This window comes from Nicotiana sylvestris, chromosome 4, assembly GCF_000393655.2.
Source record: "Nicotiana sylvestris chromosome 4, ASM39365v2, whole genome shotgun sequence".
Lineage (NCBI taxonomy): Eukaryota > Viridiplantae > Streptophyta > Magnoliopsida > Solanales > Solanaceae > Nicotiana > Nicotiana sylvestris.
In genome coordinates this window covers 70429298-70501386 of record NC_091060.1, presented here as the reverse complement: position 1 = coordinate 70501386, position 72089 = coordinate 70429298, and the positions used below count along the sequence as shown (strand labels likewise).

Sequence of the window (72089 nt, the reverse complement as noted above, 5' to 3'; positions counted from 1 at the left end):
AAAATGTTATTCAAACAATGTTAGTTAGTGTATTGTCAGAGGGTGCAAGTTAGAGTAACTTGTAAATTCATACAATAAGTAGAAGTAGGAGAAGTGTGAGGGTATTGGATTATAAGTGTTGTAATCAGTACATTTGGCTCAATTGTTCTAGTGAAGCTGAAGTTAAAATTCTGCGTGGCAGGTCGTAGTTTTGCACCTTTTAGCCGGGTAATTTTTCACGTAAAAAATACTGTTCTTACTTTACTGCTTATTTTATTTACGCGTAAAGAGAATGACAAAGAACCAAGTTTTTTAGTAATTTAGGAAGATACTCAAATTAACAATTGATATCAGAGCAGGTTCTCTTAAACGTGATTAACACATAGCGAGATCTTAGAAAAAAATGAGTGCTCTACCTAGAATCAACGAAGGATAGTCAACTACTAGACTACCTTTGTTTAATAGAAAGGCAAGAATGAGGGATTTCCTAACAGCCGAGAACTATGAACTATGAACTATAGTTAATCGAGGAACATGGACTCACACCAAACAAAATGCAAAATAAAATTGTTCCCAAAGGCCCTTCTCAATTTGTCGCAGTAGACTTCAAGATGATGGAAAAGAATGTCAAGGCCAAGAAGAGTCTCATTTGTAGGCTTGGTCCTTAAGATTATAATAGGATATCTGCCTGCTCTAATGCAACGGAGATCTGGGACACACTTCAAACTACTCATGAAGGAACCAATTAGGTCAAGAGATTAAGAATTGAGTAGCGTATGAGAAACTATGAGCTTTTATCTATGAGGGATTTGAACCTATCCAGGAGATGATGACCAGGTTCACTATCATAAGAAATGAACTAAAGTCGTTGGGAAAGGTATTTACCTCTGAAGAATCGATTAGCAAGGTTCTAAGGATTCTCCTTGCTTTATGGGAATTAGAAGTTATAGCCATTCAGGAAGCAAATGAGTTGGACAAGATATCACTAGATGAGTTGATTGGAAGCTTAAAACTCATGAGATGAGAAAGCTGCAACTACGCAAGGAGGAACCAAAGAGAGATAAGACACTGGTTCTTAAGACATCTAAAGAAAATGAGTATGACAATGATGATCTAGACCTAACCACATTTGCTAAGTTCAAAAGGTTCATGAAAAACTCCAAAAATGCACCAAAAAGAGAAAGCAATGGCAAACCTAAGCAGATTGACAAATCCTCTTATAATGGGTGTTACAAGTATAACAAACTGGATCACATGGTCTGATACTATCCAATGTGGAAAATTGAATAGAAGAAAGAAAAAGCTGAGAAAGAAAGAGGGGATAAGATGAAGGAGCGAGACTTAAACAAAAGTAAAATTCTAGGCAAGAGATTCATTGAGGCCATGAAACAAGCTATCCTAGAAGCATATGAAGATAGTATAAGTGACAAAGATGAGAAGAAAGAAGACGAGGCCATCAGTCTTTATGTTGTAATTGACTCACACGAGGTCATTGAGGCTGAGCCTCCTGTACAGCTAGGAATGCATTTTGGAAGACCCTCTCCTTTTGAGGGACACCACTATGATGAATGAAAGATGCGTATGAAAGTGTTTCTTCAGGCAACTAATTTTGATTTATGGATAATTGTTAATCATAGACCAATCATACCTACTAAAGTGGGACAAGATATCACTAGATGAGTTGATTGGAAACATAAAACTCATGAGATGAGAAAGCTGCAACTACGCAAGGAGGAACCAAAGAGAGATAAGACACTGGTTCTTAAGGCGTCTAAAGAACACAAGCCTGACAATGATGATCTGGACCTAACCATATTTTCTAAGTTCAAAATGTTCATGAAGAACTCCAAAAATGCACCAAAAAGAGAAAGCAATGTCAAACCTAAGCAGATTGACAAGTCGTCCTATAATGGGTGTTACAAGTATAACAAACTGGATCACATGGTCAGAGACTATCCAATGTGGAAAATTGAATAGAAGAAAGAAAACGGTGAGAAAGAAAAAGGGGATAAAAAGCAAGACTTAAATAAAAGTAAAATTCTAGGCAAGGGATTCATTGAGGACATAAAACAAGCTTTCCTAGCAGCATATGAAGATAGTATAAGTGACAAAGATGAGAAGAAAGAAGACGAGGCCATTAGTCTTTATGTTGTAATTGACTCACACGAGGTCATTGATGCTGAGCCTCCTGTACAGCTAGGAATGCATTTTGGAAGACCCTCTCCTTTTGAGGGACACCACTATGATGAATGAAAGATGCGTATGGAAGTGTTTCTTCAGGCAACTGATTTTGATTTATGGATAATTGTTAATCACAGACCAATCATACCTACTAAAGTGGGACAAGATATCACTAGATGAGTTGATTGGAAACTTAAAACTCATGAGATAAGAAAGCTGCAACTACGCAAGGAGGAACCAAAGAGAGATAAGAACCTGGTTCTTAAGGCATCTTAAGAAAACGAGTCTGACAATGATGATATGGACCTAACCATATTTGCTAAGTTCAAAAGGTTCATGAAGAACTCCAAAAATGCACCAAAAAGAGAAAGTAATGGCAAACCTAAGCAGATTGACAAGTCCTCCTATAATGGGTGTTACATGTATAACCAACTGGATCACATGGTCAGAAACTATCCAATGTCGAAAATTGAATAGAACAAGAAAAAGCTGAGAAAGAAAAAGGGGATAAAATGAAGGAGCGAGGCTTAAACAAAAGTAAAATTCTAGGCAACGGATCCATTGAGGCCAGGAAACAAGCTTTCCTAGCAGCATATGAAGATAGTATAAGTGACAAAGATGAGAAGAAAGAAGATGAGTCCATCAGTCTTAATGTTGTAGTTGACTCACACGAGGTCATTGAGGCTGAGCCTCCTGTACAGCTAGGAATGCATTTTGGAAGACCCCCTCCTTTTGAGGGACACCACTATGATGAATGAAAGATGCGTATGGAAGTGTTTCTTCAGGCAACTGATTTTGATTTATGGATAATTGTTAATCACGGACCAATCATACCTACTAAAATGGATAACAACGGAAACAAGAGCATCACTGGAGAGGAGGAATACGATGTTAAGGAACGTAAGATAATTCAGAAAAATGCAAAAACAAAGGATCTTCGTTATAGGTGTCTGCCAAGAAAGGTCCTTTACAAGTTGTCCTCCCGCATCCCTGCTCATGACATATAGAGGACTTTGGAAGAAAACTATGAAAATACAGACATTGAGTTAGCACTGATTGCAATTTGAAGAAAGCAATATATAATAGGAAGTGATAGGAATAATGGCCATGAGTGACTAAGAGGCTGAAAACGAAGCAAATCAGGTACTCCCTCCGTTCCAGTTTATGTGAACCTATTTCTTTTTTGGTCTGTTCCAAAAAGAATGACCCCTTTATAAATTTGGAAATAATTTAGCTTAAACTTCGAATTTTACCCTTAATTATAATTTTTTATAACCACACAAATACTCCGGACCTCTTTTTGACTTGTTTAAGACCACAAAATCCAAAAGACTTCATTTTTTCTTAAGATTTATGCCCAGTCAAATAGGTTCACATAAATTAGAATAGAGAGAGTAAGTATTTCTAATCTGAATGAAAACATCCATGTTATATTTAAAAAATAGCTAATGACCATCATGGTGACTATGATGAGTGAGATGGATAGGTTAAATGCTGGAAATGATCAGTTAGTAAGCAATCTTTCATGTGTCAAACTTGATTTCAGAAATCTTAAATCAAACAAAACTAATCTTGAAGGAAAAATTAAGGAACTTAAGAACTAAGTCCTTGAACTCACTTCACTTAATGAGCAACACGCTCCTGCCAATGGAAAGGGAATAATAAGTGATTTGCAAAACAATCTTGAAAAAGAACTAAAAGAGCTTAAGGATAGTCTGTATACTGCTGACAGTAGGAATAAAGTACTACAACACAACCTTGAAAAGGCAAAGTATGAACTGTCTAGGCTAAGCAAGCGACATAGATCCTCTAATGCTTTAAATTGGCTGAATGAAAATTGCAATACGAATAAATCAGGAATTGTCTATAGGAAACTTGTACCTAGATTTGATCCTAAGTATGTAGGAATTTCTGATAATAAGATGTGCACTCACTATGGAAAAATGGGACACTTTAGAGACAGTTTCCCAGCTTTAATTCATGCTCAGTTCAAAAACACTTTTGGCCTGCTTAAATATGTGGCAGTAGAAGAAAAATCCATAGTGACTCTCCCTGTTCAAACAAAGTGTATTAAGGTCAATAAGAAAAAAATATTCAATGCTCTTCCTTTCTGGGCAAAAAGAGAATTGATTCATCCTTTTTCCAACAAAAAGTTTCCCAAAACTAACCTATGATTTTTGTTGCATGCTAAAGTGAGAGGAAGAAATCAAGACTGGTATCTAGATGGCAGTTTCTTAAGACACATGACTCGTAAAAAGAAGAATTTTCTCCCACTGACAGCTTTTCAAGGAGGAATTGTGTCATTTGAAAATGGGAAAAAGGGACAAAAAACATGTATTGGTAAAGTTGGTAAATCACTTTCTCATGCTATAGAGCATATATACTATATAGTTGGACTCAAGAATAATCTCCTCAGTACCTCTCAAATGTGTGATAAAGGTAATGAAGTAAAGTTCAACTCAACAATATGTACTGTCACTAAGCTGGATACTAATGAAATTTTTCTGAAATGTAAGAGACATAATCATTACTACAAGATATTTAGTATGTCTTTTTCTCAGAGTGAGCATGCATGTTTGAGTGTAGTGGAATATGATACACTACTATGGCATAGAAGACTTGATCATGCCAGTCTATCTTAACTTAATAGGCTGGCAGCAAAGGACCTGGTCCTTGTGTTACCAAAAGTTGAGTTTGTATTTGATAAGGCTTGTGACGCATGTGTTAGAGGTAAACATATAAGGACATCTTTTAAATCTAAGAAAGTTATCAGTACTTCCATACCCCTTGAACTTCTCCACGTGGGCCTATGTGGACCCATGAGGGTAAAGAGCTGGGAAAGAAAGAAGTATGTATTTGTGATAGTTGATGACTTCTCCAGGTACATATGGACCTTATTTCTAGCATCTAAGGATGAAACCTTTGATGTATTTTGTGTGTTTATTAGAATTATTCAGCAGAAACTAGGAAGATTTGTGCCAAGTATAAGAACAGATCATGGAACTGAGTTTGAAAATTCTAAATTCCTTGAATTATGTAGTATTCATGGCATTGAACATAACTTCTCTATACCCATAGCTCCACAGCAAAATGATATTATGAAAAGAAAGAACAGATCTCTAGAAGATATGGGTAGGACCAGGCTAATTGCTAGTGGATTTCCTAAAAGCTTTTGGGATGAGGTAGTCAATACTATATGTTACTTGTTAAAGAGGTGCATGGTCAGGCCTATTCTTGAGAAAACTTCCTATGAGTTACGTGAAGGAATAAATCCTAACATCTCTCACCTAAGAGCTTTTGGTTGTAAATATTTTGTGCACAACAATGGCAAAGAAGCTCTAGGTAAATTTAATGATAGAAGTGATGAAGGAGCATTCTTGGGATATTCACCACATAGTAAAGCATGTAAAGTGATTAATAAAATAACTATATAAGTGGAAGAAAATGTTCATGTAATCTTTGATGAATTTAACAACATGGCTAAGAAAGATTTACAGGAAGAATTTTATGATATTGGGCTCACAGAGGAAATGACTTCTGCTTTCCTTGGAGAATCTGAGCAATAGCCTGAAGGACCATCAAGTAATTAGGAGGGTTATTAAAGTGATAAGGAAGAATAGGAAGAAGGGGGGAAATATACTAACAGATACTCATACAGGAGAAGCTGCAAGTTAGGCCATGAAAACACCAAAGCTCTCATCCCTTTGAAAATATCATTTTTGATCCAAATGCAGGAGTGAAAAAAAAGAACATCCCTAAGAAATTAGTGTGCACTCACTACATTTCTCTCTCATATAGAGCCTAAGAACATAAAGGAACCCCTAAAGAATCTAGACTGGATAATGGCCATGTAGGAGGAGCTAAATTAATTTGACAGGTGCAAGGTTTGCCATCTAGTGTAAAAGGTCCAAACACAGAACTGTTATAGGTATCAAATGAGTGTTCATTAACAAGCTGGATGAGCAAGAAAATATCACAAGGAACAAGGCCAAACTGGTGGTTCATAGATACAATCAGGAAGAAGGAATTGACTATGATGAAATATTTTCTCTAGTAACTAGAACGGAAGCCATCAGAATGATGATAGCCTTTGCTGAACATATGAAATTTACTCTATATCAGATGGATGTAAAGAGTGCATTTCTGAATAGCTATTTAAAGGAGGAAATATTTGTTAAACAACCTTCTGGCTTTGAAAGTGAAGAATTCCCTGATCATGTTTTCAAATTGGACAAGCCTTTATATGGACTGAAACCGGATCCAAGATCTTGGTATGAGAGGCTCTCAAAATTCCTCTTAACCAATAACTTTCTAAGGGGAAAAGTGGACAACACACTGTTTTTGAAGAACAAAGGAAAGAATCTTTTAATTGTGCAATTGTATGTAGATGATATTATTTTTGGGGCCACAAATGAAGCTTTGTGCAAAGAATTAGCTGATATGATGGGAAATAAATTTAAAATGAGCATGATGGGTGAGTTGAATTTTTTCTTGGGCTACAGATCAAGCAGACATCTACTGGAACTATGATTCACCAACAAAAATACATGAAAAAACTCTTGAAAAAATTCAACATGGATTCTTCAAAGTCAATTGATACTCCTATTGCCATTGCAACAAAGCTTGATCTAGATGAAGAAGGTAAATTTCAAGGAGTCTCACTTAAAGGCGGTGAAAAGAATACTCAGATACCTTAAAGGAACCCCTAACATATGTCTGTGGTATTCAAAAGGATACAACTTTGACGTAGTTTGATATGTTGATGCTGACTATGGAGGTTTTCATGTTGATAGAAAAAGCACTTTAGGAAAAATTGACTTCATTGGTTATTGTCTTGTTTCTTGGGAACAAAGAAGCAAAATCCGTGGCCCTATCTACAGTTGAAGCAGAATATGCAGCTGCAACATCTTGTTGTGCACAATTTCTGTGGATAAGACAGTTTCTTAGGAACTATGGTATTTTTCTTGATTGTGTTCTATCTTTTGTGACAACACTAGTGCTATAAATATTGTTAAAAATCTATGTCAGCATAAGAGAACTAAACACATTGATATCAGGCATCACTTTCTCGCAGATAATGTTGAAAAGGAAAATATCTCAATAAACTTAAGATCAAATTACTAACATTTACACTAAGGAACTAAGTAGGGACCACTTTGAAAGAAACATGCTAGAACAAGGATTAATCGAGTCCTCCTACTAGGTTAAACCCCAATAATTGTCTACGAAAGGGGTCAATAGCTGTAGATGTCTAAGGTATCAAATATTTGATTTAGTCACATACTTGCTCTAAATATAAATATTTGACTAAAAAATTCAACTGATGATTGTGTCTTAACATATTTACTTATTTTGTCTGAAGCCTTACTGCAGAAACAATTGAGGACTTGCAAAAGGAATTGGTTCTTTCACTGAGGTACGTGCCATCTTGTCTAAAGTCACTAAAACTTAATAACTGAATTTACTGGTACTTTCAGACTTCCTTAATTAAGTAGGTATCAATTCTATTCGTTATCAAAGTAAAGGATCAAGGGGAATTATTTTTGGTAAGAATCCTATGAACCCTAAAAAGTCTGTTCATCAAATGTAATCGTTGTTATTAGAACTCAAATCAGTTACTCTCTCTCTTCGAGTCAAATCAGGACTACTCCTTTTAAAACCATCTCTAAGCACCTCTCCCAAATTTATTGCTTCTCTTCAACCCTAGGCAAGAACCAAAGAAAATTATCTCGTCTTCTCTCCACCATGAGTAAGCCTAACCTGACTCCCTCAAAGACAAAATCATCCTAAAAACCTACGTCAAAATCCAAAATTGATAAGTCTAAGCCAAATAAAAGTGCAAAATTGGTTGTTAGTTCTGAACCATTACCTGCTATTTCTCAACCTATACCTGAACTACCCACTATCACCGTTCAAGCTCCAGCCTCCACCATCTTTGTACCTCCATCTCTAAAACTAATCACCCAAGCAACTGTAACTATTTCACAGATCACCTACAAAACTACAAAGGTCAAGGATGCTTCAAGAAAATCAGTAAAAGGTGAAAAACCAGTTAATTGTGCTATTGCTGGGGGGCAGGAGGTTAAGGGGCCTACTGCTCAGGGGAAACCTTCAATCGACAAGGATACTCAGGTAAAACCTTCCCCATCAAAACATGATGTTCTGGCATCTACCATTGAAGTATCCCTATTAGATATTGTTGAACCGCTGAGAGACACACCACATGTAGAAAGCACTATAGTGGAACAGGAAGTAGTAGCTTAGCATGAGAACTTAGAAGCATTTGCAGACCTGTATGTGGTCGAGCGGGAAGGTAAGAAATAAATAAGGTATAATGAAGGTTCTGATAGATATTCTTAGAGTTGAACTGCTCATGAGAAGGATAAGGAAATAAATAAGGAAGGAGAAGGAGAACGAGATAAAGATCACAATTCTGAGGAAAATAAAAGTACGGATAAGGGTGAATTAGAAAAGGAGAATAAAGGTGAAATAGAAGAACAACAAGGTGAACAAGTAGGAGATTTAGAAGGAGAAAAGGGAAGTGAGAGAGAAGAAAATTCTGAGAGTGAGGGCAATAAGGGAGTAGGAGATACTGAAAAAGAAAGTGAAGGTGACGACTTTGAATCTGAAAGTGAGGAAGAAAATGCAAATGAAGAATCTGAAGGCTCTATGACTATTGAGAATACAGTCATAGCCCCTTTGGAAGAAATAAAGAGGAAATATCAGAGGAACCTATGCCTTCCTTAACTCTTTTCGTAGGAGATGAGATAACCTGCCACTGTCTGAGGTGGGAAAGAAGAAAAAGAAATCTCCTACAAAGCCTATAAAGACAACTTCACAAACAAAAAAAAGAAATGACTCCTTCTACTATAACTCCTCTTACTAGGAGCAAGAGAAAATCAGTTGATGCACAAATGATCAAGGAGGCTAGGAATTCCAAGAGGATAAGGAAGCTAGTTACTGTTGTTGAAGATGTTGTTGAGTTGGATGAGGATGATGAACATGGTTCTTTCATTAAGGGCGAGAAACCATCTGTGAAGAGGACTGATGTCAAACCCATCAAAGCAACTGCCTCCACTCAGAATAATACCAAGGGAAAAAGAAAAGGGTTGAGTCAGAGGTAGTTGACAGGGTAGCAAAGTTCAAATATTGAAAAGTCATAAATTGGAAGATACTTGCCAACATTGATAAAAAGGGTATGGTATAGTTAGTAGAGAAGATTGACTTGCAGGGATAGACACACATGTTTGTGAAATCCTTTCCCCTTGTGTGTACCTGCAGTGGTCGAGTTCTATGCCAATTTTCAGTTTGTTGGAAAAGTGGTGAAGTGCTCTATGAGAGATTTTGAATTGAAATTTGATGTTGAAGAACTTGGGCTGTTGCTGAACAATACCTCCCTAAGATTTGAAAATTATTTGAAGAAAAAATGGTCAGCAACTGACAATGATATGGATATATACATTGTGGTTACCAAAAGCTTTCCCAGAAGTTTGAATTGGATGCTTCTCAAAAGGTGTATTAGACTGACATGACACTTTTTCACAAGTTGTTGTTCCATTTTGTGAATTCCTACATTTTGCAGAGGTGTAAGAGGAGGCATGAGCCCACTCAGCTTGACATGGCTGTGATGGAGCTGTTGGACATAGGCAGGGCCATCAAATTTCCTAGTTTGATGATCCAACACATGGGAAAGGTTTAGACACCTCCAAGCCCAAACATGTTATTCCATATGTTTCAGGTTGACAGAGCGATTTGAAAAGCTCAATGTCTCCCTGCCTGAGCTGAACTTTGGCAATCACAATAATGTTCTAGTTGCAATCGCACTTTGACAGTGTGGCTATGGTGAGATCAAGGCTATAGGTCCAACTAGTACTACTATTTTGCCTGGAAGCAACACGATTGCTGAGCTTTCTAAAAGGTTGGAGTTGGCCTTGGAAGAAAATGCTAAACTCAGGGAGGACAATGATGAACTGCAGAAAGAAACCAAGTAGCTTAGGAAGATCTAAGAAAAGAAAGAGAGGATCATGCACAATATATTGCTACTCTTGTGAAAGTCTTGACCCCCATCACCTCTCACTCATGACCTTGGCCGTTTACCCCTTGTCGCGTGTCTGCTTCTAGTTTCTCAGTGGTGCCATTTCTTTTGTTTTCTATTTCTAGTTCTTATTAGTATGCATGAAGTTCTAGTTTATTTTATTTTTATGTTTTTAGATCAAGGAACTGGGCTTAATTTGTCGCTACTAATGAATTCTCTTATGTTGTTTATTTGTTCCATAAATGGTTTATATCATAAGCATTGATCATCTGCTTTGATTTTCTTTTGCTTGTGGTGCAGCCTCAATGACCATGAATCTTGTATTAGCCGATTGCTTAGTTTGTCTTATAATTGTTTTTTTGTTGTTGTGAGCACGTGATTTTTGCCTCACAAGAACTACTCCAAACGAAATCACAAATAATTTTCCTTTGTGTGCAACTTTTGAATTCTTTCGTGGCATTTCGTCTGTGCATGTTCATTTTTATTCTAATTAAGGAAAAATACAAAAAAAATGGTAATGTAGATGTGTATGCATTCCGGAATTAATATTGCATTTTTAGAATTAATTAATCATTGGTTTATATAAAAGGATAATAATAAAAAAAATAATATTTAGGAAATTATAAACCATAGTTTGGTTTTGAAAGAAGGAAAATCACAAAAAATATATAATTGTTATAATTTTTGTCATTTAAGTATGCCTTTGAGTGATTGTGATTTTTAACTACTTGTTTTAATTTGTATGTCAAAATGTTAATTGATTTTACAATTGTGTAAAATTTGGAATAAAAGTAGAAAATGAAAAGAGTTGAAAATAGGCAAATCAGATCTGGGCCAAGAAATTTTAAACAAAAAATCAGGCCCAAAACTTTCTCTATACCCGGCCAAATCCAGTCCACCTGTAGCTAAATTAAACGACGTCGTTTCATCATGCTCAAATCTGGTTCGTTGATTTCACTTGATCAACGCTCCAGATCAATTCTTCTACACCCGACCCGTGCCCGTCCAAAATTGATCCGGTCTTGAGGATAAACAAAACAACGTCGCTCCACTTACTCGATAAATCCAGACCATTGATCTCATCAGATCGAACGGTCTGGATCCAACACTCACATGCATATATAAAGGGTCCAAGCTAACCCCCCCCCCAAACCAGGCCCCCCTCCTCTCATTTCTCATCAAACCTCGTCTCTTTCAGAGACGAGGAACCCTAATAGCCACTACCCCGTTCCCTCGCCGTAAACCCGACGGCGCCGTTTCTGATGGCCGTGAAATTCACACTACTAGAGAACCTAACCTCCCTCTCCATGAATCCTTTAACCATTTTGCTCGAATCAGGCTGAAGCTCTTCGAATATTCAATCGAAGATTCGAGTAAAACCTAACCCTACCCCATCCTACCCCAAACTCACACTAGTTATCCACCTGACCTCCCTCGTGCCTAAAACACCATTGGTTTAGTTCGAATATGTCTAGAAATGCTCGAATTTTAGATCAAAGAATCAGGAACCCTAAAAATCCAAATCGTGGAATGTGTCCAAATTAAATGAGAGATTGGGGTCTAAGAGACATTAATCGAGGTATTCTCAATTGAGAATACTTCGAGTAAAGTCTGTTCAACCCAAAATGTCTGAATCCTAGTTTGAGCCTGTGTCCGTATAAGTTCTGAAGGTTTGAGGTATTTTTCCTTTTTCTTTTCCTGTATTTATGGTTTTTGTTTATCTGTGTATTTGTGTATTTTAGTTTTGATTAATTTTCCACACTCTTTCAATTCATCTTTTCATTCCCAGTATCCCTTTTATTTGGTCGATTTCTCTTCCGTAATTAAGTTGTACATGTTATAAACTACGTAGTCGATTTGATTAATGTCGTCGAATAGTTAGCTTCATAAACCCCCTGTGTTGAACAAAACCATGAATTACCCTGTTAGTATGATTAACTCTGTTTGTGTTGTGTGTATGTAATTGATTGATTAGATGTCAATGTTCAGTTTGTTCATATAAGTTTAAATCATTTTTGGCATTCTGTTTGGTTTTAATTTCGATGGTTGATGGTCTGATTAGTTAAAGTTCTGTTTGATTGTACACAAAGTTCTGAATCCTGGGAGTCTTAGTATTTAAGGTATTCTTTGCCTTAAAACCTTTGAATTGGTTATAGCTGTTGTAGTTAATTGAATTCAGATAATGGTTAGATTTTGAGTAGACTGGAGAGGTTTAATGCAGGTTGAAAGGGAGTGGGTAGGGCAGTAATTTCAGGGGTGTTTGGGGAATAAAACAGTTAGTATGATACTTTATTGCTAGTGCTTTATAAATGGGGTATTAATTAATCCTAATGGAAAACCAAAGGAAGTGGAGGGGCTGAAATTAAGGGAAAGTTTTCCTTAGTGGCTGATTCATTAGAAAAGCAGTTTAGTGGCAGATTTGAGTGGAAAAATCTGCCTTGGATAACAGAAGGGGGTCCGGGCAGTAGGAAAGGAGGGGAAAATAAGTTGTATAAGAAGGGGTGTTGGGACTGATTTCTAAAAAAAAAAGACACACAGAGATATACAGAACACAGAAGAAAGAGGGCAGACACTCAGAGAGATATACAGACAGAAAAGAGAGATAGAAAAAGAAAAACAGGGAAAAAAGCACACACACACACACACACAGAAAAGAGAAAATAGAACAGAAAAATAGAGAAGAAAGAAAGAAAAATCAGAAATATTGTTTCCTCATATCTGTCCGGGTTTGTTTGGTGATACTGTTTGATTGAATCTGAAATTTTCTTAAAATTTCTGCTACTATTCGTCTGGTTTTCACGGTTTCTGTCGGTTTTGCTCAAATCAGCTAAATTGTTTGGCATTTTATTTCTGATGTTGAGCTTCCTGTGCTGCTACTGCTGAATACCACCCCTTTTACCCTCATTTCCAGGTATGTAAAGACATTTGAACCTTGAAGTAAATCTAGATGAGAGCCTATGAAATAAAGCTGAAATTGTTATTTCGTTCTTTCAAAACAGGAGCTATTTTTTTTATTTTTCTGCACATTTATCTCGTCAAGCATCAGATTTTTTCTAGTTGATGTAAGAGTTTCTTGTTTGTATATGGCATATTAATGATTATGTGTATAACCTTAAGTGAGAGGAAAATTGGCATAATCCGTTACGATATTGGGATATTCCAAAAGGTTTAGATGTGTATTTGCGGTATATAATGTCAATTTGTTTAATCAAATCTGTAAATTAATTTTCTTTCTTAACAACAAATGGCCATTTATTTTAGGAATGCGATTAACACATTTCCTTATAAATACTATATAGAAATAATGTCAATGATTTGTACAAAGTATAGATTTAGTATTTGTAAATAGCTTGCATAAGCCGTGATAAAAATTGGTTTGATCTTATTTATCCCAAACTCAATCATCGTAAGCAAATTAACCAAATAATTTGACCTTTGGACTAAAAACTAGTCGTGTAGAAGAAGGTCAGATTTATAAATACGAATTGCAACATTTTAAGTCAAAGATATGCAAAGTAAAGTTCGCTCCGAATAGAATAATGGAAATTCTTCGAAAACTATTAGTTTGCTTATCAATTAAATTTTTCCTAGTTGTTACACGTAATTCACTTTTGGTAAGTTTTCAAACATATACACTTAGTCTTAAGCTTAGGAAAATGATAAATAACTTGTGCATATAATTATCAAGTATTAAAAAATACATAAGCAAAAATACGAATACCGTATTCACGATAAAAATGGTAGTTTTAGTTGCGCGTTATTTATTTATTTTTCATCTCATTAATTCTTTTAATTTAAATAGTTTTGAGGTATATAATTCACACGTTTAAAATATAATCTGTGGTCAACACCTAATAAATTTTGATTTTTTAAGAAATCTCAAGACATTCCATTCGGTGATTTCCCATGGTTCTCATATTTAAAAATTAAATGGACATAATAAACAGTTGTAGAAAATTTATATTACCATCAAAAAATATTTTGTGTAATTGGGGATACGTTCGCGTGACATTATTACATTTCTAAAGACAATTCAGAGTATGCGTTCGCGCAACTTCGAGCAAACTTTCTTAATAAAAGGGTTTTTTCGGAGGATATTTAAATTAAATTAATTTCATATAACCCGAGATGTGCAGTTCACTATTTAATCATACAAGAGTGACGAATGTTCGTAATTTTATTTTAAGCACGCGCAATTTCGGCCATAATATATTTTTATAATAAAAATATAAAAAAAAATATTATCAATCTTATTGTGTACATGTATGCGTGACACGATTCTTTACATTTATAAAAAAGATATATATAATACGAATATACGTACGCGTGATTCGTTTCAAGGAAGGTCTATAATTGTAAACAATCTAACCAAAAGCGGTAACCAAATCATGCAACAAGAAAAATATTTAGTAAATCAAGATAATTAGGCCAAGTATAAAAATGGTTAAGCGACCGTGTTAGAACCACGGAATTCGGGAATATCTAACACCTTCTCCCGGATAACAGAATTTCTTACTCGGATTTCTGGTTCGCAGAATGACAAACAGAGTCATATTTTCCTCGATTCGGGATTAAAACCGGTGACTTCGGACGCCATAAAATTCCCAAGTGGAGACTCTGAAATAAATAAACAAATTTCGTTTCGACTGTCCTTTAATTGAAAAAAACTCTCTTTACACTACGCCCTCTTCGGGAATGTTGTGTAAAGAATGAGGTGTGACAGCTCTGGCGACTCTGCTGGGGAACGAACCCAGAACCACTGGTTCAGGGTTCAAAAATTCGAGCTTAAAATAACTGTTATAGTTGGCTTTGTTTGTTATCTGATTTTTTCACATATTTGTGCTTAATGTGCTAAATGTTGCTTTTTACCGCTTTAATATTATTTGAATTGTGTATATAAAACTGCTACGAAACCCTTCTTCTTTTTGAGTCTTCTGAATTTATGGTGCACACGTGCGCGTGGCCCACCTTTCTGTTAGAAGTCATACCAAATAAGACGAAGTTAGGACAAGTAACTAGGCCGGGTAGACTTTCGTGCTCCCGGTACGTTGCCCCCATTTCGGCTCAAGCTGTCCGTTTGGGTAAGCCAGGTCTAGAACAATCTGCCTCAGGTTTTTCACTTAGAATAACTCAGCCTCGTACCGGATCCCTAGTAGGAACGTCTATTTGCATCAAGTACATTTGACCTTGGAGACTCAACACAGGGGTTTGGTCTGTCTAGGACAGGTGAACCCAAAATGAAAAGACCATCCTGATCCATCCTACTTGCTACTTGTGCATTCATTTGCCTCGGATTTGCTTGTTGACCAGCTTAATTGAAAAAAATCATTGTGAGAGCCGAAAAATAAAATGGGTTGTTTTAGAAAATTCCCAAAATAGTTTTAAATTTTGAAAAAAAAGAAGAAGAAGTGTTAAATAAAAAAAAATGATTTTTCTTTTTATGAGTGTCTGTTTTCAAAATGAGTCTTGATTTTGTTAAAATTAATCGCAGATACAAAATGAGCACCACCCAAAACCCACCATTCGCAAATGTAGATGAGTTTCTATTTCGGCTTCAGATGTGGTGGCATGAGTTAGGAGAAGATGGTCAGAAATGGGTCATTAAGCATTTGGGAACTCTCACAGATATTATGAAAGTTAACCCACGTGATAATTTGATTGCGGCGTTAGTAACTTTTTGGGACCTTGTTCACAATGTCTTTCGCTTCTCTGATTTCGAGCTTACTCCTACATTAGAAGAGATAGCTGGATATGCCGGTTTTGACGGAGATTTAAGAAACCAAAGTCTTATATTCCCAAAAGCTCCCTCAGTACATCGATTCTTTGGGCTCCTGAACATCAGTAATCAAATCAGAAAAAGCAACGTTGTCAGAGGATGTTGTTCTTTCAACTTCCTATATTCAAGGTTCGGAAAGCCGGATGGATTTGAAATTCATGAAAAGGGCCTTATAAACAAATAGAACAAAGACACCTGGCAGATTCACCGTCGCTTCGCTTTCATGGTGGCTTTTCTGGGAATCATTGTCTTCCCAAACAAAGAACGAACAATTGATATTCGCACAGCGAAAGTCGTGCAGGTCCTCACTACCAAGGAAAATCACACCCTTGCCCCGATCATTCTCTCAGACATTTATCGGGGGTTGACTTTATGTAAATCAGGGGCAAAAGTCTTCGAAGGGTGCAAAATTTTGTTGCAAATGTGGATGATTGAACATCTCCAACATCACCCCAAGTTCATGTAGTATGGTCCAAGCAATGATAATTTCATCGAGAGTTATGAAGAAAGAATAAAAGATTATAAATCTCCAGAAGGGGTGGAAGCCTGGGTATCTCATCTAAGATCTTTAACGGCCAGTCAAATTGAGTGGACTTTGGGATGGCTCCCGGTAAGAGAAGTGATACACATGTCAACTTTGAATAGTTATTTGCTGCTATTGGGATTGAGAAGCGTCCAACCATGTGCGCCACAGAGAGTTCTAAGACAACTAGGGAGATACCAAGTAGTGCCTGATGATGAGGATTTGAGTATGCAAGTAATCGAGTTACACCCCGAAGCCACTCTTCCCGAGGCTTTAATTCAGCAGATGTGGAATGGATGTCGATACTTGAAAGATGATACTCAAGTTCCAGATACTACAAAGGGCGAGATAAATCCAGGATATGCAAGGTGGTTTGAGAAACGATCCCACGTGGATGATGCACCAGAAACCAATCTGAGAAGGCCTACAAAAAGACCCCATGTTCAAACCTTTAACGTAAAATCCAAGAACGATTGATTTGGGGAGAAAAGGAAAAGGGATACAAAGCAACTATTCATGCCTTAAAGGAAAATCTGAGGAACCTCAATTTGGAAAAAGACTTGCAAGCACAAGAAGCAGAAGGTGAAAAGAAGAGTCTGGCTTGTGAAAATAAAAATCTTCATGCTCAATTTCAAAAAATGAAGAAAGCTTCTGAAACACCAATGAGAAGTTGGAAAGATCAAAAAATCATCGCCAGTCTTTTGGAAAAAATGCAAGATTATGATTCCATTTTGGCAAAAACCGAAAAGGCGTTGGGCAAAGCTAAAGAAAGAATCATACAATTAAACGAGGAGGCCAGATCTAATAAGGAACGCCAAGTGATGAAATCCGAAGAAGACAGGGCACAATTCAAGAAAGAGAAAGACCGTTGGATACATTCAGAAGCTCACCTCCATGCACAATTGGAAGAAGCGAGAAGGTACAATAGAGAACATCAGCACGCAGACATCGACAGAGAAAGAGCACAGGCAAGACTCGATCAGGCCAGACTCCAAGCTCAATTAGAGTCAGCTTTAGATCGCGAAGACCGTATAAGAGATATATCCACCACTCGCCAACAACAACTGCAAAACCAAGACCAACGTCTCCAAGATTTCAGGGCACAAATCCATGATTTGGCGGTTTACACCTCTCAAAGTTATGTGAACTGCCAAGGGATGGATTATGAAAGGTTTATAGAGCATGCACCTATTTTTGCCCGGCATCTGGCAATGGAGTTAGAAAGAATGTATCGTACGCTAGGAGGTCAGCCGGGTCAAGCCCCACCGTGAGCAGATGATCCAATGATTGAAAACAAAAGTGGGGAGTGGAGCATGTTCACAGCTGTTAAGAGTTATGTCTTTCGTTTGATTTGGGTTTGTGTCGAGTTTTTAAACTATTTTCTTATAATGTTTTTCAAATGTAATGTCTGTTCCATCTTTGTATTATTTCAAGAATAAATAAAAGTGTCGACAATTGCTTTACGTCGGAACTACGCACGGTCTGATTCATGCAGGGACATGATACGTAGGCAATCTCTATAAGATTCGACCACAATCAAAAGAAGGAATAAAATAAAGAGTGAGTGACAATAAAAAGAAATATCAAGAAAAGCTGGGATGACACAAGCAGCCGAGCAAATGCATGATAGAAAAGGATTATTTGTCTAGGAACATTGCATCTCAACGTGGAATTATATATGTGTTAAACTCTCAAAACTAACAAGTTTGTTCATTTCCAGAATTCAAGCAGTTAGTTTTTCTAAGAGTATACTGGCATATTATCATTATCACACCAGATCAAAAGGGCCAATACCCGAAAGCATGTCTATCCCGGATGTCGACACAGGTATTGAGATAGAGGAGATGGACGTCGGTAAAATGAAAGAAGAGATGCTTAAACTTAAGCAACAAATGGCCGAGATGTATCGGGCCTGGTCTACAGGGCAATCACCCCCATCTTACCCAGCTAACCCTGCCTCCACCCCATCACTAGCCCAAACTCAGGATAATCCTGCCACTGAACTATCCCCTAGTTTCCCCATCTACCAGCACTACCGAGGCACCACCTCTCATACGCCGCAGTCTCCACCTCCTAAACCAGTTTCATACCCTCCTCCACCAGTAACTCCTATCTTCGTGGTACCTCCCCCAGCTACATTCCACAAATCTCCTAGTGAGCCTATATTCCAGGCCCAGGACAACCAATACTACCCCCGGAGCCCACTTTCAAAGCTTCTGAAATCCATTCATTTACTCCCCGTTTTGACCTCCCAACAGAAATTGACAAGCCAGTCAAAAATACCGAACAAGAAGAGATGTTCAGGAAGGTCAAAAGCTTAGAACAAACGTTCCGAGACATGCGAGGGTTAGGAGGGCAGGTGAGTGTGTCCTACAAGGACTTATGTTTGTTCCCAAATGTGCAATTACCAGTTGGTTTCAAGATGCCCAAATTTGACCTATACAACGGGCACGACGATCTAGTAGCCCACTTGAGGGGTTTCTGCAGCAAGATGCGAGGAGCTGGGGGAAGAGACGAATTGTTAATGGCTTACTTCAGTCAAAGTTTGAGCGGATCGGCTTTGGAGTGGTATACCCGTCAGGACCATGGGAGATGGTACACCTAGGATGACCTGGCACAGGCATTTGCTTGTCACTTCCAATACAATCTGGAAATCATCCCAGATCGACTATCCTTGACAAAATTTGAGAAAAAGCACAATGAAAGCTTTAGAGAGTATAGTTTCCGGTGGAGGGAACAGGCAGCAAGGGTGGATCCTCCAATGAAGGAAAGTGAGATGGTAGATTACTTCCTACAAGCCTTGGAGCCAACTTACTATGCCCATTTGGTTTCAGCGATAGGAAAATCATTCAACGAAGTAGTGAAGATGGGAGGTATGGTGGAAGAAGGCCTCAAGACGAATAAAATCATGAGTTATTCAGCTATTAAGGCAACTACTCAAGCTATTCAAGGAGGAGTAGGAGGGATTGGAAAGAAGAAAAGAGAGGAAGCGACAATGGTTGATTCAGGAACTTGGTCAGGGTCCAGAGGTTCACCTCATTACTACAATCAACATCGATCCCACCAACCAACTTATCACCACAATTCACCCCAACACTACTATCACCCGTCGGAACCTCATTTTTCCGTCAACCATGTGCAAGCATACAATCAGCCACCTTCCCACACTCATTGGCATGCTCCTGTCATACCAAGTACCTACCCTTATCCGCGAACCTATCCAGGACTAGGTTTCAGGCATAATCAAGCACTCAGGGGTGAAAGGTTGCAGAAAAAGAAAACCTTTACTTCATTGGGAGAATCCTACACTAGTCTGTTCCACAGGCTAAGACAGCTAGATATGCTAAGGCCGATACAATCCAAGCTGCCCAATCCTCCTCCAAAGAATCTGGACTACACCGTTAGCTGTGAGTATTATTCTGGTACACCAGGCCATGATACAGAAAAGTGCTGGCATTTAAAGAATGCAATACAAGAGTTGATTGATACTAATAAAATCGAAGTTCAAACCCCCGAAACTCCCAATATCATTAGAAATCCAATGCCAGCCCATCAGGAGGCCAATATGACAGAAATAGTACGGGCTGATGGGGAAACAAAGAAGCCATCACAAACCGTCATGATGATTCGGTCTCATGAAGCCAAGCCAGATGAACAGTTAGCAGAGGAGAAGTCGGTACCTAAGCAGAACAAAGGTGGTAGTCGAGAAGGGATCTTCGAGCAAAGTTGCCACGAAGCAGGAAGGGTCAAAGGTGATTGTACCAGGGGTGGCCGGCAAACCCATCATAGTCGTGGAAGGAGACCGTGTAGATCGGGTTATTATCAAGCCAGTAATCCAGTTGCCAGTGATCAACAACAAGGCTATTCCATGGAACTACGAACGGGTGACGGTAATGTACAAAGGAAAAGAAGTCAAGGAAGAAGTCTGTGAGGTGCATGGTTTGACTCGCTCGGGAAGATGTTTTACTCCCGAAGAGTTAAGGAAAACTAAAAATAATCCAACACCAATGAAGAAGGTCGTGACTGAAGAAGAAGCGGAAGAATTCTTGAGAAAGATGAAGCTCCATGACTATTCTATTGTGGAACAATTGAAAAGAACGCCCGCTCAAATTTCATTATTGTCATTGCTGATCCATTCGAATGAGCACCGTCAAGCTTTAATGAAGATCTTGAATGAGGCACATGTTCCTGATAAGATCTCCGTGAATCACTTGGAAAAAATAGCCAACAAAATCTTTGAGGCAAATAGAATCACATTTTCTGATGATGAATTGCCTGTGGAAGGTACTGAGCACAACAGAGCTCTTTACCTCACCTTGAAATTTGAAAACTCCATAGTGAGTCGGGTGTTGGTTGACAACGGGTCAAGCGCAAACATATGCCCTATCTCCACTCTGATCAAGTTGAAAATAAAAGAGGAGAGAATCCACAAGAATAGTATTTGCGTACAGGGATTTGACGTTGGAAGCAGAGATTCATTTGGCGACATAGTGCTGGAGCTAACAATAGGGCCAGTTGAATTCACAATGGATTTTCAGGTGTTGGATATAGCTGTTTCTTATAATTTACTGTTGGGTCGACCATGGATCCATGCTGCTAAAGCAGTCCCATCAACACTACACCAAGTGGTCAAGTTTGAATGGGATAAACAAGAAATAGTTGTGCATGGGGAAGACAGTTTAAATGCTCACAACAGTGCCATTGTACCGGTCGAGGGAATAGAAGATGACCAAGGACCATGGGTTTACCAGGTTTCCGACACAATGTTGGTAGAGAAAATTTCGGAGGGGAAATACATTCTGAATCCAAAGATAACCGCTGCATCAGTCATGGTAGCCTATGAAATGTTGAAGAATGGTTTTGTACTCGGCAAAGGTTTGGGCTCATCTTTGCAAGGCATTATACAACCAGTTTCTCTTCCCGAGAACTGGGGAACATTTGATTGGGATTCATACCCACTATCACAGATGTGAGAAAGGCCAGAAAGCCAAAACAGAAGGCATGGATCCTTCTAAAGCCAGTCCCACATCTATCAAAGTCTTTTGTCAAGTCCGGTACCAGAAATCACCCGATAACAACAATTCCTAAATCCATGATTAATCCTGAGGAGGAATTAATTGAAAGATTTGAAAAGCTGTTTGATGATGTGAACATGGTGGAAAACGGTGAAGGTTCTAGCAACGCGGAAGTTCAATTCGTTGGGCCAGATACAAAGCTTAATAACTGGAAATCCACTCCTCTCCCCATTCGAAAGGAGTCTTGGTAGTTTATTTTGACTTTCCTTCAGTTTGTTTGGGTTACTTCAGGGTTGTAATCCAAATTTTTATCTTACAGTTTGTTTGAAGTGTGCAAACCTTGTTATATTTCATCATCCAATGAAATACAGTTTCCTTTTCATTATCATTCCTGATAGTTTTTTTTTTGTACAGTCCTTTTTACACTGGCTCTAGTGATATGGCATGCATAAGGAATCCTCAGCCCAGTCTTAAAAATCAATTTGATTCCGAAATAATAATTCAAGAAGTATATTGTGATTATGAATCAGAATATGATGAGGATGAAGCTTTCGAAGAGATTAGTAAAGAGTTAATTCATTTTGAAGAAAAAACCAAACCTAACCTGAGTGATACCGAAGACATCAATTTAGGAGATACAAATAATATCCGAGAAACTAAAATAAGTGTCCACCTCGAACCAAAGATCCGGGAAGAGTTAATTAAAACACTCATCGAATTCAAAGATATTTTTGCATGGTCATATGACGACATGCCAGGATTGAGCACTGATTTAGTGGTTCACAAATTGCCGACTGATCCAATGGTGCCTCATGTCAAGCAAAAGCTGAGGAAGTTCAAGACTGATATGAGTGTGAAAATTAAAGAAGAAATCACCAAACAGTTGGATGCAAATGTCATTCGGGTCACTCGATATCCTGTTTGGTTGGCTAATGTCGTTCCTGTGCCAAAGAAAGACGGCAAGATTAGAGTATGCGTCGATTACCGCAATCTCAACAAAGCAAGTCCAAAGGATAACTTCCCATTACCCAATATCCATATTTTGATCGATAATTGTGCCAAGCATGAGATAGGATTTTTTGTGGATTGCTATGCCGGGTATCATCAAATTCTGATGGATGAAGAAGATGCAGAAAAGACGACATTCATCACCCCATGGGGAACTTATTGCTACCGGGTAATGCCATTTGGTTTGAAGAACGCCGGGGCAACTTACATGAGAGCAATGACCACGGTGTTTCATGATATGATACATAAGGAGATTGAGGTATACGTGGACGATGTGATCATAAAATCAAAGCATCAGACCAACCACGTTGGGGATTTGAGGAAATTCTTCCTGAGACTTCGCAGGTACGACATCAAGCTTAACCCTGCCAAATGCGCATTTGGCGTTCCATCTGGAAAGCTGCTGGGATTCATAGTCAGTCGGCGAGGCATCGAGCTAGACCCATCAAAGATCAAAGCCATCCAAGAATAGCCACCTCCAAGGAACAAGACTGAAGTAATGAGTTTGTTAGGGAGGTTAAATTACATCAGCAGGTTTATTACTCAGCTCACGACAACCTGTGAGCCTATTTTCAAATTGTTGAAGAAGGATGTTGCGGTCAAATGGACTGATGAGTATCAAGAAGCGTTTGATAAGATAAAAGGATACTTGTCAAACCCACCCGTGTTGGTTCCACCAGAACCAGGAAGACCTTTGATTCTTTACTTGACAATCTTGGAAAATTCATTTGGTTGTGTACTGGGGCAACATGACATCACCGACAGAAAAGAACAGGCCATCTACTACCTTAGCAAAAAGTTCACAGCTTACGAGGTTAAGTACACTCACCTGGAAAGGACATGTTGCGCCCTAACTTGGGTAGCTCAGAAATTGAAACACTATTTGTCATCCCACACTACTTACCTCATTTCACGTCTGGATCCGTTGAAATATATTTTTCAAAAGCCTATGCCAACAGGGAGACTTGCAAAGTGGCAGATATTGCTCACAGAATTTGACATCATCTATGTGACTCGGATTGCCATAAAAGCCCAAGCATTGGCCGATCATTTAGCCGGAAACCCGGTCGACGAAGAGTACGAGCCATTGAGAACTTATTTTCCCGATGAAGAAGTAATGCATATCGGTGAGATGGAGCAAATTGAGAAACCTGGCTGGAAACTTTTCTTTGATGGGGCTGCTAACATGAAAGGAGTCGGGATAGGAGCTGTGATTATTTCTGAAACCGGGCATCACTATCCTGTTACAGCTCAACTTCGGTTTTATTGCACCAATAATATAGCTGAGTATGAAGCTTGTATTTTGGGGTTAAGGCTAGCTGCAGACATGGGTATGCAGGAAATCTTGGTTTTGGGAGATTCGGATCTTCTGGTACATCAAATTCAAGGAGAATGGGAAACACGAGACCTGAAGCTCATACCCTACCGACAATGTTTACATGATCTTTGTCAACAGTTTCGATCAGTGGAGTTCAGGCACATTCCAAGAATCCATAACGAGGTTGCCGATGCATTGGCTACCCTGGCATCAATGTTGGACCATCCGGACAAAGCTTATGTGGATCCACTGCATATTCAAGTCCACGATCAGCACGCTTACTGCAACATGGTTCAAGAAGAATTTGATGGTGAACCATGTTTCCACGACATCAAGGAGTATATTAGAATGGGGATATATCCAGCACAAGCCACAGGGGATCAAAAGAGAACCATTAGGCGGTTGGCAAATGGATTCTTCTTAAGTGGAGGAGTTTTGTATAAAAGAACACCAGACCTTGGATTATTAAGATGCATAGATGCTAGACAAGCTACGACTGTCATGTCTGAAGTACATTCGGGAGTTTGCGGACCCCACATGAGCGGATATGTGTTGGCAAAGAAAATTCTCCGAGCTGGTTACTATTGGCTTACCATGGAGCGAGATTGTATCAGTTTTGTGCGCAAATGTCATCAATGCCAGATACACGGAGATTTGATTCATTCTCCACCATCCGAGTTGCACACAATGTCGGCACCATGGCCCTTCATCGCTTGTGGCATGGATATTATTGGACCAATTGAGCCAGCAGCATCCAATGGGCACAGGTTCATTCTGGTAGCCATTGATTATTTCACCAAATGGGTTGAGGCCAAAACATTCAAATCAGTGACCAAGAAAGCTGTGGTCGATTTTGTTCACTCAAATATCATATGTCGATTCGGAATCCCAAAGGTGATCATCACAGATAACGGTGCTAATCTTAACAGTAACTTAATGAGAGAGATATGTCAACAGTTTAAGATTATACATCGCAATTCTACCCCATATCGGCCCAAGGCGAATGGAGCAGTCGAAGCAGCCAACAAAAACATAAAGAAGATACTTCGGAAAATGGTAGAAGGTTCAAGACAATGGCACGAAAAATTACCATTTGCGTTGTTGGGATATCGTACTACTGTTCGCACTTCGGTAGGAGCAACTCCTTATTTGTTGGTATATGGCACTGAGGCGGTAATTCCTGTAGAAGTTGAGTTTCCTTCCCTTCGGATCGTCGCCGAAGCTAAGATTGATGATGATGAATGGGTCAAAACCCGTTTGGAACAGTTAAACTTGATTGATGAAAAACGATTGGCAGCAGTATGTAATGGTCGATTGTATCAAAGAAGAATAGCAAGAGCATACAACAAAAAGGTGCGTCCCCGAAAGTTTGAAGTGGGTCAACAGGTGCTGAAACGTATTCTTCCACATCAGGTTGAAGCAAAGGGCAAGTTTACCCCAAATTGGCAAGGACCGTTCATTGTGACCAGAGTATTGTCCAATGGTGCATTATGTTTAACAGATATTGAAGGAAAATGCATAGACATGGCTATCAACTCTGATGCAGTAAAGAAATATTATGCATGATTTTTCTTTGGTATAGTTATTGAATGTTTGTATTTGGCATTATTTCGAAGATTGGAATGACGAAGACAATTTATTCTGCTATCCAAACACTATACCTTTTGTTCCCCCTTTTGAGACATATTTTGTTTCTTTCCTACCCTCTTTTGGAATCAATAATAATAATAAAATATATATATATATATATATATATATATATAAATAAAAAGAGGAAAATTATAGGAGTGAACTACGTTTGACCTGATTCCTCAATGAGGATATGTAGGCGCCTCACGGCTCGGTCATAGGGTGCATAATATGCATAATGTGCATAAAATGAAACATCAAGAGACCCCCAATCAAGAAACTGGGGCAGGAATTGTATAGGCAATAAGAAAAATGATTCCAAGAGTTGTAATTTTAAAACCATATCAAAATTGTTTAACTTTTGATACCCTTTCATTCCAACCACATACCAAAAGACCTTTCGATCAATCTTAGAAAAATTCCGAGTCAAGCAAATAGAGGTGGTTCATAACACTCTGGTCCAAACAAGAAAAAATAATGAAAATGAGAGAGTCTTATAGGTGAAAACCCTCACGGGCACCATGAGACGACGGAAGCTGAGAGAAAGTAAAATGAGAGAGTCTTATTGGTGAAAACCTTCAGAGGCACCATAAGGCGAAAAGGAATTAAGAAATAATCAAATGAGGGAGGTTTGTCAGTGAAAACTCTTTAAGGCACTGCAAGTCGAACAAGGTCCGTAAGTTGGAAAAAAGTAAAATTGGGTTGTGGAAATTTTGGAAAACAAAGTGAAACAATTGAAAAGGAGATTGGTTAAATAGACTGGGCTGATTAATCCAAAATGCATACCCTGATCACTGGTGCCAGTGACTCCAATCAGATAAGTTCCTTATTCCTATCTCCAACAGTCATCCAAATTTGGATTTTTCTTTTCATTCTTAATTGTCGAAATCGTCATGTTTCGTCACTAATAATCTTACTCTTCTAAAAGATTTTGAGGTAAGTTTCGTTCCAAGCAAATAAAAAGGAATGTCAAGGTATACTACCAAGATTCAAGATTGCACAATGCAAAATACGGCCATGATAAGCGGGAGGTAATAGGATGAAAATAAGATATGGGTGTGAGAAAAGTTGAATCTGAAAAGTGGTTCAGTAATGTGAGGAGAGATATATGATTACGATTGAAAGGGTTTGAAGTAAAATCAACAGTTGAGGATCCTACGGTTAAGGATCAATTATGAGGACAAAGCAGTCTTTTCAACCGCTTCAAGGCAGTAAAACAGGACAAAGAAAAACCCCACCCCCAGCGAGAATGCCACAACTAACCACCATGCTTTAAACTAACAAGATTTTCCTTGATTTGAAACAGGGGCAAAAACAATATTTGTTTCAGCAAAACACCCGGTGTTGGAATAATAGCAAGCAGGCGTCCACCCGGAGAACAAGGAAGAATAATTGAAGTAGCAAGCAAGCGTCCACCTGGAGAACAAGGAAGAACAATTGAAATAGCAAGCAGGCGTCCACCTGGAGAACAGGGAAGAATAGTTGAAATAACAAGCAGGCATCCACCTGGAGAACAAGGAAGAACAATTGAAATAGCAAGCAGGCGTCCACCAGGAGAACAAGGAAGAACAGTTGAAATAGCAAGCAGGCGTCCACCTGGAGAACAAGGAAGAACAATTGAAATAGCAAGCAAGCGTCCACCTGGAGAACAAGGAAGAACAGTTGAAATAGCAAGCAGGCGTCTACCTGAAGAACAAGGAAGAACAATTGAAATAGAAAGCAGGCGTCCACCTGGAGAACAAGGAAGAACAGTTGAAATAGCAAGCAGGCGTCCACCTGGAGAACAAGGAAGAACAATTGAAATAGCAAGCAAGCGTCCACCTGGAGAACAAGGAAGAACAGTTGAAATAGCAAACAGGCGTCTACCTGGAGAATAAGGAAGAACAATTGAAATAACAAGCAGGCGTCCACCTGGAGAACAAGGAAGAACAGTTGAAATAGCAAGCAGGCGTCCACCTAGAGAACAAGGAAGAACAGTTGAAATAACAAGCAGGCGTCCACCTGGAGAACAAGGAAGAACAGTTGAAATAGCAAGCAGGCATCCACCTGGAGAACAAGGAAGAACAGTTGAAATAGGAAGCAGGCGTCCACCTGGAGAACAAGGAAGAACAGTTGAAATAGCAAGCAGGCGTCCACGTGGAGAACAAGGAAGAACAGTTGAAATAGCAAGCAGGCGTCCACCTAGAGAACAAGGAAGAACAGTTGAAGTATCAGCAATCAGGCGTAATTCCTTGCTTAGTCTAGCTTCTTATTTTCTTTTGGCACGGTGTAATAAGGAGATCGGGAGGCAGTAGCAACAACAAGCAACAACAGTAACATCAATCCCATGGTAGTCCCAGCTACCAAAACTTCCCGAACTACATTGACCTGATTCCCTTTTAGCCAGGGATATGTAGGAAACCTTTGAAGCAAGGTTCAGTCAAATCTTTCAAAAATGTTTCACTCGGAATAGTCAAATGGGCAAAAATCGCTTGTATCCGCTCACTTTATCTTTGTACGAAAACTCTTCGTATTTTCGGACAAAGAGGGGCAACTGTGAGCACGTGATTTTTGCCTCACAAGAACTACTCCAAAAGAAATCACAAATAATTTTCCTTTGTGTGCAACATTTGAATTTTTTCGTGGCATTTCGTTTGTGCATGTTCATTTTTATTCTAATTAAGGAAAAATACAAAAAAAATGGTAATGTAGATGCGTATGCATTCCGGAATTAATATTGCATTTTTAGAATTAATTAATCATTGGTTTATATAAAAGGATAATAATAAAAATAATATATTTAGGAAATTATAAACCATAGTTTGGTTTTGAAAGAAGGAAAATCACAAAAAATATATAATTGTTATAATTTTTGTCATTTAAGTATGCCTTTGAGTGATTGTGATTTTTAACTACTTGTTTTAATTTGTATGTCAAAATGTTAATTGATTTTACAATTGTGTAAAATTTGGAATAAAAGTAGAAAATGAAAAGAGTTGAAAATAGGCAAATCAGATCTGGGCCAAGAAATTTTAAACAAAAAATCAGGCCCAAAACTTTCTCTATACCCGGCCAAATCCAGTCCACCTGTAGCTAAATTAAACGACGCCGTTTCATCATGCTCAAATCTGGTTCGTTGATTTCACTTGATCAACGCTCCAGATCAATTCTTCCACACCCGACCCGTGCCCGTCCAAAATTGATCCGGTCTTGAGGATAAACAAAATGACGTCGCTCCACTTACTCAATAAATCCACACCATTGATCTCATCAGATCGAACGGTCTGGATCCAACCCTCACATGCATATATAAAGGGTCCAAACTAACCCTGCCCCCCCAAACCAGGCCCCCTCCTCTCATTTCTCACCAAACCTCGTCTCTTTCAGAGACGAGGAACCCTAATAGCTGCCACCCCGTTCCCTCGCCGTAAACCCGGCGGCGCCGTTTCCGCTGGCTGTGAAATTCACACCACTAGAGCACCTAACCTCCCTCTCCATGAATCATTTAACCATTTTGCTCGAATTAGGCTGAAGCTCCTCGAATCTTCAATCGAAGATTCGAGTAAAACCTAACCCTACCCCAACCTACCCCAAACTCACACCAGTTATCCACCTGACCTCCCATATGCCTAAAACACCGTTGGTTTGGTTCGAATATGTCTAGAAATGCTCGAATTTTAGATCAAAGAATCAGGAACCCTAAAAATCCAAATCGTGGAATTTGTCCAAATTAAATGAGAGATTGGGGTCTAAGAGACTTTAATCGAGGTATTCTCAATTGAGAATACTTCGAGTAAAGTCTATTCAACCTCAAAATGTCCGAATCCTAGTTTGAGCCTGTGTCCATATAAGTTCTGAAGATTTGAGGTATTTTTCCTTTTTCTTTTCCTGTATTTATGGTTTTTGTTTATCTGTGTATTTTAGTTTTGATTAATTTTCCACACTCTTTCAATTCATCTTTTCATTCCCAATATCCCTTTTATTTGGTCGATTTCTCTTCCGTAATTAAGTTGTACATGTTATAAACTACGTAGTCGATTTAATTAATGTCGTCGAATAGTTAGCTTCATAAACCCCCCGTGTTGAACAAAACCATGAATTACCCTGTTAGTATGATTAACTCTGTTTGTGTTGTGTGTATATAATTGATTGATTAGATGTCAATGTTCAGTTTGTTCATATAGGTTTAAATCATTTTTGGCATTCTGTTTGGTTTTAATTTCGATGGTTGATGGTCTGATTAGTTTAAAGTTCTGTTTGATTGTACACAATGTTCTGAATCCTGGGAGTCTTAGTATTTAAGGTATTCTTTGCCTTAAAACCTTTGAATTGGTTATAGTTGTTGTAGTTAATTGAATTCAGATAGTGGTTGGATTTTGAGTAGACTGGGGAGGTTTAATGCAGGTTGAAAGGGAGTAGGTAGGGCAGTAATTTCAGGGGTGTTTGGGGAATAAAATAGTTAGTATGATACTTTATTGCTAGTGCTTTATCAATGGGGTATTAATTAATCCTAATGGGAAACCAAAGGAAGTGGAGGGGCTGAAATTAAGGGAAAGTTTTCCTTAGTGGCTGATTCATTAGAAAAGCAGTTTAGTGGCAGATTTGAGTGGAAAAATCTGCCTTGGATAACAGAAGGGGGTCCGGGCAATAGGAAAGGCGGGGAAAATAAGTTGTATAAGAAGGGGTGTTGGGACTGATTTCTAAAAAAAAAGACACACAGAGATATACAGAACACAGAAGAAAGAGGACAGACAGAAAAGAGATATACAGACAGAAAAGAGAGATAGAAAAAGAAAAACAGGAAAAAAAGCACACACACACACACAGAAAAGAGAAAACAGAACAGAAAAATAGAGAAGAAAGAAAGAAAAATCAGAAATATTGTTTCCTCATATCTGTTCGGGTTTGTTTGGTGATACTGTTTGATTGAATCTGAAATTTTCTTAAAATTTCTGCTATTATTCGTCTGGTTTTCACGGTTTCTGTCGGTTTTGCTCAAATCTGCTGAATTGTTTGGCATTTTATTTCTGCTGTTGAGCTTCTTGTGCTGCTACTGCTGAATACCACCTCTTTTACCCTCATTTCCAGGTATGTAAAGACATTTGAATCTTGAAGTAAATCTAGATGAGAGCCTATGAAATCAAGCTGAAATTGTTATTTTGTTCTTTCAAAACAGGAGCTATTTTGTTTTATTTTTCTGCACATTTATCTCGTCAAGCATCAGATTTTTTCTAGTTGATGTAAGAGTTTCTTGTTTGTATATGGCATGTTAATGGTTATGTGTATAACCATAAGTGAGAGGAAAATTGGCATAATCCGTTACGATATTGGGATATTCCAAAAGGTTTAGATGTGTATTTGCGGTATATAATGTCAATTTGTTTAATCAAATTTGTAAATTAATTTTCTTTCTTAACAACAAATGGCCATTTATTTTAGGAATGCGATTAACCCATTTCCTTATAAATAGTATATAGAAATAATGTCAATGATTTGTACAAAGTATAGATTTAGTATTTGTAAATAGCTTGCATAAGCCGAGATAAAAATTGGTTTGATCTTATTTATCCCAAACTCAATCATCGTAAGCAAATTAACCAAATAATTTGACCTTTGGACTAAGAACTAGTCGTGTAGAAGAAGTCGGATTTATAAATACGAATTGCAACATTTTAAGTCAAAGATATGCAAAGTAGAGTTCGCTCCGAATAGAATAATGGAAATTCTTCGAAAACTATTAGTTTGCTTATCAATTAAATTTTTCCTAGTTGTTACACGTAATTCGCTTTTGGTAAGTTTTCAAACATATACACTTAGTCTTAAGCTTAGGAAAATGATAAATAACTTGTGCATATAATTATCAAGTATTAAAAAATACATAAGCAAAAATACGAATACCGTATTCACGATAAAAATGGTAGTTTTAGTTGCGCGTTATTTATTTATTTTTCATCTCATTAATTCTTTTAATTTGAATAGTTTTGAGGTATATAATTCACACGTTTAAAATATAATCTGTGGTCAACACCTAATAAATTTTGATTTTTAAGAAATCTCAAGACATTCCATTCGGTGATTTCCCATGGTTCTCATATTTAAAAATTAAATGGACATAATAAACAGTTGTAGAAAATTTATATTACCATCAAAAAATATTTTGTGTAATTGGGGACACGTTCGCGTGACATGATTACATTTCTAAAGACAATTCGGAGTATGTGTTCGTGCAACTTCGAGCAAACTTTCTTAATAAAAGGGTTTTTTCGGAGGATATTTAAATTAAATTAATTTCATATAACCCGAGATGTGCAGTTCACTATTTAATCATACAAGAGTGACGAATGTTCGTAATTTTATTTTAAGCACGCGCAATTTCGGCCATAATATATTTTTATAATAAAAATATAAAAAAAATATTATCAATCTTATTGTGTACACGTATGCGTGACACGATTCTTTACATTTATAAAAAAAATTTATATAATACGAATATACGTACGCGTGATTCGTTTCAAGGAAGGTCTATAATTGTAAACAATCTAACCAAAAGCGGTAACCAAATCATGCAACAAGAAAAATATTTAGTAAATCAAGATAATTAGGCCAAGTATAAAAATGGTTAAGCGACCGTGTTAGAACCACAGAATTCGGGAATGCCTAACACCTTCTCCCGGAGTAACAGAATTTCTTACTCGGATTTCTGGTTCGCAGAATGACAAACAGAGTCATATTTTCCTCGATTCGGGATTAAAACCGGTGACTTGGGACGCCATAAAATTCCCAAGTGGCGACTCTGAAATAAATAAACAAATCCCGTTTTGACTGTCCTTTAGTTGGAAAAAACTTCCTTTACACTACGCCCTCCTCGGGAATGTTGTGTAAAGAAAGAGGTGTGACATTTGTGATGCCAAAATGGAGAGCTAAAGTGTGTGTGTTGGGGAGGGGGGGGGAGATTTGATTCTTCTAAGTCTGTTCAAAACTGATACTGTTCTTCTCAAATGTGATGCTAGTTCTGCTTACAAAGTTATCACCTGGTTCATGAGCACAAAGTTTGTCATCATCAAAAAGGAAAAATTTGTTGAGAATTGAGTTTTGATGATTAATAGTTGTGTGCTAAGAATCAGGTTCTCAAAGTAGCTGGTGAAGGTCCTTATAAGGTTTTATACAAAGTTACTGCAGTTCCATATTGCTGGGAAGGACTTTTGATGTTATAATGGTTGTTTCCTAATGATATTTGACAGGATATCTGGTAGATATGACTCACAAGATTTTTGGAGTCCTCAGGACTTCAGGATTTGCAAGCAAACGAGAGTTTAACTATGTGTAGGACTCCCAAAGATTTCGAAGCATTGAGAAGTTAAATACTTTGCCTATGGACTGTCGAAGTTTATCCTTTTGCACATCAACTAAAGAACATAGAACAACATTTTCAGTTCAACACTCAATTCTCTCATCAAGTGTGTTCTGAAAGTCATTTTCTTGAGTCTGTTTAGTTTGTGTGTATTAGGAGATTGAGTTGTAATCAAAATATTAGTTGGAGTATTGTCTGAGGGTGCAAGTTAGAGTAACTTGTAAATTCATAAAACAAGTAGAAGTATGAGAAGTGCGAGGGCATTAGGTTACATGTGTTGTAATCAGTACATTTGGCTATGCTGTTCTAGTGAAATTAGAGTTAAAATCCTATGTGGTAGGTCGTGGTTTATGCACCTTTGAGCCAGGTGATTTTCTACGTAAAAATTAATGTTTTTACTTTACTGTTTATTTTATTTATGCGTAAGGAGTAAGACAAAGAACCAAATTTTTCAATAATTGAGAAAGACACTCAAATTAAGAACTTGCATATTGTAAGTAGGGATGTGCATTTGGATCGGATATTCGAAATTCGAACCGATCCGCTCAATTTCAAATTTCGAAATTTAAATTTTTGATATTTTGATCGGATTTTAGATTATGTTTATTAAAATTTGATATATCCGGATCGGATACGGATTGGTATAATTTTAACCCGACCCGGTCCGAAATGCGAAATTATTAGGGCATGTATTAACACTAAACTTTAATTTTGGATAGCTAGTACTTCCTTTACATCTTCCTCCAAGTTATTACCTTTACAATTGCTGGATTAAACTACATTGACACCATAGTACCCTCATAATTGCAGAAACGTGAATTTTTCTTGTTGTATTGCCTCTTCTAGAAAGAAAATATAAGTATGAGTTTTTCAACTTAGAGGCATAACAACTCAAACCTCCGGAGAAATATTTTCTTAGAGATGCAATGCTGATAAAAGGGATGAAAAAGCAAAGGGATATTTGTATTAGCATAGAACACAGAAGAAGCAGTAAGGCAGATGCATTAGCCGATTAGATTATCAATAGCCTTAATAATATGTATAATTCGATCCGAAAATTCAAAATATGTATCCAATCCAAACTTTAAAATTCGATCAGATCCGATATTATTTCGGATCGGATTCGAATTGCATTTTGTAGAATCCGAAATTCAAAATTTTAATCTGAAATGTGCTAAATCCGATCCGATTTGATCCAAGCACAACCCTAATTGTAAGTATCTGAAACTGATTATTTCATTGATTTGCTTCAAAAAACAAAGTATTAGCAGAAAATGATATTTTTATATAGAAGTAATGTAAAGCTTTTAAAAGCCACCGTTCCTTTTTTTTTTCTTTTTTCTTTTTAAATGCTTTTATTAATTTCGCTGCCACTCAATTTCAGTTCTAGTCCCAGATTTCTCTCACATGGCCCTATTTTCATAATGCATGAAATAAGTGTTATTATATGTAACACAATCACTATGTTATTATTAAGTTTAGGTAGGTACCATGCCTCCTCAGTAATGTTCCTTGCAATTGATTCCTCCGGCTAAATCTAGATCTCTCTTATGTTTCATGCACGTGGAAAAAAAAGAAGTTTGGTTTTTTTTGGTTCTTATTGCTATTTAAATGTGGTAGGTGAGAAGACTGGATTAAATAAATAACAAACCGTATTCAACTTTTCCGTCCTGTATTATATTTATTATTACAGTAAATAGCAACAAAATATTAAAAGAAAATGAGAATGAGGATCTTTTCAAAATTAAATTTCTTTAAAATAAACAGAATGTTGTTCCCTACAGGCTACAGCTACACGTAAGAAAAGTACAACAAGTCTTTTCTTTTGTCCTTATCGATATCTGAACGCAATAGGTGGGAATATTGGATCGAAAAATTAAACCCACTATTGCCTGAAAGATAAAAAATATAAAAATTCTCTAATAATTAGTTCTTTAATACAACACATGACAAAATGTAATTCTTTATATTATGACAAGATTCGATTCCTTATACTAGCACCACTTTGGCAGCAAGAAATCAATATTTAATATTAAAACAAAATATGACACAGCATTATTTTTCTATATTATGGCAATATATAATTCTTAAAAATTAGTTCTTTAATACAACAATATATGACAAAATGTAATTCTTTATATAATGACAAGATTCGATTTTTAGCACCACTTTGGCAGCAAGAGATACATATTTAATATTAAAAAAATATGAAAAACAATTATATTTTATATTATGGCAATATATAATTCTTTATATTAGCACCACTTTCCAGCAAGATAAAATATTTAAAATCAATTTCTACTTTGAACCACTATCCCCTGCTCTAAAATAATTTGTTTATTTCAGGGGATTGGAAAATGACTTTAAGTTATATATTGTTAGTGTAAAACGAATTTGATCACCTAAAGAATATTTACAAGTAAGCCTCTATAAAAAGTAATTAAGGTTTGTAATCTTAAAAGAGAGCATATTACATGTTGTAATTGGTAAATGTGACCTGATAGTGTACAAAATAATTTAAGCTAACCGTGTAACTAATTAAATATATATATATATATATATATATATATATATATATATACCTTTTCTTTCATTAAATAATGTAATTTCCCGAGGAAGGATTCAACCCTCCCTTATATGCGGCTCGCTATATAATATTTTTTTTAATTATTTTCTTACATGCTCATCTAGTAGGTAATGACACAGCTAGACGCATGGATCAACATACTAGGACAGATCATCACAAATTTATTAATGGTATGATATCGTAATTCCATGTGTTAGGTTAATTGTGCAAAATTCCCTAGCTTGAATTTGCCTATAAGTACCAGCGTTAATATCAGATTCTCCACAGCATTTCATACAAAAATCCGATTTAATTCCTAGTTTCTAGCCCCTCCACCTTAACCCGAAGCTACTTTTTTTCTTCCCCTAGGAGTAAAATGGTTGTATCAGAGAAAAGCAAGATCTTAATAATTGGAGGCACAGGCTACATAGGAAAATACTTGGTGGAGACAAGTGCAAAATCTGGGCATCCAACTTTCGCTCTTATCAGAGAAAGCACACTCAAAAACCCCGAGAAATCAAAACTCATCGACACATTCAAGAGTTATGGGGTTACGCTACTTTTTGTATGTACTCGCAAATTACTCTTTTTCCACACCATCTTTTTTGTATAAATTTAAATTACATACATCGACAATAGAAGAAATATATTTTAACTTGTTATACTAATAAGTAACTTGTCTTATGTTCCAGATCACTGATACTACTATTTATGATGGACGGTTACCTGTGATTATCTTTTTATGTAAGATATTACAATTTTTGATATGATGTTAATATTTTTATTCTGATATTAGGGAGATATATCCAATCAAGAGAGCTTACTCAAGGCAATCAAGCAAGTTGATGTGGTGATTTCCACTGTCGGAGGACAGCAATTTACTGATCAAGTGAACATCATCAAAGCAATTAAAGAAGCTGGAAATATCAAGGCAAGGAAATTATAACTTCTTGATATAAATATATTAATTGTAAAATTACCACACAAACGAGATAAATTTAGGACAGGTTCTATGCATCAAATGAACATGTTACTTTTGGTTCAAACTATCTTTACATATATAAAAAATAATTAAAATGTGCATATATATTCTAAACCAACTTTCTACATATGAAGTTTGTTTTAATAGCAAAAATATTTGTGAGTTGCAGAGATTTCTTCCTTCAGAATTTGGATTCGATGTGGATCATGCTCGTGCAATTGAACCAGCTGCATCACTCTTCGCTCTAAAGGTAAGAATCAGGAGGATGATAGAGGCAGAAGGAATTCCATACACATATGTAATCTGCAATTGGTTTGCAGATTTCTTCTTGCCCAACTTGGGGCAGTTAGAGGCCAAAACCCCTCCTAGAGACAAAGTTGTCATTTTTGGCGATGGAAATCCCAAAGGTAATGACTTAATCAAAAGCCCTCTATGTTTTCATCACATCAAATAGATAAAAAACTGAAGACTCTAATAGTGAGGCTGACGAGTTCATTCATTCTATTTCAGCAATATATGTGAAGGAAGAAGACATAGCGACATACACTATCGAAGCAGTAGATGATCCACGGACATTGAATAAGACTCTTCACATGAGACCACCTGCCAATATTCTATCCTTCAACGAGATAGTGTCCTTGTGGGAGGACAAAATTGGGAAGACCCTCGAGAAGTTATATCTATCAGAGGAAGATATTCTCCAGATTGTACAAGGTAACATATATAACAACCACCTCTTAATATATAATATATTTTTTAAATATGGTACAAACTAAAGGCTTCATCTGCCACTATTTCTACATTCTATATCTCTTTAATACTTGTGCTGATAATATCCATCTTTCACAGAGGGACCTCTGCCATTAAGGACTAATTTGGCCATATGCCATTCAGTTTTTGTTAATGGAGATTCTGCAAACTTTGAGGTTCAGCCTCCTACAGGTGTCGAAGCCACTGAGCTATATCCAAAAGTGAAATACACAACCGTCGACGAGTTCTACAACAAATTTGTCTAGTTTGTCGATATCAATCTGCGGTGACTCTATCAAACTTGTTGTTTCTATGAATCTATTGAGTGTAATTGCAATAATTTTCGCTTCAGTGCTTTTGCAACTGAAATGTACTAGCTAGTTGAACGCTAGCTAAATTCTTTACTGTTGTTTTCTATTTTTCGTCTTATTCCACATATTGTACGCTTATGTGTGTGTTTAAAACGGACTACTATGTATTCATTTAATGAATTTTGCACTATGTTGATCGGCACTTCATCTTTAATTAGAGTAAAGTTCAGTTTAACCCTTTAACTTTTGATGCTTATGAAACAGTATTTTCACCGGATTTTCATCGAGCTTAGCTGTGTCAATGGCTCTTTAAAAACCGATAGAATTGACCGAGCATGTCTCGATCCAAATCTAGTATCTAGACTGCAATAGGGCATCCAACAAGCCATTACCCCTGTTAGGTGAAACTAGTAAGCTGAACATACTGATAGTATGAAATGAACAAGATGAGGTAAAAATAAAGATGTCTCATGCTAATAAATGCGGAAATACAACAGTAACATCCCATAAAATGCAAAAGAGACTATGTCACGTAGCAAACTTTAAAGTACTGGTACGTCTGTCTGCGCATAGCCTGAATACGTAATTATACTGAATAGAAAGATAGAAACTGAAATAACCTCCAGGACTGGTGGTGGCTCACTTAAGCTGGATAAAACTGGAACAAGCTGGAATTGCTGCTCAATTGTTGGATCGCCCTCGATAGAAGCAAGCTGGCTAACCTCACAAACTCCGTCCATACCTCAAATGACCAATGAGCCTCAGACTCAGTTAGGGCCGCACTAAAAAGCTTTTCCTCTGTCTAGAATGAAATTCTCTCTTTGTGACGACTGAAATGATGAGGAAATTGAAAAGTGGGGGAGGAAGGCAACAGAGTCAAAAGTGCAGACAACCTCCATCTATAGTGAGAATGGAGTGCCTAATTCGGCGGATGCGAAAAAAAACTCGTAAAATCAATGTCTTACAAAGAATTGTGCTGCTAGATTTGCATAAATGTTCAACATCAGAAGTTATGCAGAAAACACCAGAGAAGAGATTGCAAGGTGATGTAAAGGACTACAATTCGTCAGGAAAGCAATCATGGGCTGATTTGGTAGAAAATGAGGAGGAATATGTTGAGGTGCAGACAAAGTCGGAAACCCTTGAATCCGATTTGAGGTTGTGGAGCAAAATTGTGTCTAACAGCCCAGTATCGGAGGGATTTGATCTGAAATCACAGGAACCAAAACAACAGAATGTCAAAATTAAAATGGAAGATATTAAGGACGAGGTGGAATATTGAAAAATGATGTCATATGTTATGTATTGGGGTCTAACCCCCAACAGCTGTGATGAATGACTACTTCCACAGAATTTGGGGAAAAATGGGGATTGACAAAGTTGCGCAAGTAAACAGAGGGGTTTTCCCGGTGAGATTCACTCAAATTGAGAGTATAGTGAGCATTAGACCAACCTTACCCAACGTGTATCATGTTATAGAATGAATATGGCAAAATCATTGAGCAAAAGGTGCATTATGAATGAAAACCTACACTATGCCATGGTTGCAATAATTGTGGACATGAACCGAAGGAATGCAGAAAACAAATGCAAGCAGAGAAACAGAAAGCAGACCAACCAAGGGAGGAAACAAAATAAAACAAGGCAGTGAATGAAACTGGAGGGAAAGTGCAGATGGAGGGACTGAATAATTGATACTAATCAGACTGCATGGTCTGTACAAAATGGAGGTAGTAACAACCCTAAAAGAACCATAGGAGGTCGAAGAACGGACCAAACACCAAGCATACGGAACTCATTTGAGGAACTAGAGGAAGCCAACAGAATTGGGATAGAGGAGCAAGGGTATGGTACAACAAGAACAATGGCACAGGGAGGGAAAGGTGACCCTAAATAGGGTAAGGGTGGGGGCTTCCCCCTTTCTAATGGATAGTATCGAATTTTGGAATACCAGGGGGACTAAATAGGCCAAAGAAATAGAAGCAAGTAAATCTGTTTATGCACCAGTGCAAAGTTGGCTTAAATGGTCTCTTGGAAACTAAGATTAAGAGAAGCAATGCTCAAAATGCTTCTCTTAATCTATGTAGATGCTGGTCTGGTATAACCAATCTGGGAGCACACCTTGGGGGAAGATGTCACGATCCAAAACCAATCCGTCGTGATGGCGCCTATCATAGAATTAGGCAAGCTGACTACCTAGATATTTCCAACACTCTAAAGCTTTGAAAGATACGGAAGCAGTTAAATCTAATGAAAACCTTTTAAAAATAGAATAAGAAATTACAACTCTATACAAAATCTGTCCGGAAGCCGGAGCATCACCGAGTACATGAGCATCTATATAAGGATATAGTCTAATACAACGTCTAGAGAACAAAACAAAAACATAAAATGAAGATAAGGGAGGAGAGTCAAGGTCTGCGAACGCTAAGCAGCTACCTCGATGATCTCCAAAAACCCGGACTCTGCAACTCAAAAATCTCCATGACTAGAAGCACCTGGATCTCCAAACGAGGTGCATGGTGTAGCGTGAGCACAACCAACTAAGTAACAAATCTAACCTTTGGATTGAAAGTAGTGACATCCAGCAGGTATAGTTCAATATAAAAACAACAGTACAGAAATATAGGCATGCTTTCAAGTTCAACAGATAAACTCAATACAAATGATATAGATAAATTCTGAATGATATGGGGAATATAACCTTTCTACATCTACATGCCAATGCACCTGTTGTATGCAATATACTATGTTGAAAGCCTCTTGTACTCACACTCTCAAAATACTCAATCACTCAGTACTATATATGGCCAATCCATCCAAGGGAAGATCCATCCCGGATATATATACATTAACTAGCAGTCAGTCACTCAGTACTGTATATGGCCAATGCAGCCCAGGGAAAGATCCATCCCCAATTGTAAATGATTCGGACAAGATCCATGTCTAGGGAAGATCCATCCCTCAATATAAATCAACTGCACTCATTGGTGGTGTGTACAGACTCTAAAGGGGCTCTTTCAATCCAAGCGCTATCATAAGCCAAATCCAGGCATAAATCAAATAAACATGTTGCGACGTACCGCCCAATCCCACTCAAAATCAGGCTCTCAGCCTCACTTAATCATCAATATCTCTAGTATCTCTCTCCCTCTAGCTCACAATGTCGTGAAACTAGCCCAAAAATAATGATATGACATATCAATAAATAGCAACAAAGGCTGAGATATGATATGCAATGAATAAATATGACCGAGTACGAAATTGCAATGTAATCAATAAGTCAACAGCAAGAAATGACCACTATAGGTCCCAACAGTACAAACATATAGCCTAAACATAATTTCTAGCATGATTGGAAGCTCTATTACTTTATCAGGTGATGAAAACGCGGGTAACAATAAGATAAATCAACTATTCAGTTCTATGGCATCGAGTGCATACTCACACACCCGTCACATGACATATGTGTCACCTCAACACCAATTATATAACACATAATTCGGGATTTCGACCCTCAGGGCCAAGTTTAGAAGTATTACTTACCTCAATCCGAGCAAATTTCTACTCCAACACACCTTTGCCTCGCGAAACGACCTCCAAATGCGTCGAATCTAGCCACAAATAATGCAATACAATCAATATGGGCTAAAGGAATCAATTTGTTACACCCCACATTTTCATATGTGAAAGTACGACATAAGTAAATTGATGAAAGTCCGATAATGAGATATTACATTCTACATTTTCGTACGTTAAAGCTTCATCGTAAGTTAATCGACGTAAGATTGGGAGTGAGATTTATTTTGGGATTATAAGCGTCATGCTATTCCAGACAAGTGATAAGAAAATTCGTGAAGGTGAGAGGGTAAGTGAATCGAAGAAAATGAGTCTCGTCGAATTTTGACAATTTGGGATAAAATACGGTCCGAGCTATAATACCCAATATTTATGGACTAGAACCATACAAGGTTCCATATGACCATGATATTGAGGTGTATAAGGTGTGTTAAAAGTGAGTAATATTTTAAGTAATTTGAGATAATTCTTAATTATGTGAATAATTGGTTAATTATTGATTTAGTAGGGAATTACCAAGTTAATTAAGAAAATTGATAATTAATAATGATTTGGATAATTCTTAAGCATGATGTGGCAACCATATAAAGCCCAAGTGATGACTACTCATTTACATACCTGTGCCATGTGTAGAGGAATTGGTGGCCTACAAGGATTGTTATGTATAACTAAGAGAAAAGTACATAAATTTGCCAAAAAGCTTACGGATGAAGATTGGAATTCAAAGACTCTCTAAGATTTCTAATTGATCACAATGAAACGTGAGTTTATTTATGCAAAGTGACGGATTTTGGACAAAATTTTCATAAAAAGTTACACTGCGTAATAGCAACGGGATTTGCAATTCTAAGAGGGCACGTTACAATCTTTCTCAAGAACATCATACTAATTTTTCTCCTACTTTGATCCGCCGTTATTTGTTGTCAAAATTGACGTGTGTTAAAGGGATTGTCAAGAGAATTGGCTCAGGTATGTTAAGGCTATTCCTTCTTTCTTTTGGCATGATCTATACGACACAAATGAAACGAGCAAATGCACAATTTTTATAAATGACCCTATTCATAGAAATGCTAAATATACTTATGTTCTTGATTCTCCATGTGTCATATTCTATCATCTGTTCATGGGTCTCAGAAAAATACGTAAGTTGAAAAAGTTTATTCATGATATTAATCAAAGGCAAAATGGTCTTATGACATTCCGAAAGATTTTATTGACGTACTTCTCATGCATTGCATTCATTTATACATGTACATTGACCCATGACCAGATGGCATTATATAAGCATATATATATGTATATGGGATATGGAAAAAAGGTTACGGCGTTATATACGCACCACCACCTGATCAACTGGTATATGTTGATGATTTGCCCACAGTGGCCGAGATGATATGATGGGATGCCCTTAGAGGCTTGGTGATGTTATGAACACATATACCCATGCATGGTATGACATTTATACGTATATGCATGACATTATAAAAATGAAATAATTCACAGAGCTATGCAAATGTACATGTCGAGTCTTTTACTCCATGTTTCTCTCATGTCTATTATTTACTGATTTTCATTCATTACATACTCGGTACATTATTTGTATTGACGCCCCTTTTGCTTAGGGACGTTGCATTTCATGCCCACAGGTCCCGATAGACAGGTCGAGGGCCCTCCAAGTAGGCTATCAGCTCAGCGGAAGATGTTGGTGCGCTCCATTTGCTTCGGAGTTGCTTGTTTGGTTAGTATGATTTAGATGTGTATTGTTTGGTATGGCGGGACTCTGTCCCGACCTTTATGAAAATTATGTATTCTTAGAGGCTTGTAGACAGATGTCATGTATGTAAAAGATTGTATGACCTTGTTAACCTATGTTCAGTGTACAAGTGGTCATTTTGGCCTTATAGGCCCGTATATCTTATTTATAAGTTGGTATCACATGTTGTATTCTACTTATCTCACGGAAACCTTCCGCCTCAGTTATCTATGATAGTATGACATGAAAAGATATGTTATGTTGGTACTCAGTTGAGTATGGTACCAGGTGCCCGTTGCAACCCATCGATTTGGGGTCGTGACATAATTCCATAAGAAATTACTAAACTCTTAATCAAAACTCAAAAAGTCAACTCAAAAGCCGGACCCCGAGCCCACATCTCGAAATCCGATAAGAGTCACAAAAGACGAAAGCCAATTCAACCACGAGTTCAACAGTACCAAATTTACCATAATCCGACCCCAAATCATCACTTAAATCCCCAAATCAAACTCTCCAAATCCCTAGCCTCAAACCCCTAAATTCCACCTCAAAACCATACAATCTAGGTGGGAAAATCAATGGGGAAACAAGACTATTGAATAAAAATGAGTACAAATGACTTACCTCAAGAAACCTCTTGAAAATTCTCTCAAAAATCGCCCAATCCCGAGCTTGAAATGTTCAAAATGAAGAATAATTGTGAACCCTTGAATATATGGTTCTATCCAGCCTTTTCGCTTATGCGGAAAATTAACCGCATTTGCAGCATCGCAGAAGAGACAATCCTCCCGCTTCTGCGGTGAACCACTAGAGCTGGGCCTCCGCTTCTATGGTCCTCTCCCTCGCATCTACACAATCAGAGGTGCGGAAATCCCCATCGCACCTACGCACACTCCACTTCTGTGCCCATCACGCCACACCTGCGACCACGCAGGTGTGGAGAACTCCTCGCACCTGCAACCACAGTCCTCCCCAATATTGGCCGCATTTGCACTCCTCATCTCGCACATGCTACCAAAGCTCCGTAGGTGCGATTACACTATCAGACTCCCTACTTTATCCATACACCAAGTCCCATTTTTGATCCGTTAACCATCCGCAATCAATCGAGCCCCCTGTGACCTCAACCAAACATATCAACAAGTCCTAATACACGATACGAAATTAGTCGAACCTTAAAATCACATCAAATAACATAAAAAACACGAATCGTATCCCAATTCAAGCCTAATGAAACTAAGGAGTTCCATCTTCTACAAATGATGCCGAAATCTATCAAATCACGTCCGATTGATCTCAAATTTTGCACACAAGTCACAAATGACACCATAAACCTGCTCCAACTTCTGGAATCCAAATCCGACCTGATATCAAAAAGTCCACTTCTGGTCAAACTTTCTAAAAATCCAATTTTTGCCATTTCAAGCCTAATTCAATTACGGACCTCCAAATCACAATCTGGACACACTCCTAAGTCCAAAATCACCCATCGGAGCTAACGGAACCATCAAAATTCCATTTCGGAGCAGTTGACACATAAGTAAACATCAGGTCAACCATTTTAACTTAAGCCTCCAACCTTAAAACTATGTATCTCAATTCATTTCGGAATCTCTCCAGACCCGAACCAACTACCCCAGCAAGTCACATAATAGCTATAAAGCACAAAAGGAGTAGTAAATGGAGGAACAAGTCTACAACTCTCAAAATGACCGACCGGGTCGTTACATCCTCCCCCTCTTAAACAAACGTTCGTCCTCGAATGTGTCTAGAAACATACATAGAGTCTCAAATAGGTGTGGGTATCTGCTTTGGATCTCTCGCTTGGTCTCCCAAGTAGCCTCATCCACTAGCTGAGCTCTCCACAACACCTTCACTAAAGCTATATCCTTTGATCTCAACTTTCTAACCTGCCGACCCAAAATGGCCACCAGCTCTACATCGCAAGTCAAACTGCCCTCCAAATGAACCGTGCTGAAATCCAAAACATGAGACAGATTACCGACATACTTCTGGAGCATAGAAACATGAAATACTGGATGCACACTCGACAAACTAGGTGGCAAGGCATGCTTGTAAGCCACATTTCCAATCCTTTGAAGTACCTCAAATGGCCCAATATACCGAAGGCTCAACTTTCCCTTCTTCTCGAATCTCATAACACCTTTTATGGGTGAAACCTTAAGTAGTACCTTCTCCCCAACTATGAAAGAAACATCACAAACCTTCTGATTGGTGTAACTCTTCTGTCTAGACTGCACTGTGCGAAGCCGATCCTGAATCAATTTAACCTTGTACAAACCATCCTAAACCAAGTCAATACCCAATAGTCTAGCCTCACCCGGCTCAAACCAACCCACCTGAGATAGACACCATCTCCCATACAAAGCCAATTAAAGAGCCATATGAATGCTTGACTAATAGTTGTTGTTGTAGGCCAACTCCACGAGTGGAAACAACTGATCCCAAGTACCCCCGAAATTAATGACACAAGCGCATAACATATCCTCCAATATCTTAATGGTGCGCTCGGACTGTCCGTCCGTCTGAGGGTGAAATGCTGCACTCAACTCAACTTGGGTGCCCAAATATTGTTGCACAACTCTCCAAAACTACGATGTAAACTGCATGCCCCGATCTAAAATGATGGACACCAGCACACCGTGAAGGTAAACAATCTCGCAGATGTAAATCTCAACCAACCACTCTGAAGAATAAGTAGTTCCAACTGGAATGAATCACGCAAACTTGGTCAGCCGATCCACGATCACCTAAATAGTATTAAACTTCCTCAAAGTACGTGGGAGCCCAACTACGAAATCCATGGTGATACGCTCCTACTTCCATTCCGGAATCTCAAGCCTCTAAAGCAATCCGCCTGGCCTCGAATGCACATATTTCACCTGCTAACAGTTAAGACACAAAGCTACAAACTCCACTATATCCTTCTTCATTCTCTTCCACCAATAGTGCTGCCTCAAGTCCTAGTACATCGTTGCGACACCCGAATGAATGGAATACTGTGAACTATGGGCCTCTTTAAGAATCACTCATGTAATCCGTCTACATTAGGCACACAAATCCGACCGTGCATCCTCAACACTCCATCATCCCCACACCATGCTGAATCATGTCCTTAAGGAAAAGCAAATGAGGATCATCATATTGGCACTCTTTAATGTGATCATATAAGGAAGCCCGAGAAATCACACAAGCTAGAACCCGACTAGGCTCCGAAATATCTAATCTCACAGACTGGTTAGCCAAGGCCTGAACATCAACTGCAAGCAGTCTCTCACCCACAGGAATGAATGCAAGGCTACCCATACTCATTGCATTTATACTCAAGGTATCAGCCACCATATTGGCTTTCCCAGTATGATACAGAATAGTAATATCATAGTCCTTTAGCAGCTCCAACCATATTTGCCACCTCAAATTTAAATCTTTCTATTTGAACAAGTTTTGGAGACTTCGATGATCTATAAATACCTTACAAGACACACTATAGAGATAATGCCTCCAAATCTTCAATGCACGAACGATGGCAGCCAACTCCAAATCATAAACAGTATATAAGAAGCAATCAATCCAAATCAATTGTCGTAAAGAATAAGCAATCACTCTACCCTCCCACATAAAGACACATGCAATACCAATTTGAGAAGTATCACAATACACTGTATATGAGCCTAAAGCTGAAGGCAAAACTTGAACTGGAGATGTGGTCAAGGCAGTCTTGAGCTTCTGAAAGATTTCCTCATACTCATCCAACCACCTGAAAGGAGCACCCTTTTGGGTTAATTTGGTGTAAGGCAATACAATAGACGAGAAACCCTCCACAAAGCGACGATAATAATCGTCCAAACCAAGAAAGCTCCGAATATCCATAGCTGAGGACATTCTGGGCAAACTCTGAATCGCCTCTATCTTCTTTGGATCCACCCGAATCCACTTACTGGATAACACGTGCCCAAGAATGCCACTAAACTAAGCCAAAACTCACACTTGGATAACTTGGCATAAAGCTTCTCCTCTCTCAACTGCTGCAACACAATCCTCAAATGTTGGGCATGCTCCTCCTGGCTACAAGAATACCCTAGGATATCATTAATGAATACAATAATAAATGAGTCGAGATAAGGCTGAAATACACTATTAATCAGGTGCATAAATATTGTTGGGGCATTGGTCAGCCCAAAAGACATCACAAGGAACTCATAATGACTATAACGTGTCCTAGATGATGTCTTTAGAATATCTGAGTCCCGAATCTTCAACTAGTGATACCTAGACCTCAAATAAATCTTGGAGAACACCCTCGCTCCCTGAAGCTGGTCAAATAGATCATCAATGTGCGACAAAGGAAACTTATTCTTGATTGTAACTTTGTTCGATTGCCTATTGTCAATACACATAAGCATAGTACCATCCTTTTTCTTCAAAAAACAAACAGGTGCACCCCAAGGCGACACACTAGGACTAATAAACCCCTTATCAAGAAGTTCCTAAAGTTGCTCCTTAAATTCCTTCAACTCAGCTAGTATTATACGATATGGAGGAAAAGAAATGGGCTGAGTGCCCCGAACCAATTCAATAACTCTGTCGGGCAGCATGCCCGACAGGTCTATAGTAAAGACATCCGGAAAGTCTCGTACCATTGGAACAGAATCAATAGTAGGGGTATCTGCACCAATATCCCTCACAAAGGCCAAATAAGATAAACAACTCTCAACCATCTGTTAGGTTTTCAAATATGAAATTGCTCTGTTGGGAACATAGTCTAGGGAACCTCTTAACTCAATCCTTGGCAACCCCGACATCGCAACGTCACGGTCTTAGCGTGACAATCCATAATAGGATGACAGGGAGACTACCAATCCATACCCAAGATTACGTCAAAGTCAACCATACTAAGCAATAAGAGATCAAATCTAGTCTCCAATCCCCCATTAGTCACTGCACACGACCGGTATACACGGTCTACAATGATACTGTTGCCCAACAGCGTTGATACATGAACAGATGAAACTAAGGACTTACGAGGCATATCTAGATAACAAGCTGAATACGATGATACATACAAATAAGTGGAACTAGGGTCAAATAATACAGAAACATCTCTATGGCATACTAAGACAATACCTATGATCACTATGTCTGAAGCAATGCCATCTGGTCTGGTAGGAAGAGCATAGAATCGGGCTTGGCTGCCACCTGATCGGCCTCCCCCTCTAGGGAGACCCCTAGCTGCCTGAGCCCCACCCCGAGTTGGCTCGGCAAGTGGTGAAGTAACTGGTGCTGAAGTCATAGTCTAACTCCTCTGCTGAGCTGGACCTCCTGAAAGTTAGGGCCAATGCATTTTTATGTGACCCAAATCTCCATACTCCAAACAGCCCCTCCTTGTGAATGGCGGTGAGTACTGAGCCGGACTCCGAGAATCAGAATAACTATCAGAAGGACCTGGTACAGATGAACCCTAAACTGATGGTGCACGAGATGAACTATGAGCTGGAAGGGTACTGAGAGATGACTGACCCTAATGAGCACTGTATGAACCATGGCTGGATAATGCACCACTTTGAACTGTTGTTAGAAACTAAGCATCCACTAGACTGTATAAAGAATCGGGTTTTCTATGAGTTTCCACTACAGACACTAATGAACCAAATTGTATAGGGATCTGGTCCTATATCAAATCCCACAATGCTAACTACTGAACCAGTATGTAAATGAGACATAGGATAAGTTCCCACTGTATAAAGAACCAGATTCTCTTTAAGTTCCCACTATAAGCAACAGACTGTAAAACCAACCAGTATAGGGAATCAGGTTCTCTAATTGTTCCCACAGTAGCTCGGCAGTAAGTAAAAAACACAGAAGATTTTTACGTGGAAAAATCCCAACTCAAGGGGACAAAAACCACGACCTATACTTGTAGGCTTTCAACTTCACTAACTTGTAAACACCTATTACATACCACTTTGTAATAACTCTATTACAAAAGATTCAACTTAACTAACTTGTGGTACTCTCACCACATGCCACTATGACTCTCTAGTTACAAAGACTTTAACTAACTTGTGATACTCTTACCATAAGCCACTTTGTCACTCTCTATTTATAAAGACTTTAATCACTCTAACTTGTAATAATACTATTACAGGCCACTTTGTAATAACTCTATTACAAAGGCTTCACAACTCGACTAACTCTAGCCAAGACACAAACTTAGAGGGTTTGTGATTTTGGGTTTCCTAAAACACAACTTCTAAGAAAGCAAGATAGGAGTTACAAATAAAGAACAAATAACAAAAACTCAACAAACCTAAGGACTTAAGATATCTTCAATTTTGGATCCGGTCCTTGAGGTTGCAGCAGCTTTGTTCTTGAGAGAAGTTGTGGCAAGTACTTGAGAGATTATTTTCTTTTCTGATTTTGCAAGTCTTGAAAGAATGTCTTATACCTTGCACCAGGTTTATACTGCAAAAGATATCACAATGGTGATGTCAAATCTTGGTTAGTACATGCCTTTTCCCAATGGGAAGTGACTGCTGCACTGTTACGTGTACAGTTGCAGGCAATCACTTTCTGCAGTTGCTTTCCAGCTGTATATTTGACTTATACTTCTGTCAGAGGAACACCAAGTGATCAGGTCCCTAATCTGGTTCCTATGAATCTAAAGGCACACTGCCAGATTATCTTGAGTCGATTATCTTGAATGATTGTACTAGGCATGCTTTAGGTACTTTATCTGGTTCTCTCATGAAGTAAGATGTTTTACATTCTTTGATTGTATTTTTACATGTGTGACATCACTTACAATGATGTAATCAAGGTAGGTAAAAAGCCTTCCATAGAAAGTTGTCTTCTGCACTGTTCCGGTGCACTAGCGTGTGCATGCAGCAACTTTCCTACTGGAGAGTTGACCTCATACAGTCTCCTTGGGAATTGGTAGGGACCTGTTCCTTCCACTTTGAAGAGTTGAATTATATTCCACACTGGATCCTAACCTAGAATTTTGTGATCTTAAGGTCTTATAAATGTGTAACAGGTTCCTTATCTGGTTCTAGATGGTAAGTTTGTTAGATCATCAAAATATAAAGTAAAGTACTTATGCCCAAGGTACTTGTAACCTATCAATTTTCTCTTTTTTGATGATGACAAACTTATAATTGATATTCCCCCTGAGAACCAGATGTCCACATTGTTCCCCCTATGAATCAGCCATATTCCTTATGAGAACCGAACCTAAGGAGCTGATCACAACTGGTTCCTCAAGACTATTTGGAAAATTATCAAAACTCAAAGTACCATAACTTATCAATTTCCCCCTTTTTGATGAATGACAAACCTAGAATTATTTCCCCTGAGAATCAGATTCCGTACATGCACTGATCACATCTGGTCCATACCTAGTACATTGAGAATGTTTGTCATCATCAAAACATGACATAGTGTAACTTAGATCAGTTTTCCCCTTTTAGATGATGACAAACTCAAAATTATTATTCCTCTTGAGAACCAGATTCCTAACATGTTTCCCTGTGGATCAGACCTATAATCAACATATTATCAGCAACGTTTCCCCTGCGAAGCAGAGCCATCTTTCATGCATAACACAACATATCAATTCGATTATGTTCCTCCCCCATGTTGACACCAATATAAATTTCATGCATAGTTATCTCCAGAGCTAAATTTCACACCCATGTTGACACCTATATAACTTCCCCCTTTTGGCATCATCGAAAAGAATAACATAAGAAGCACAACCAAAAAGAAGTTCAACAACATTAACTCAGGCCACTTGGGCAACACAACATAAACAATAACAAGAACAACAAGTAAATTTCAATGCACAAAATAGAGTGATTGCCCATACTGGAGTAATTATAATAAAAGCACAGTAGTTTCAACAATACATAATATAAAAATTTAAACAACTAAAGTACAAATGTCATAAAATATAGGGATCAAAAGAATATAAGAATCCAAGGGAATTTGGAAGGAGTGAAAGACATGGATCACTGGGCAGGAGGAAAAGTAAGGGGCTAAGGCCTTGATGAGCTTGTCCATTCGTTCATTTACTCTCATGTGATCAGTGATCATATGCTCTACTTGTTTCCTCAATCTTTTATTCTCACCCTTCAACTTAGTATTCTATTATGCTGAGGGTCTATGAGGACCTGGTGCTCAACCTATCTGAGTAGGCTGAACCATCAATCAGATCACCAAGAATCTCCCCAAGCTTCTTCTCATCAAGAACAAACTCAGTCTCATGCACATATAACATCAGAGTGTCATATAAAACATAGAACTTTTTACTTCTTATTCATAAACGTTGGGTCTTGGAGGAACAAAGAGGTGATTCTATTTTTTGAACTCAACAATGTCAAGAAGTTCCTCCATGTTTCAGCAATATCAAAGTCAACACTCTACCTAACAACACTTTTTGAGACTTTAGAGTCTTCTACCTCTCCAAACCTGATAACTCAACCTTTTGCTTCTATAATGAACCAGGTTCCTCACTTACACTATCCTTTCTATCCCTGAGCTACCATGTCTCTCTCTTTCTCTTCTTAATCTGTTCACCCTTATCATTCGTTGCATCTTTCTCAGCCAACTTTCCTTTTTCCATTTTTTTACAAATAGAAATTCTTCCACTTCATCCTCTCTTCCACAATCACCACATCAGCAGGTTACACCACTTCATCATCAATTAGCCTACTTTTCTCAATCCTTTTTACTGGATCAGAGGTTTATTTAAGTACATAACTCAAGAGAAAAAGATCATCATTAGAATTAACATCCTAAGAAGAATTTTAGGGACCCGGTCCCTCATTCAGTTCCCCTCTTTTTCAGCACATTCACCAATTCCTCCATCCTTCAAGGCTTCTACAAACCCAACAACAATTTCAGCCTCATGCTCTAGAATATTAGATATACCCCATTCCCTTTCCATTAAACTCTCAGCAAAATCTACCAAAAACTTCTTCTGGGTTTGATTTAGATAGAGTTAGGATTTTGGAAGGTGATAGAGTTAGGTTCATTTCTGACATATTTGGGGAGAAGGATTCTATTTGAGACAAGGTTGATTTTGGTTTTGAAGAAAAGAATCGGTTTTAGTTGAGTGTAAGATAAAGAAGTGCCTTTTTGGGGCAACGAGTCAGTTCAGAAAAGGTTTAACCTTTTGGACTTTAAAAGTTAGGAGGAGAGGCAGGAGAAAGGCAGAAATAAATTAATGACATGACACTTCAGCAGGTTAAAAAGGCATATAAGTATTGGAGAGACTACTAACCTGAGCCACAGGAACTAGGTTCCTTGACGGGTTTTGAAAATTTTGAGCAAAGACTCCTAGAAGTGCAATGTCACTCTTACTTGTTTTTGTCATGAAACAGCCATATGTGTATATTTGTAACAGTATAGATTTGAGTTAGAAGTCGTCGAAAAACACTTTTTAGCACTGTACCTTTCCTTTTTAACATAGCCAATCATTGAGGGACCATGTCCTTAATTGAGCTTGATCAACCCCAACTCTAGACGATTTCTTTCAAAATGTTCCCTGCTCAGTGCCTTGGTGAAGATGTCTGCTACCTTGTCCTCCGTCTTCCAAAACTTCATACAAATCAGAAATTTTTCAATATTATCCCTCAAGGAGTGATGTCGCACATGAATGTGCTTTGTCCTCTTGTATTGTACCAGGTTCAAGCTGTAAATTCCCCAAAGTCTTCAAGATATTGCTTGATCTGTACTAGTTGAGCCCAACAAGAAGCAACAACCACGTATTCAACTTCAGCAGTAGGAAGAGCCACACATTTTGTTTTTTTTTACCCCATGAGATCAAGAATGACCCCAAAAAATGTGCCGTTCCATATGTGCTATTTTATCATCCAGATATTCAACATAATCAGCATTAGCATATCCAACCAATTCATTGTTATCTCCCGAGGGATAGTAGAGAACTAGGTCCTGCATCCCTTTGAGATATCTTAGGATTCTCTTGGCAGCTTTCAGATGTGATTCCTTTGGATTGGATTGAAACCCAGCACATAGATCCACACTAAAAACAATATCTGGTCTGCTACAGAAGTGACCCTATGATACCTCTATACATTGTCTGATTTATAGGGGAACCAAGTTCATCCATTCTAGATAAGTAGCTGTGGCAATGGGAGTGTCAATGATTTTTTGATGTCTCCATGTCAAATCTCTTCAGGAGCTTCTTGATGTACTTATGTTGTCTTATCATTGTCCACTTGGGAGTTTTCTTCACTTGCAAATCTAAGATGAAATTCAGTTCCTCCATCGTACTCATTTCTAACTCACTTCCCATAAGTTTTGCAAATTCTTCACATTGAGAGTCAACTGATGCTCCAAATATGATGCCATCAACATAGATCTGCACAATGAGTAGGTTCCTTCCTCGTTTCTTCAATAAAAAGGTGTTGTCAATTTTCCCTCTGGTAAAACCATCATCTAAAAGGAATTTTGACAACCTTTCACACCAAGCATGTGGAGCCTAGTTCCTATAACAATTTTGTCAGCAGATTGTGGAACTAGGTTCCACACACTGTTCCTCTCAAGTTGACGTAGCTCTTCTTGCATAGCTGTAATCAGTCAGCATCTTTCAATGCTTCCTTGATATCTTTAGGCTCTATTTAAGAGAGAAAGGCTGAAAAGGCACGTGAGTTTCTTGTCTTTGATCTAGTTTGAATTCTTAGCAGCTGGAGTTCCATGTACAACATCCACAACTCTATTTTCTGCTTCAGATATTGTGATTGAGGGACCAGGTTCCTCTATGTCGGCTGGAGTCTCATCTTCAGTTTTGAGGAAGAAGGTCCATGTAAATCTAGAGTAATCATCCATAATGATTAAAATATGTACCTCTTTCCTCCTCTACTTGGTATCTTCATAGGTCCACATAGATCTATATGGAGGAGATCAAGTGGCCTTGAGATGCTAACTTCCCTTTTTTGGGCTTGAAAGATGATCTGACTTACTTTCCTTTACACATGCATCACACACCCTGTGATCCTAGAAGCTTGACTTGAGCAGACCACGAACCAGGTCCTTCTTGACTAATTTATTCAGCAGCATGAAACTTGCATGACCCGGCCTTCTATGCCATAGCTCAGCATTATCATTAACAGCACTCAGACAGCTAAGATCCCCTTATCACAGATTTGAGAAATACCCAGCAAGCTACACTTTAACCCTTTACGAAGTACGCATTTTCAATAGAGAGGGGAAGAAAATTCTCGATCCTTCCAGCTCCCAGAATGTATCCCTTCTTGCCATTTTCAAAGGATACACTCCCTCCTTGCAGGGCCTTGAGTGAGAGAACATCATTCATTCTTCTAATTTTATGCTTAGAGCAGCCACTATCCATGTACCATTTTTGCTTTTGACTCTAACTTCAGCCTACACACTAAAGCAATGATTAGACTTAGCAACCGAAACCAGTTAGGATCCCTTATAATGATAGAACTAGTGGATCAAACTTCTTTTTGCCTATGCAGGCAACACATATTTTCTTTTTTGGGAACTAGGTTCCTCATCAGTACGCCTCTTTTCAACAAAAACTTTGTTTTCTGCAAAGACTGAATTTTAACTTTACAAGAGTCCCTGTAATGACCAGTTTGACCATAGTGAGTGCACAACCTATTAGCAGCCACAGTTACATACTTGCTATGGGGATTATAGGAGATTTTAACCTTTTGGAACCCGATGCCTTGCATGTTTCCACCATTACTCTTGTACATAGACGTTATTATATTAGAGGACCGGGTCCATTTAAGTGACTTATGAAGATCATTTTTAACCCTTTTTAAATCCTCCTGAAGTTGTCTATTCTTTTTAAGCTCGGTAACAAGATTTGTTTTAACTTTCTCAACCTCACTCTTAAGCTCAAGTTGAGCCCTACTAGCCACTTCCTCTCCCTCAGTGATGTCCATCCATTTTTTTGTTTGTTTTTTCAGCAAGTTATGTTCTATAGTTACTTCTTCCACTTATTCCCTTCAATCTACAATGGAAACTACCATATCATCCCTTTTTTGCTCAGTAGCACCAATTTTCTCTACTAAAGTATCACGCCCCAACCTCGGGAGGCGCGACCGGTGGTCAATCGAGTAAATCCCAACCGAGCAAGCCTTACTCATTCATTTCTACCCAATTCAATACGGTTAAGTGAACCATGCTTTCGTTTATTTAGATAATAGCAAAATCGAACATTCGCATTATTAATCCATTTTCATGTCACAAACCTAAAACCATGGTTAAGTTTCAAAATTTCATACAGTTAAAGTTTAGAAGAACTAGAGTGCAAAGAAATCATAAGAACAATAAAGATTCAAATAAGCACCACGTCAATAATATAAGAGATTCACATAGTTCTAACATAATTTCTGAAATTTGTAGATTGGGGCATTCCATATCGTTGCATCATCATCCACATTACCACCGCTTCCTTGAGCGGAGTCCGATCACGGCTCGATCGGCTAAGCCGTCTTACTAAGGCGTTACCCTTATTTTATTCTCACTTTCCAGTTTCAATTATCAATACATTACCACCATGTGTGTATAACATGGGGTCCGATCACGACCCGATCGGCTAAGCCGTCTTACCAAGACGTTACCCTTATTTCATTCTCACTTCAATCTTTGGTTTCACATGTATTAGTTCCTCGACACTTGGGGCCACAATTACCACGTTCCATAACTCACATTTCACATTATTTTTATTTTCAACATTTACCTTGCCATTCAAGACCATAGGCACACATAAAAGCAGTTTAAGTTATAAGCACAGAGAGGAATTCATCTAGTTCAGCATATTAATCACCATATAACCTTGAGTTGACATTTATATATTTAGCACATAGCTTATATTTTCTACATATCCTCAATTTACAACGAATAACACATTACACCACATCAATTCATTTGACATAACAAGTATCACATCAATCAAATTTTAGACTTACAACATTTGCACAGGCACCATGGAGGCTCAATTTCTAAGAGGAGAGGGTTTTAGCCATACATAGCTCAATAGAGCTTTCCTTAAATCCTTATAAAAAATTCCATAATTCCCTAGCAACTTTGATCTATTTTATGAAAATTACAAGTTGAACCAAGAATTAGAGGCATGAATAGAATTCTAGCTCATTTAAGTAAATTATCAAGCACTAAGCGTGCACAGTAATTTTAGGACCCTTTTGTGAGAGATTTTCATCATCCTATACCACAATTATTATCTCTTTTGGTTCACAACCTCCCCATACCCCATTATCTTTTATGCATGCAAGATTATCAACCCTTATACCCATGAACCCACTTGCTAATCACTTATTTTAATGGAAATTTCGAAATTATAGATAAGGTTTAAAGTTCTTACCTCTTAGGGTGAAGACCTAACAATTTCACTTGATAATCTTCAAAGATTTGGGGCAAGAATTAAGTGGGGACTTGATGAAGATCACTCCCTCTCTCTAGAACTTCCTCTCTCACTCTAAATGCAATGGTAGAACAGAAAAATGGTCTAATGGGTGTTTTTTAATGGAATGGGGTCGGGTTTTAAAAGTTAGAAAATAGGAGCCCCGACACAATTTGCGATCGCTTAATGGACATGCGGCCCGCAAAATGGACCGCGAAAATGGTCCCAAAACCTGGACAAACTGTATGGGTATGCGATGAAAATGTGGTCCGCATACTTGATCTGCGGTCTCATAATGCACCGCAGAACTTCCCTTCACAAAAATTCCAAGGGGATTATGCGTTGACTATGCGGCCCGCATATTGATTATGCGATCGTATAATTAGCCGCATAGTTGACCTCAAATTAACCATCACACTGACTGACTCTACGATGACTATGCTATCCGCATACCTATTATGCGACCGCATAATGGACCGCAGAAATGCGCTTTTCTAGAAAACATAATTTCTTAACTTTTTAGTGCACAGATCAATCCAAAGGGTCCGAACTGTGGTGAGAAAGCTCGCCACAAAGAATTTTATGAACTCCTAACACATGATCCTAACTTGGCACCACGTGATTCGGGTTTTTGAGTAGAAATTTTCACGGGGCCTTACATCCTCCCCCACTTAAGATCATTCATCCTCAAATGAGGATTAAGGTTCACTTATTAGCATTCTCTATGCAACCTTAGCTTTTCACAACATGAAACATATCAGCAGCCCCAAATTGGCTAACTCCCCAAATTTCCAAAAAATTTGCCAGAATTTTCTTTGTAACTAGGCTTATCCACCTGTCAGAGGGCCCTAGATACATTTCCTAACAACATATACATGTTCCATAGACGTAACATAACTTGTACAACACCAACCATAGTCGCATATGCAACATATATAACCAAAATGGAACAGTTTTACATAGATCAAACCAAAAGATAAGAGTTCATAGGAACCAAATGCATAAAGCTATTACATGACTATTCAAACAAATGTGGGTACTTCTTTCTCATTTCTTCCTCGGCTTCCCAAGTGGCTTCCTCAACCTGTTGTTCCGCCATAACGCTTTTACGGAGGCAATTTCCTTATTTCTCAATTTCCGGACTTGCCTATCAGGAAATGGCAACTGGAACTGCTTCATATGATAGTTCTTCATTGACATCAATAGTATCAACTGGCACAATAGTGGACGGATCTCCCACTACCTTCTTCAACATAGGCACATGGAAGACCGGATGTACTAATGACATCTCGGGTGGTAGCTCGAGCTTGTATGCCACCTGACCAATCCTCTGAATAATTCTGTACGGTCCGACATATCTCGGGCTTAATTTCCCTTTCTTTCCAAATCGCATGATACCCTTCACGGGGGAAACTTTCAAAAATACCCAATCATCCTCTTTGATCTCCAAATCTCTACGACGCACATCCGAATAAGACTTTTGGCGACTCTGATCAGTATTTAACCTCTCTTTAATAATCTTGACTTTATCCATAGCCTGATGTACGAGGTCCGGCCCTATCAATTTCGCTTCTCCAACCTCAAACCACCCAATGGGAGACCTACATCTTCTACCATACAATGCCTCGAACGGTGCCATCTGGATACTAACATGGAAGCTGTTATTGTAAGCAAATTCTATGAGTGACAAATGGTCATCCCAGCTACCTTTGAAATCAATTGTACAAGCACGCAACATATCCTCAAGCATCTGAATAGTCCGCTCTGCTTGCCCGTCAGTTTGAGAATGGAAAGTTGTGCTAAGATTTACCTGTGTACCTAAACCTTGCTGAAATTTCTTCCAAAAGTTGGCAGTGAACTGAGCCATTCGATTTGAAATGATTGAGATTAGAGTGCCATGCAACTTGACTATTTCTTTGATATACAACTGAGCATACTGTTCCGTTGTGTTAGTAGATTTAACTGGCAAGAAGTGCGCCGATTTCGTGAGTCGATCCACGATTACCCAAATTGAGTTGAACTGACACGGAGTGCGTGTTAACCCTACCACAAAATCCATGTTAATCATATCCCATTTCCACATTGGAATTTCTATGCTTTGGTCCAATCCACCAGGCCTCTATGTTCGGCCTTCACTTGCTGACAGTTTGGACATTTTGCCATAAAGTCCGCCACATCCTTTTTCATGTTATTCCACCAATAAACTTCCTTGAGGTCATGATATATTTTCGTAGAACCTGGGTGCACGGAATACCTGGAAGTGTGAGATTCTGCCGTGATCCTCTCCCAAAGACCGTCAATATCCGGAACACATAGGCGGCCTTGCTACTGTAGGGTACCATCATCCATGCCAAAGGAAAAAGCTATGGTCTTGTGTTTATGTCCCCTCTTTCAGTTGTGCTAACAATGGATCATTAAATTACTTCTCTTTCACTTCTGCCATAAGCGATGATTCAGCCCTATTTTGCACAATCACTCCTCCTTCATTAGAGTCCGCAAGGCATACTCCCAAACTAGCCAACTGGTGAACCTCCCTGGCCAACGACCTCTGATATGCCACCAAATGAGCCAAACTTCCCATAGATTTTTGACTAAGAGCATCCACTACAACATTAGCCTTTCTCGGGTGGTAGAGAATATCAATGTCATAGTCCTTGAGTAAATCTAGCCATCTTCTTTGTCTCAGATTCAACTCCTTCTGTTTGAAAATATATTGAAGGCTCTTGTGGTCCGTAAATACATCCACATGCACCCCATACAAATAATGTCGCCAAATCTTTAGTGCAAACACCACTGCCGCAAGCTCTAAGTCATGGGTTTCATAGTTCTTTTCATGATTCTTGAGTTTCCTAGAAGCATAGGCTATAACCTTGCCGTGTCGCATTAACACACCCCCAAGCCCGATCCTTGAAGCATCACAATACACCACAAATCCCTCTGTACCTTCTGGCAGGGCTAATACCGGTGCTGTAGTCAATCTTGATTTCAATTCTTGGAAACTCCTTTCACAAGCATCAAACCATTAAAATTTAACTGCTTTCTATGTTAATTTAGTCAATGGAGAGGCAAGAGTGGAAAACCCCTCCACAAATCTCCTATAGTACCCAGCTAAACCTAAGAAACTGCGAATCTCCGTTGGAGTGGTAGGTCTAGGCCAATTCTTCACTGCTGCAATCTTCTGAGGATCAACCATAATTCCTTCCTTGGAAACGACATGACCCAAGAATGCAACAGATTCAAGCCAAAATTCACATTTTTAAAATTTTGCATAAAGTTGATGTTGCTGAAGAGTCTGTAGAATTGCCCTAAGATGGTCGGCATGGTCCTCCCGACTTTGGGAATACACAAGAATATCGTCGATGAACACTATTACAAAGGATTCTAGAAAAAGCTTGAAGACTCGATTCATAAGATCCATGAAAGCTGCTGGGGCATTTGTTAGCCCAAATGACATCATCAGAAATTTGAAGTGCCCATACCGTTTTCTAAAAGCTGTTTTTGGAATATCCTACTGCCTTATCTTCAAATTTGATGATACCCGGACCGCAAGTCAATTTTTGTAAAACACGTCCCACCTTGCAATTGATCAAACAAGTCGTCTATTCTTGGTAGAGGATATTTATTTTGGATTGTGACTTTGTTGAGTTGCCGGTGGTTAAGGCGACCCATCTTTCTTTCTTACAAACAAGACCAGTACGCCCCACGATGACACACTCGGCCGGATGAAACCCTTTTCTAGCAAATCCTTCAATTGTTCCTTTAGCTCTTTCAATTCTGCTGGTGCCATTCTGTAAGGTGGAATTGATATAGGCTGCATGCTTGGCATCACATCGATCCCAAAATCAATCTCCCTGTATGGTGGAATCCTAGGTAGCTCATCTGGAAAGACATCCAAAAATTCATTCACAACGGGTATAGACTCAAGGCTAGGTACCTCGGCATCGGTCTCCGTAACACGGACTAAATAATAGATACACCCCTTCTTGATCATTTTTGCGGCCTTAAGGTAGGAAATAAAACGACCTTTAGGCACTACATTATCTCCTTTCCATTCAACAACGGGCTCATTGGGAAATTCAAGCCTCATGGCTCTAGTCCGACAATCAAGTTTGGAAAAGCATGAATAAAGCCAATCCATTCCCATTATTACATCAAAATCGACCATCCCTAATTCAATAAGATCGGCCATGGTATTTCTACCCCGCACCATAACAACACAACCTCTGTAAACTCGAGCAGCCGTAATAGACTCACCAACCGGAGTAGACACCGAAAATGGCTCATGAAACTAATCCGGTTCTATCCCAAATTCCATAGAAACAAAAGGGGTAACATAGGACAAGGTGAAACCGGGGTCAATAAGTGCATACACATCATGAGATTGGACAGTAAGAATACCTGTAACAACATCTGGAGAAGCCTCTACAGTCCGGCGACCACTCATAGCATAGAACCAGCTGGGTCCTCCTGAACTTTGCGCTCCACCCCTAGCTACACCACGCACTGTGGGTGCTGGGGTACCTCGAGCTAGAGAGGGGGCTGAGGATGTAGCAGCTGCTGGGCTGGCTGGCTGAGCTGTGCCCCTACCCGCTCCCTGGCAGGATGTATGACAATGCTTCTGAATGTGGACCCTCATCCCACATCCATAGCATATGGGTAACTCCAATTAGCAAATCCCTGAGTGCATCTTCCCGCACATGGGTCACGGGGACCTCTGCTGCTGCTGGGATCTCTCTCCTGACCGACCCTGCTGATAGGATCCTCTATTGCCCTGACTAGGCCTGAAATGACTCCACTACTGCTGCTGGCTGGGCCTTGCTGGTGGTGCACTAGCCGAAGACTGTGCAACAGACTGGGATGACCCTAATGATCCTCCCCTGAAAGCTAATCTTCCCCCACCGAGTGACTCACCCATGTTGCCCGTATACCGGGTCTTTCTGTTACCCTCTCTCTCCATTCTGTTCTTTAGTTTATGGTTCTCTGTGGCCTGAACAAATGCTACCATCTTCCCATAATTCATGTCTGAATTCATTGCAGCCGTAGAAGCCTTATTAATAGTCAAAGGATTTAGGCCCTGAACAAACTGATGCACCCTGGCCTCCATTGTGGGCAACATATGAGTGGCATACTTGGACAGGCGAGCAAACTCCATGTGGTACTCCTACACACTTCTGCTACCTTGCTTCAAATTCTCAAACTCTGCTGCCCGGGCTGCCCTCTTCCCAGCAGGCAAGAAATGATCTATAAAGGCATCAACAAACTCGCTCCACATCATCGGAGTGCTCCCCTCCTCACGGGAATCTTCCCACAACTCAAACCACGAATAGGCCACCCCTTTCAGACGATAGGCAGCCAACTCACTCTCTCTGTCTCAGTTGCACTCATAACCCTGAGGGTCTTGTGCATCTCATCAATAAAATCCTGAGGGTCTTCTTCTGCATTGGCACCCGTAAACACTGGAGGGTCTAATTGATGAAATCTGTTCACCCTGGAACTAGTTGAATCCCCTTGTTGGCTGGATGAACTAGGCACAACATTTGACCTCTGGGCCTGAGAGGCCACTAGCTGGGTCAACATCTGAATAGATCCCCTAATATCCCCATCAGAAATACCAGAACCGGAAGCTGGAGCTGGAGGCGGGATAAGAGTATCAATGGGAGGGATAGGGGTACCTCCGCAGGTGTAGGAACTGGGGTAGTCTGCTCTGGAATAGAAGAACCAGGCAGGGTGATAGCAGGGCGACTACCCTCACCCACAGTATCAAGCAATGAATCATCAGCCACTCCTGAGGTGGCATTGACTTCTTGGATAATTCTTGCTTTATTCTTAGGTTCCATTTACTGAAAGATAGAACAACGCACTAGTTAAAGGGGGAATAATTTCATAACAAGTCTTGCCACACGATCCAGAATACCAAAGAAAGGTGTTATTCCTAAATACCCAAGTAGCCTCCAACTTATAGATGTGGTCGACTTCACACCGATAAGAAGGACTCTACTAGACATAGCTCTAAGACATCCTAGGACACTTTAAAACCTTAGGTTCTGATACCATGTTTGTCATGCCCCAACCTCGGGAGGTGCGACCGACGCTCAATCGAGTAAATCTCAACTGAGCAAGCCTTACTCATTCATTTATACCCAATTCAATATGGTTAAGGGAACCATACTTTCATTTATTTAGATAATAGCAACATCGAACATTCGCATTATTAATCCATTTTCATGTCACAAACCTAAGACCATGGTTAAGTTTCAAGATTTAATACAGTTATAGATTAGAAGAACTAGAGTACAAAGAAATCATAGGAGCAACAAAGCATCAAATAAACACCACGTTAGTAATATAAGAGATTCACATAGTTATAACATAATTTCTGAAATTTATAGATTGGGGCATCCATATCGTTGCATCATCATCCACATTACCACTGCTTCCTTGAGCGGAGTCCGATCATGACCCGATTGGCTAAGCCGTCTTACTAAGACGTTACCCTTATTTCATTCTCACTTTCTAGTTTCAATTATCAATACATTACCACCATGTGTGTATAACATGGCGTCCGATCACGACCCGATCGGCTAAGCCGTCTTACCAAGGCGTTACCCTTATTTCATTCTCACTTCAATCTTTGGTTTCAAATGTATTAGTTCCTCGGCACTTGGGGCCACAATTACCACATTCCATAACTCACATTTCACATTATTCCCATTTTCAACATTTACCTTGCCATTCAAGATCATAGGCACATACAAAAGCAGTTTAAGTTATAAGCACAGAGAGGAATTCATCTGGTTCGGCATATTAATCACCATGTAACCTTGACTTGACATTTAGACATTTAGCATATAGCTCATGTCTTCCACACATCCTCAATTTACAACGAATTACACATTACACCACATCAATTCATTTGACATAACAAGTGCCACATCAATCAAATTTTGGACTTACAACATTTGCACGGGCACCATGGAGGCTCAATTTCTAAGAGGAGGGGTTTTTAGCCATACATACCTCAATAGAGCTTTCCTTAAATCCTTATAAAAATTCCGAAATTCCCTAGCAACTTCGATCTATTTTATGAAAATTACAAGTTGAATCAAGAATTAGAGGCATGAATAGTATTCTAGCTCATTTAAGTAAATTATCAAGCATTAAGCATGTACAGTGATTTTAGGACTCTTTTGTGATAGATTTTCATCATCCTATACCATAATTGTTATCTCTTTTGGTTCACAACCTCGCCATACCCCATTATCTTTTATGCATGCAAGATTATCAACCCTTATACCAATGAACCCACTTACTAATCACTTATTTTAATGGAAATTTCGAAATTATAGACGAGGGTACAAGTTCTTTCCTCTTAAGGTGAAGACCTAACAATTTCACTTGACAATCTTCAAAGCTTTGGGGCAAGCATTAAGTGGTTACTTGATGAAGATCACTCCCTCTCTCTCTAGAACTTCCTCTCTCATTCTAAATGCAATGATATAACAAAAAAATGGTCTAATGGGTGTTTTTTAATGGAATGGGGTCAAGTTTTAAAAGTTAAAAAATAGGAGCCCCGACACGATTTGGGATCGCATATGCGATCGCATAATGGACATGCGGCCTGCAAAATAGACCGCAAAAATGGTCCCAAAACCTGGACAAACTGTATTGGTATGCAATGAAAATACGGTCTGCATACATGTTTTGCGGTCTTATAATGCACCGCAGAACTTCCATTTACAAAAATTCCAAGGGGATTATGCGATGACGATGCGGTCCGCATATTGATTATGCCACATAGTTGACCTCATATTAACCATCACACTGACTGACTCTGTGACGACTATGCAGTCCACATACCTATTATGCGACCGCATAATGGACCGCAAAAATACAATTTTCTGGAAAACATAATTTCTTATCTTTTTAGTGCATAGATCAATCCAAAGGGTCTGAACCGAGCTCGTCACAATGAATTTTGCGGGGCCTTACATAAAGTATTCTTTTCTTTGCTAAAGATCTCTATGGTTTCCTTCAAGTCAACAACCACTACCATCAAATCATCTCTAGATTGTTCAGCATCTCCTAGCTCTATGATTAGGGCATCTTTAAAAAAACTATAATATGTATCAATTATTCTTCGAAGAGTAGGACTTTAGATTTCTCTGAACATCCCTGAAATTTACCTCATCATTGTCATCCTCTTCATCTTTATCGGACTGAGCCATCAATGCAAAAAATGAATCATATTCCTTTGCTTCATATTCCACTGTCATCATGGAGCTCTTTCCTGCATCTGGTTCCTCTTCTGATTCACTGGACGAGTCTCCCCATGCAATAAGAGCTTGCTTCACAACATTGTCAGCTGCAATTTTTTGGTTGAATTGTTTGTCAGGAATCAGGTTCCTTTTTGCTACTTTGTCAGAGTTGTGTTTGTAATGCTCTTTTTTCAGAAGTGGGAAGTCTTTGACGAAATTCCCTGGTTTTCCGCACTTGTGACAACAGTCATTTTCTTTGAAATTCATGCTGGAACTTCCTTTCTTTGTGATCTCACAATTTTTACAATCCATCTTCTGAAATCTTTATGGTCTATTAGTTGATTGACTTTCCTCGAAGTTTGGTGGAGCATCCATGTAGATCTTTTTTAGGTGTTATCTTTTTAGAAAGAACCTGCTCTGATACCAATTGTTAGAAACTAAGCATCCGCCAGACTGTATAGAGAACCGGGTTCTCTATAAGTTTCCAGTGAAGACACTAATGAACCAAACTCTATAGGGATCTGGTCCTATATCAGTTCCTACAGTGCTAACTACTGAACCAGTATGTAAATGAGACACATGATAATTTCTCACTGTATAGAGAACCAGATTCTCGTTAAGTTCCCACTGTAAGCAACAGACTGTAAAACCAACCATTATAGGGAATCAGGTTCTCTAATTGTTCCCACAGTAGCTCGGCAGTAAGTAAAGAACACAGAAGATTTTTACGTGGAAAAATCCCAACTCAAGGGGACAAAAACCACGACCTACACTTGTAGGCTTTCAACTTCACTAACTTGTAAACACCTATTACAAGCCACTTTGTAATAACTTTATTACAAAGGATTCAACTCAACTAACTTGTGGTACACTCATCACAAGCCACTTTGTGACTCTTTATTTACAAAGACTTTAACTAATTTGTGATACTCTCACCACAAGACACTTTGTAACTCTCTAGTTATAAAAACTTTAATCACTCTAACTTGTAATAATACTATTACAAGCCACTTTGTAATAAATCTATTACAACGACATCACAACTCGACTAACTCTAGCCAAGACACAAACTTAGAGGGTTTGTGATTTTAGGTTTCCTAAAACATAGCTTCTAAGAAAGCAAGATAGGAGTTACAAATGAAGAAAAAATAACAAAGACTCAACAAACCTAAAGACTTAAGATATCTTCAATCTTGGATCTCATCCTTGAGGTTGCAACAACTTTGTTCTTGAGAGAAGTTGTGGCAAACACTTGAGAGAATATTTTTTTTTTCTGATTTTGCAAGTCTTGAAAGAATGTCTTGTGCCTTGAACCAAGTTTATACTACAAAAGACATTACAATGGTGATGTCAAATCTTGGTTAGTACATGCCTTTTCCCAATGGTAAGTGACTGCTGCACTGTCTACTGCACTGTCACGTGTACAATTGTATGCAGTCACTTTCTGCAGTTGTTTTCCAGCTTTATAGTTGACTTATACTTTTGTCAGGGGAACACCAAGGGATCAGGTCCCTAATTTGGCTCCTGTGAATCTAAAGGCATACTGCCCTAGATTATCTTGAATGATTGTACCAGGCATGCTTCAAGTCTTTTATCTAGTTCTCTCATGAAGTAAGTTATTTTACCTTCTTTGATTGCATTTATATGTGTGTGGTATCACTTACAATGATGTAAGCAAGGTAGGTAAAAAGCCTTTCATAGAAAGTTGACCAATGCACTGTTCCTGTGCAGTAGCGTGTGCAGGCAGCAACTTTCCTGCTGGAGAGTTGACTTCATACAATCTCCTCGGGAACTGGTACGAACTAGTTCCCTCAACTGTTCCTTCCACTTTGAAGAGTTGAATTATATCCCACGCTGGATCCCAACATGGAACTTTGTCATCTCAAGGTCTTGTAAATATGTAACAGGTTCCTTATCTGGTTCTGGATGGTAAGTTTATTAAATCATCAAAACATAAAGAAAATTACTTATGCCCAAGGTAATTGTAACCTATCAACTGGATAAGCTATCTGAGCGTGCCTATAAGGACGTCCCATGCTGTGGTAGAACTGACCCTAGAAGAAACACTGCTGACCACTCGATCCATAAGGCCTCTTGGCCTCCCTCTCACCATGCTCCTGGCTGCGGACCATCTCTATCTGCTGAGCAATATCGTCCACCTCATCGAAAGTAGTACCAGATAGCCTCTCCCTTGTCATATGGAACCGTAGTTGATATGTGAGGCCATCAATAAACCTTCTAATCCTATCCCTATCAGTGGGAACCAACCAAACTACGTGACGAGCCAACTCTGAAAACCTCATCTCATACTGAGTCACAGACATGCCCTCTTAACATAGCTGCTCAAACTGCCTGCGTAGCTCATTTTTACGAGACTGTGGTACAAACTTGTCTAGAAAGGGAACAGAGAACACTTGCCATGTAAGTGATGCTTCACCGACCGACTTGCACCTCTCATAAGCCTACCACCATCTGAAGGCAGCCTCAGTAAACTGAAAAGTAGTGAATGAGACCCTACTGGTCTCCAGAATACCTGTCGTGCGAAGAATCCGATGGCACTTATCCAAGAAGACATGGTCATCCTCTGACTCAGCCCTGCTAAATGATGGAGGCTAGAGCCTCCCAAATCTCTCCAGTCTCCTCTGCTCATCATCAGTCATAACGGGGACCACATGGGTATGAACAACTACAAGCGGTTGGGCTGTTGGTACCCACGGTGTGTAAAGTCCCTGTATCACCTGCTCTGGAGTATGGGCGGCAGGAGTCTAAGTACCTCCACCGGCCCGAGAGGTGGCTGCTGTGGCCGAAATAAAAACTGCTTGAGCAAGGCTAGTGCACACAGTCAAAGTCTGATTCAAGGCCTCCTGAAGGCCTAGAATCACGATAGGCACAACTAGTGCCTGAGCTAGCCCCACTGGCTCAACTGTATCTATTAGCTGCTCCTTTTGTTTGCACGTTCTACTCTAGCTGTTGTACGAGCTGTACCTCTGCCGCTACCGTGGCCCCTATCGTGACCTCTGCCTCTTGCGGATCTAGCTGGTGGTACTGGTGGCAGTCCATCCTATTCGGTAGAACGTGTCCTCACCATCTATGAGAGAATAGAATAACAGAAGTTTAGTTACCGGATTCAACAAAATCATATGACAAGAATACAAGAATGTGAAGTTTCCTAAGGGTTCGGCAGTCTCCCTAAGATAAGTACAGACGTCTCCAAACTGATTTACAAGACTCTACTAAACTTACTCATGACTCATGTGACCAATGTAACCTAGGCTCTCAAACTAACCTGTCATGATCCAAACTAACCTGTCATGATGGCACCTATCATAGAACTACGCAAGCCGACTACTCAAACATTTCCAACACTCTAAAGCTATGAAAGATACAGAAACAGTTAAATTTAAGATATACCTTTTGAAAACATAATAAAAATCACAACTCATTACAAAATCTCTCCTAAAACCGGGGCATCACCGAGTACATGAGCATCTATATAGGGATATAGTCTGATACAATGTCTAGAGAATAAAAAAAACATAAAATTAAGATAAGGGAGGATAGTAAAGGTTTGTGGACGCCAAGCAGCTACCTCGATGATCTCTGTAAACCCGGACTCCGTAACTCAGCAACTGCCAAGACCGGAAGAACCTAGATCTGCACACGAGGTGCAGGGTGTAGCATGAGTACAACTAACTCAATAAGTAAAAAATCAAACCTTTGGACTAAAAGTAGTGACGAACCCGGCAAGTACAGTTCAATATAGAAATAACAGTATAGAAATGTAGGCATGCTTTCAAGTTCAATAGATAAACTTAAAATAAGTGAGTTAGATAAATTCTGAATGATATTGGGAATATAACCTCTCTACATCTACATGCTAATGCACATGTTGTATGCGATGCACCATGCTAACAGCCTCGTGTACTCACACTCTCAGAATACTCAATCACTTAGTATTATATATGGCCAATCCAGCCTAGGGAAGATCCATCCCAGATATATATACATCAACTGACAGTCAGTCACTCGGTATTGTATAAGGCCAGGGCAAGATCCATCCCCAAATATAATTTTTCGGACAAGATCCATGTCTTGGGAAGATCCACTACTCAATATAAATCAACTACGCTCACTGGCGGTGTATATATACACGAGAGGAGCTCCTTCAGCCCAAGCACTATCATAAGCCGAATCCAGGCATAAATCAAATAAATATGCTGCGACGTGCAACCTGATCCCATAAATGACACTCACAATCATGCCCTCGGCCTCACTCAATCATCATTCTCTCCACTCTATCTCTCTTGGGCTCACAATGTCATGAAACTAGCCCAAAAATGATGATATGATGTATCAATAAATAACGACAAAGACTGAGATATGATATGCAGTGAATAAATATGTCTGAGTACGAAATTGTAATGTAATCAATAAGTCAACATCAATAAATGACCATTATGGGTCCCAACAGTACTAGCATATAGCCTAAACATGATTTATAGCATGATTGGCACCTCAATTACTTTATCACAAGATGAAAACGCGGGTAACAACAAAATAAATCAACTATTCAGTTCCATGGAATCGACTAGGTCACGGTTCTTAGGGTGCACGCCCTCACACCCGTAACTTGGCATTGTATGTCACCTCAACACCAATCATATAACTCATAATTCTGGGTTTCGAACCCTCAGGGCCTAGTTTAGAAGTATTACTTACCTCAATCCGAGAAAATCTCTACTCCAACACACATTTGCCTTGCGAAACGGCCTCTGAATGACTCGAATCCAGCCACAAACAATGCGATACAATCAACACGGGCTAAAGGAATCTATTCCATAGGAAATTACTAAACTCTAAATCAAAAGTCAAAAAGTCAACTCAAAAGTAGGCCCTCGGGCCCATGTCTCAACATCCAATAATAGTCACAAAACTCGAAAGGCCATTCAACCATGAGTCTAACCATACCAAATTTACCATAATAATCCGACATCAAATCATCACTCAAATTCCCAAATCAAACTCTCCAAATCCCTAGCCTCAAACCCCCAAATTCGACCTCAAAATCACACAATCTAGGTGGATATATCAATAGGGAAACAAAATTATTGAATAAAAATGAGCACAAATGACTTACCTTAAGAAACCCCTTGAAAATTCTCTCAAAAAACACCCAATCCCGAGCTTGAAATGTTCAAAATGAAGAAAAATCGTGAACTCTTGAATATATGGTTTTGTCCAGCCTTTCGCTTATGCGGAAACTTAACCGCATCTGTAGCTTCACAGAAGCGACAATCCCCCCGCTTGTTTGGTGAACCACTAGAGTTGGGCTTCCGCTTCTACGGTCCTCTCCCTCGTATCTGCGTAATCGCAGGTGTAAATCCCCATAGCACCTGGCATACTTCTCTTCTGCGCCCATCACGCCGCACCTATGACCACGCAGGTGCGGAAACCTCCTCGCACCTACGACCACAGTCTTCCCCAATCGTGGTCACATCTGCGCTCCTCATCTTGCACCTACAATCAAAGCTCTATAGGTGCGATTACACTAGCAGACTTCCTGCTTCGCCCATGAACCAAGCCCCATTTTCAATCTGTTAACCATCCAAAATCAACTCGAGGCCCCCGGGACCTCAACCAAACATACCAACAAGTCCTAAAACACGATACAAACTTAGTGGAACCTTCTAATCACATCAAACAACATCAAAAATAGAAATCGCACCCCAATTAAAGCCTAGTAAAACTAAGGAATTCCAACTTCTACAAACGATGCCGAAACCTATCAAATTACGTCCGATTGATCTCAAATTTTGCACACAAGTCACAAATGACACCACAGACCTGCTCCAACTTCCAAAATTGGAATCCGACCCTGATATCAAAAATTCTCACTTCCGATCAAACTTTTCAAAAATTTACTTTTCACCAAGCCTAATTCAACTACGGACCTCCAAATCACAGTGTGGACACACTTCTAAGTCCAAAATCACCCAATGGAGCTAACAGAACCATCTAAACTCCATTACAGAGTAGTTTACATATAAGTCTACATTCGGTCAACTATTTCAACTTAAGCTTCCAACCTTGAGACTAAGTATCTCAATTCATTCCGGAATCTCTCCGGACCCGAACCGACTATCCCAGAAAGTCACAGAACAACTATAAATCACAAAAAGAGAAGTAAATAGGGGAATGAGACTACAACTCTCAAAACAACCCGTCCGGGTCATTATAAAGAATATGGGTGGTATGGATGCCTACAATAATGCAGGTTCAGATTGAACACATCTCCGAGCAAGTGATCCATTGTGTGGAACAAATAAGGGCAGTGGCCTAGTCTACACACAAAATTTATATATGGATTTAATGATATTGCATGAAGAAGAACCTTGTGCTAGGAAATAAGGAAAATAAGTAGCAATGTAGTAGCACCATGAGCAATTATAGGTGATTTTAATTGTGGGTTGCATAAGGATGATAGAACTGGGAGACCTGTACTAATGTCTGAAATTAAGCAATTCAGAGCTTGTGTGGCTGATTGTGGACTGCAAGAGCTAAGATCATCATGTGCTTATTTCACCTGGAACAACAAACAATAAGGGGAGGATAGAGTATATAGTAGGAATGATAAAGTGTTAGTGAAAACTAAATAGATAACCTTAATACTTGTATCTAAAGTCCAATATATGAATGACGGAATTTTTGATCACTGCCCAGCAATTATAAACTGGGAGAGTGGGAATCATAGGAGTAGGAGACAATTCAAATACTATAACATGTGGACAATGGCACCGCACTTCAAGGAGAAATCGAAAGGTAGCTAGGATGCAGAGATATCAGGGGGCAAGTTGTTCCAAGTGGTAGGGAAGATGAACAGGTTAAAGGCAATATTACTCAAGCTGAACATAGAAAGGTTCTCGTATATAGAAAAGCTGACAGATCAATAAATTGAGGAAATAAAGAAATGTCAATCTAAACTTCAAGGTGACCCCAAGAATAAAGCACTAATTGAGAAAGAAGTTCACTTAGCTAAGCAATGCAAAATCAAGAGAGAAGCTAGAGATCAATTCCCGCGCCAAAAAAAGTAGAGTTCAATGATTAACTCAAGGTGATCAAAACACAAAGTTCTTCCACAGTGCAATAAAGTAAAGAATGAATAAGAAAAGAATCTTCTCAGTTATTGATTCACAAAAGGCAACAAAAATAAACCAAAGAAGATAATAGAAGTATTTATAGACTTCTAAATGAATTTGCTGGGGGAAAAGCAGGAAGGCGGCAACATGTGTGTAGTGAACTGGTTAGGCAAGGACCTACTATCACACATGAGCAAAGGGGATGGGTAGAAACTAGCTTCTCTGAAAGGGAGGTAAAACAAGCAGTATGGTCAATAATAGGGGATAAGGCTCTAGGGCCTCATGGCTATGGTATTCAATTCTTTAAGGACTGTTGGGAAATTCTGGGCAAGGATGTTATCACAAGGGTACTTTAATTCTTTCATGATGGTAAAATGCCATAAAGCCTCAATGCCACAACAATTACATTAATTCCAAATAGTAGCCATGCAGAACATGTGGGAGATTACATGCCAATAGGCTCATCTTTTAGGATTTAGTAAGACTATACAACAGGAAAGCAACCACTGAAAGTTGCTTAAT

General features: G+C 38.8%; 2 protein-coding genes and 1 long non-coding RNA gene across 3 annotated transcripts; 1 reads left to right on the top strand and 2 right to left on the bottom strand.

Annotated features, from left to right (window-relative positions):
- Nucleotides 1-35621: 35621 nt before the first annotated feature.
- On the top strand, nt 35622-37646 carry LOC104247368 (isoflavone reductase homolog A622). Its single transcript, XM_009803359.2, has 5 exons — nt 35622-35925; nt 36157-36291; nt 36512-36749; nt 36853-37056; nt 37192-37646. Exons 1-5 carry the CDS (start codon nt 35737-35739, stop codon nt 37356-37358), a joined length of 933 nt encoding a protein of 310 aa, XP_009801661.1. The 5' UTR covers nt 35622-35736; the 3' UTR covers nt 37359-37646.
- Nucleotides 37647-37855: 209 nt separating this feature from the next.
- On the bottom strand, nt 37856-39420 carry LOC138889013 (uncharacterized). Its single transcript, XR_011406557.1, has 2 exons — nt 39022-39420; nt 37856-38610 (listed from the first exon to the last, which is right to left on the bottom strand). It is a non-coding gene; the product is annotated as an uncharacterized lncRNA (long non-coding RNA).
- Nucleotides 39421-44462: 5042 nt separating this feature from the next.
- Nucleotides 44463-46641, bottom strand: LOC138889679 (uncharacterized). Its single transcript, XM_070173014.1, has 2 exons — nt 46231-46641; nt 44463-45014 (listed from the first exon to the last, which is right to left on the bottom strand). The coding sequence occupies exons 1-2, from the start codon at nt 46639-46641 to the stop codon at nt 44463-44465; spliced, it is 963 nt and encodes a 320-aa protein (XP_070029115.1).
- Between the last annotated feature and the right edge of the window lie 25448 nt (nt 46642-72089).

Bases quoted from the DNA above. Each gene is read 5' to 3' on its own strand.
- LOC138889679 (XM_070173014.1), bottom strand. From the start codon at position 46,641: ATGTCCTCAGCTATGGATATTCGGAGCTTTCTTGGTTTGGACGATTAT. The intron at 45,015-46,230 runs GTATTTATAGAT...AAATTGATTCAG, and splicing joins TCTATAGTGTGTCTTGTAAG to GATCGGCTTCGCACAGTGCA.
- LOC104247368 (XM_009803359.2), top strand. From the start codon at position 35,737: ATGGTTGTATCAGAGAAAAGCAAGATCTTAATAATTGGAGGCACAGGC. The intron at 35,926-36,156 runs GTATGTACTCGC...TTCTGATATTAG, and splicing joins ATGGGGTTACGCTACTTTTT to GGAGATATATCCAATCAAGA. The intron at 36,292-36,511 runs GCAAGGAAATTA...TGTGAGTTGCAG, and splicing joins AAGAAGCTGGAAATATCAAG to AGATTTCTTCCTTCAGAATT.